The sequence below is a fragment of the Arachis hypogaea genome, chromosome 20, assembly GCF_003086295.3.
Source record: "Arachis hypogaea cultivar Tifrunner chromosome 20, arahy.Tifrunner.gnm2.J5K5, whole genome shotgun sequence".
NCBI classification, from domain to species: domain Eukaryota; kingdom Viridiplantae; phylum Streptophyta; class Magnoliopsida; order Fabales; family Fabaceae; genus Arachis; species Arachis hypogaea.
Window position 1 is genome coordinate 125859841 of NC_092055.1, and position 56036 is coordinate 125915876.

Genomic DNA, 56036 nt, shown 5'->3' on the forward strand with positions numbered 1-56036 from the left:
ATGTTCCTTATGACATTGCCTATTCATGGATTAGTGAGAACCTAGGATGAATAATTGGTGAAGAAGTTTAGGATGCTAGTGAGTTTTTGTTGCAGTACATTGAATTTATTTGGCACTTTTACCGTACTGGGAACCCATGGGCCCGGGTTCTCATTCCGTATATATCTCTTGTTTTCAGATACAGGTCCAGGTGCTCAGAAGTGAGCTGTGGTTCGTCTGAGAGACGGCGAAGATATTTATTTCTCTACTTTGTGTTTGCTTAGAATCTCTCCACCTTTGTTTGAAAAGATTATTATGTATTGAACTCTTTTGGAACTTGCCTATAGAGGCTCTTATGTTTCTTGGGAGAGATTAGGATATACTGTTGTCATCTACTTTCATGCTGTACCCTAGCCGGCCTAAACTTCGCGGGTCGCGATTAGTGGCTATTTACTTATGCTATAAATATCTATCTGTTATCTATCTCTTAATCTCCTTTATGCCTTGTCCATATATCGCGTTCGGCTTAGCAGTTTAACTTTTCGTTGTCGAAACGTGAGTGATACGTCTTCACGATTTTATTTCTATTCTTTTTAGGCTTCTCGATTAATACTCCTTTCGAAAATTACCTATATTTATTTATTAAAAATCCACCTGAGAGTCGTACCACCGTAATATCATTGATTTATGACTCGAGCATAAGGATTTGAATATTAGGGTGTTACATTATGGTATCAGAGCAGTTCGTCCTCGTGAGCCTGAGGGATGGAACTGCTTATGCTTCAATGCATACTCTGAGTCTGTGCCTGTGCTAGTTAGGGTATCTAACTGATACATCTAGCATGAAGTCCATGAGTGTACCTTTGGTACTTTGAAGCACTATACTTCCGATATTGAGACTGATCAACTTGATATCGATTGTTTGGTGTGTATAGGAACCAGATGGCACCTCGTGGACCCGGTCGGGGGCGTGAAAGAGATCGTACTAATGTGCAGGAACCGGAAATCAACCCGAATAACCCGGTAAACCTTATGGCGGTGTTGGAGAATATGGCTGCTGCTATGCAGGCCACTGCGGAGGCTCTTGGGCAACAGATGAACAATAATAGCAATGGCGGATGGGAAGCTCAGGGCCCGATGACACTGGCAACCTTCTTAAAGGTTAATCTACCTAATTTCAAGGGAACCACCAATCCGACTGAAGCTGATACTTGGTTTCAGGCCATGGAGCGAGCACTGCAAGCGCAGTTGGTGCCTGAAGAGCAGCGTGTTGAATTCGCTACCTATCTACTCACGGGGGAAGCATCGCATTGGTGGCAAGGGGCTCGACGTCTCCTGCAACAGGGGAATGATCATATCACTTGGGATGCCTTCCAGGTGGAATTCTATAAGGAGTACTTTCCGAATTCCGCCAGGACAGCCAAGGAATTGGAGTTACTACAGCTAAAGCAAGGTGCTATGTCCGTATCTGAGTATACAGACAAATTTGAGGAGCTATTCAGGTTTTCCGCATGTGTCAAGGAGCTCCGGAGGCTTCGAGGAATGGAAATGCATTAAGTATGAAGGAGGGCTCCGGAGCGACATCTTAAGTTCAGTGGGACCAATGGAGATTCGAACTTTTCAGAGTTAGTGAATAAGAGCAGAATTGCTGAAGAGTGTGTGAAGAGGAGGGTTGCAGAGAAGGGAAGTCATAGAGAGCACAACCAAGGATTCGCACCAAGGGGTCGAGAGTTTAAGGAGAGAGGATACGTACAACACTTTCCCCAAGGACAGAATAACTTTGCGACGAGTAAGGAGTCCAAAGGAATGGTAAGGGAAAACGGACAGCGGCTGCTTCTGATGTTTCAAGCTGTCAGAGATGTGGAAGTCATCACCCAAATAGGCCGTGCCGATTGGGGTTAGGTGTATGTTACAAGTGCAGGTTACCAGGACATGTATCAAGAAATTGCCAACAAGGAGAGAGTCAGGATGCGGGCCGATTGCGACAGTAAGATTGAGGTAATTGCCTTAATACAAATGGATAAATGCCTGTGATGTAAATGACTTTCTGTTGAGAATGATGTGTTGTGTTTGTTATGTGGTTGGTTGATTTCTGGATTTTTGGTGAAATGGATTGAACTCGTGACTTTTAGTTCATTTGATTTAAATAGATAAGGGATGGTCCTAAATGATGGATTTGGAAACATTAATTTGAATTGTCGGTCAAGTTAAGTGGTGGTTTAGTACTTGAGGAAATAAGTGATGGAACTAATACTTGACGAGAAATCAAGGTGGCATAGCGGAAGCTTGCTAAAGCGTTAGCATAGTATGGTAATAATAAGGAAAAGTAGAGCATGATTGGAAATGCTTTATGCTTTGAGTACTTAAAAGTTTAGTGAGCTTATGCAGATAATGATTCTAGGTAATTGGAATTAATTGCGGCTGTGAGCCTTGATGGTTCTGAAACGGATGAGGAAATTATCATTGATGCATAATTAGATTTAGATGATGAGAGAGTGCGAGTTGTCGTGTTTGAGAGATGAGTACCATGATGTTTGGTCATAGTGACCTTGGAATTAGATTGAGATTGATAATGATTGGTTTGAAAGACGAATGTGAAAGCCACTAAATTGAAATACAGATGCAGTACTGAGATTGGTTTGAGGGAGCCCGTGACGGGTAGTAAACTCCAATTTTTGGGGAGGTACTGTTGAAAATTTTTCTCCAAAAATTTGAAAGAGTGCTGGTTATGGTTTTGAGGATAATTTTTTATATGAGTACTTTAACGAAAGAGATGTGTCTCGAATGCTTTTATAGATTATTAAAGGAAGGCGGATTCTCATGATTTTTGTTAAATTGTTATTTCAAACTCATTTGCTTTCTAGAAATGAAAGGGGTTTTTGATTGATGAGTCAGAGACTTTATAACAGCAAGTCATGTAGAAATTCGAAGGTTTGAGAATAAGAAAGTAAGTTTGGAGGTTATGCTTGGAGTTGAGTTGTGATTAGTGGTAATTGGCTTGGCAGAGGGAGAGGATAGTGATGGATGGAATTTTCGAGGGCAAAAATTTCTGTTAGGGGGGTAGAATGTAATACCCGGTCTAACCGAAATTTAGTAAATAATAAGTTAAATAGGAGCGAATATGGTTGAAATATTTGGCAATTGGAATTTGATAATTTAAATACGATATTTGGATTCAGTGAATTTTTCCGAGTCGGAAAATATAGTTTTCTGCGTAAAAGTGCGCAGTGGAATTTTGACCGGCAGTACCGGCTGAGATCTGTCTGGTACTACAATTGAGGAAATTGATTATGGGTAAATAAGATTAAGAAATGAGGAATTATAATTAGGAAAGGTAGAAATATTTAAAGTGCGATTTAGAGCGCTAATCTTAAAGGTTTTGGCCCAAAATTGGGCCAATGGGCAAAAATAAGTGAACCGGGCCTAAGTGGGCCCAAGACCCAACGTATATAAACATTAGTTGTGAGCATTTCAGCTCATTTTACCCTAAAAAGAAGGGTTGGGGCGCTGATTTGAGAAGAGAGAAGAGAAGAGAGAAAACCTAACTCTCTTTGATCTTCAAACCACCATAACTTGAGTTACGGAGCTCCGATTGACGAGCCGTTTGTGGCCACGCGTCACTCTTCTCATCCTCTACAATTCTATCTAAGTTTGGTGGTGATTATTCCATTCATCTCTGCCCAGTTTTCGAAATTTCCCACTGTTACACGTTTTTGGGTAGTTAGTGTTGAAATCTTATGATTTTGGGTGTTTAGGGATACTCCAACATGGATTCTAAGTGGGTTCTATCCCTACTTCATATGGACTGAGGTAAGAAGTGCTCAAACCCTTGTAATTTGTCATTTTTATGAGCCCTAAGTTGATGTATGTATGTGATATTGGTTATGTTAGTGTATTTGGTGATGTTGGTGCACAATTGGGAGATTGGTATTGCTTGAGGAGCTTTGGTAAGGCTTGGAGCTAAGGTTGGTGAAGAATTCCAAAGAAGAGGCTCAATTGGTTTGGCTACAAGAGGTACGGTTTAAGTTTCATTTAAGTACCATGTGTTGTGATGAGAATTCCTAGGCTAGATGCCCCTAGGATTAAGTTTGGATTATGTAAATGGTTGGTGCTAATATGCATAGTTGATATGTAACGTGAATTAATGATTGGGTTGAGAATTGTGTGACCTTGTATGCTTGGTGTATTGAGAATTTGATGTACTGGGTAATGAGTATTGATTTTGTGGTTTATGCATTTAAATTGTGAAAATTGGGCCGGAGGCCGTGAATTTTGGGCCGGAGGCCGGAAAAAGGTAAGAAAGATAAGTCGATGTGTGCATTGTATGATGGCACAAGTGATTGGATGAATTTCAGATAATGAATATATGAATGATTAGGTTGGTTATTGAATAATAAGGTTTGAGAAGTTGAAGTGTGGAATTTGGTAATTTTGGGTGAATTTATGTAGATGAGGTATGTTTGGTTCGGTTGAGATATATTATGTGATCATATATGTGATTATGATTATTGATGCCTTGATGGTATGATGATGCATTAGAGATATGTATGTTGTGATATATGCTTGGGGAATGATTAAGGTTGATTTGTGGGTGAAATCACGTGATAGTGAGTATGATATTGATTATGTATAATGATGGTTGATTGGAAATGGTATTATTGGAAAGTGGGATGAGGAAGGATGTATGACATGATATTGTGTTTGTCCTTTAGCCATTTGATTGAGAAGTGTTAAAATGGTTGGATGTGGTTTTGGGAATTTTTGGTAAAGTGTCAATGTGTGAGTTGAGGATGGCTTGATGTGGATTTTGGTACATTTTGATTGATTTCAAAAAGGGTTGAAATTGGCATGTTTTGGTTGATTTTGAAAAGAGTTGAAAATGGCTTGTTTTGAAAATGGCACCTTGTGGTTTTGTATGAAAACATAGTTTTTGGGCACACTTTGACAGGACATAACTTGGACTACGGATCTCTGTTTTGTGCCAAATCTGTTTAGAAATGAAATTGGATCCGGGATGTCCATGCCGTTCAAAGAACGGGTGAAAAATGATTTAAAATGAGAAAGTTATGTCCGTCGGAAGATTGGGGGTTGAATCTGTAAATTCTACAGCTTTTAACTTAGAAAATTTTTAGCAGAATGACCCTCCACGCGTAGACGCACTTGGCGCGTACGCGTCGTTCTTCAAGAAGGCACCATCCACGCGTGCGCGTGCGCGTCGATGCGCTGCACCCAATGCCCAGCTATTTTCCAGAGAGTTGTGCCAGAGTTGTGCCAGTTTTGTGCCTGGGCGCAAGAGCACCCACGCGTACGCGTTGCTGACGCTTGCGCGCCGTTTGGATATTTTTCAACCCGCGCGTTCGCGCGTATGACGTTTGCGCGTCGATGAGTTTTTGGCCATCCGCGTGTGCGCGTGGAGTGCGCGTACGCGTGGCCCTGTTTTCATGCCAAAGTTGATTTTTGAGTTTTAAAAGCCAAATCTCATACTTCTAAGCCTCCGATCTCACCTCTTATGTATTAAATCATTCTGATATGCCTAGCAATGAGCTAGGGGATGTGGTAACTTGCGAGTGAAGCAAGGGGAAAAGTTATGACCAATGATGATCAAAGATGATTATATGAGATATGGAGGATGACGGTGGAAGTACCGTGTATGCCATGAGCCGGAGGGCTATATTTATTGATAAATGGCCCGTTCTTGATTGGACCATGAGCCGGATGGCTGAGTTATTGCCGGGTTACGGCAAAGCCATTATTGTTTATGGCTGAGTATAAATGCATATATGATTAATGAATAAATATGTTAAATGGATAATAATGAAAAAATATTGAAATGTGATGTGCGACCCCGGGTAGTAGGCAGTGGCGTTGTCCACTTGCTCCGGGTATGAGACGGAAAAGGAGGATTATGATAAACGAGTTTAATCGTGGGGTTTTGAATAAATGTGTATTTGTGATAACTGGGTAGTAGCAAGGGTCGTGGTTCGTCCCGCTTGCTCCGGGTCATTGTCTGAGGATTGATAATAATGAAGGGTGATTATGAATAAATGTTTATTTGTGATACTTGGGTAGTAGCAAGGGTTGTGGTTCGTCCCACTTGCTCCAAGTTAATGTTTGAGATTTGATAACAATGAATGTTGATAATATGAATTGAGATTGAATGAATATATGTTTGAGATGCCTGGGCAGTAGCAAGGGTTGTGGTTCGTCCCACTTGCTCCGGGCCAATGCTTGAGATACCTGGGTAGTAGCAAGGGTTGTGGTTCGTCCCACTTGCTCCAGGTCAGAGATTGCGACGCCTGGGTAGTAGCGGCAGTAGTGGTGAATCCACTCGCTCCAGGTTGAGCTTTTAGACACCCGCCTAGGTAGTAGCCGCAGTAGTGATTATTTCACTGGCTCTGGGTTGAGCGGGCAGTAGCAAGGGGGTTGTAGCTCAAACCTACTTGCTCCGCAAGGGGTGTTTCTGTCCAATGGTTAGCTACCAGGACATGTCGGGTTGGCTATATAACCGACAGATGATATCATCAGCCATAGGGCAGACATTCATCATTTTCATATGTTTGAATTGTTTGGGTTTGCCATTTGTCTTGGATTTCTACATCATATATGCCATGTTACCTGACTATATGCTACTTGTTCTACTTGTATCATGTTTGTGTATTACTTGCCTGTATTGCTTGTGTTTGTACAACTGAGAGGCCCCTCATGCTGGTGTCAGTGGGTGTGAGGGCTGTTCTTGATGGGATGAATTGATGATGCGATTGCATGATGATGTATTGATATAGAACTGCTAAGGCAGAACAACTGGTGATGGTTTTGCTTATGATTCTGAGTCTGATTCGTGGAAGAGTCAGCGAGTTGGGAAACATGTGAAACATGAATTGAATTTATCACTCCCTTATGACAGTTGCCTATTCATGGATTAGTGAGAACCTAGGATGAATAATTGGTGAAGAAGTTTAGGATGCTTAGTGAGTTTTTGTTGCAGTACATTGAATTTATTTGGCACTTTTACCGTACTGGGAACCCATGGGCCCGGGGTTCTCATTCCGTATATATCTCTTGTTTTTCAGATACAGGTCCAGGTGCTCAGAAGTGAGCTGTGGTTCGTCTGAGAGACGGCGAAGATATTTATTTTCTCTACTTTGTGTTTTGCTTAGAATCTCTCCACCTTTGTTTTGAAAAGATTATATTATGTATTGAACTCTTTTGGAACTTGCCTATAGAGGCTCTTATGTTTCCTTTGGGAGAGATTAGGATATACTGTTGTCATCTACTTTCATGCTGTACCCTAGCCGGCCTAAACTTCGCGGGTCGCGATTAGTGGCTATTTACTTATGCTATAAATATCTATCTGTTATCTATCTCTTAATCTCCTTTATGCCTTGTCCATATATCGCGTTCGGCTTAGCAGTTTAACTTTTCGTTGTCGAAACGTGAGTGATACGTCTTCGCGATTTTATTTCTATTCTTTTTAGGCTTCTCGATTAATACTCCTTTCGAAAATTACCTATATTTATTTATTAAAAATCCACCTGAGAGTCGTACCACCGTAATATCATTGACTTATGACTCGAGCATAAGGATTTGAATATTAGGGTGTTACAACACACACTTATGACAGACACAACAACCATTGTTGGCTTAATAAATTTGGTTGCACATACAGTTAAATTTTTATCAACATTTTTTAATATTCATAGAAACAAAGAACCAACGATGAATATCGAGCACATAATACATAGCAGAATCCTTTCATGGTACACATTTCCAAGCATAACAAGGCTAGACCTACAATTCAACACTGCATAACTGGCAGCTATGCAGACACAAACAAACCTTCATTTACAATTAAATAATAATGTCAAATAGGTAGCAAAACATACATATCTTTTCAGAAACATATTCATCATAATAAATATACAGTTAGGCTAATTGGACATTTTGATTACCAATTTCCTGATTTGGTGACGTCTCTTTGACTGGGCTGTGGGGGACCTCAGTGAATCAAGATAAACCAGTTGATTTTGTACGAGGTCGATGACAACAAGAAACCAATGGTTATCACACCACATGCAGCAGTAAATCTATCTCAAATTAGAGGAAACAAAATGTGCATTCAGTTATCAACCAAGGATGTGCAGAGGTAGCGTGTAAAATTATAAGCATGTGTAAATACCTTTAGAACTTCGTTAGTGTAACCCATAAAGTCCTTTCCTATGATAGAAATAGTTTCTTATGGTATAAGACCTCGCCCCGTTGCTATTGCTGTAGATAGAAAATGTTACAAAATGGTCAGAGTGCTCGTTAGTAAAAAACCTCATTTATTACAGGCATTTAACAGTTTCGGGTTTAACTTCATCGAACAACTCCAATGGAAGATAAATTAAAGGGTTAGATAACTAACTACAAAGGTCGTCAGAAGATACCATTGCAGCCTTGTGGAGTCCAATGCAAGCATCCTTGTGAGCATCAGTACCTGTGTAAAACAAAACATCGACCAAAAAATATATACTCACAGTAGAGAATAAGTTTGTCGATTTCCTTAGAATAACAGTGCTTCTTTTTTCAATTGAATTCACCTGCCATGAACACACCAAGAAAGTTATGAAAAGCTGAAGATAAAGTTTGCGTGAGTTACTGTGGGTTATATGATAAAAGGATGGATCACTTGAAGAATCCATGACCCAAACCCCACAGGATTTGATTGTGGACATGGTTTAATTCGGCTAAAAGAATGAATTCGTTCGCACCAATATGAGAGAATGTCATGCTTTGTGTGATTGGACAAGTCTCTAATGTGCGATAATACCTCCTGTCTAGTCCCTTCCATACATCTCACTTCAAACTAATTTTATTGATTGTGGTTGGACCTAGTTCTTTTGGTTTTGTTCATCTGGCTATTGTATTTAAATTTTATTGATTGCTTCGTATTTGATTTTTTTTCATGGATAAGCTGTAGAAGTAAATATTTAAATTTTTTATTTAATACCATTTTGAATAAGCTAATTTTTAATCACTTTTACGGACTTAAAGTTTTTCTCGGACATTTTTTGTTTTCAATTTTTTTTGTTTAACTTTGTCAAATTTTTAATGCGGTTTCTTAAGTTGGCGTATATGTTTTTTCTCCGTCATTAACTTTTCATAACAAGAATTATTGATTTGAAGAGGCTTACTACAAAAAAAAGATTCTAACAAATTTTGACCAAAAGAATTTAAACACATAAATTAAAGTTCTCTTTAAAGAAACTATAGACAAAGCTAGGGATAGAGCTATAGTGTGTGTTTAGTTTAGTGTGCTAACTATGAAAAGCATTGCCATATATTTTGAACGCTTAAATTTTTCGTGAAGCTAAAAATTTTAGCTTACACGTTCACTTTAAATTTAACAAGTAGTTGAGAATTTTTTTTTATTTTACTAATTTTACTCTTTATTCTCTTCTTCATAAAGAGATACAAAAAATAATTTATTTTAAGAATTATTAATCCCACTAGAGAAGATAAATTAAATAAAAAATTAAGTATAAAGTGATAATAAAATTATAACAATTGATAAATTTTAGTCTAAAAAAATATTAAAAAATAGTGCTGAGAGCATTATAAAAAAATATAGTATTCAATTTTTTTTGTTTGACTTTATGAAGTTTGTCATTATAATTCTTGTGTACTGTTTATAATAATAATTTTTTTTATTATGTGAATGATTAATCTTATTAAAAAGAACAAATTAAAAAATTAACTGTAATAATTATAGAATCACAGTTACTAAAAAATTATAATTTAAAACAGTACTAAAAATAAGAATTTTGATAGTACTAAAAAATACGTTGTAAAAAAAGTATTGAAAAAAAAAAGGCAAAACTAACATTCTTATATGTATACCTAAAACAAATTATAGAATAACACAAAAAAGTTATTATTTAACCATAATATGAATGATTGAGTCCATTAAGTAGTGCAAGTTAAATAAAAAATAACCATAAATAATAATAATAGTGAAAATTTATACTGCACTAGAAAATATTTAAAGAAATTAAACATGTTTGAAAGATAAAAAATTATAATTTAATATCATATCTATTTCAGTAATTATTTATCTAAATATATTTTTAACTACCATTATCCAAATAATATTCATTCAATAAAAACCAATTTTCTATACATATGTTAGACATAAATTTTGTTATCAAAGAATTACTTATAACCAAAATCAATTCTACAAAATCAAGTTTATTCAAACTCAAATGTCAATCCAAACACACATAGTAGTGGAGAGAAGTGACCCACTCAAATTTTGGTTTAGCATTTGCTCGTAGAAATAGCACGTTCAAGATTCTTAGCATGAACATTTTAATTTTTTATTTGGCTATTTTCAGTTTTTGCGAACGCAAATGTGATTTTGTACTAAAACCAAAGCAAAAAGTCTTAGATTGTGTGTTTACTAACTAGCGTTTCAGCTATACATTCTAAATGTATAAATAGAAATGAAGATGTATAACTTAATTACATATTAAAAATAGGACAAACTTAGATATTAAACACTAACAGTATATACACAAATTCTAGTATCAACATGCAACTTAGTAGAAAAATGAATTCAAATCAATTTAATGTAATTTTTTTCAATTATTTACAAAATTCTAATTTTCCTTCCAATCCAAATACATAAAATTCTCAATCTTCAAATCAACAAAATTTTAATTTTTTCATTGGCAGTTTCATAATACTTAATAAGTTAAGGTTAGAGTTTAATATTTTAAAATATAATGTATTTTTTTATTATTGTTATGCTTTATTAGATTATAGTATAAACTTTATCTGTGTAATATTTTTTAAATATGGTATATAATTTTTAATTTTATAATTCTTTATTTTAGTTAAATTTTTATAATTTAATTAAAATTATTTAAAATAATTAAAAATAATTCAAGTGTAAATTGAAATAAGATTAAACATTAGAGTAATAAATTACACGTTGAATTTTAAATTGAGTTTTATGATATATAGTCCTATAAATATTTATATGACATTTTGTAGGACCAAAAATAAAATAAAATTAAAATCATGTATTAAAAATGCTCTAAATCTTTAAAAAATTTCAACAAACACTCTTAAATTTTTATTTATGACTTAGAAAAAACAAAATTCAAGTACTAACAAACTTTCGAGAAAAAGTTTCAATTTATGACTTAAATTCCTGTTTAAACAAAAAATATTTCACACTTAATAATTAACATCAAAAGTAAATTCTTGTAAAAAAAAATTCATATAAGCTATCTTTTATATTTTTGAATTTCTTACTGTTACATTAATGTAGTTTGATTACATTTTATTTTATAATATTTTTATCGAACACGACATTTTTTAACGAATATTAATCATGCTTAGCAAAATTTTTCCACAATAATAGGTATTTTTTATAGGAGTTATGCTAGGAAGCAAAAAAAAAACCAACACATGATTGATGAAGTCACATTCTCATGATAAGCGCGTAGATAACATACACTTATCACTAATGATATCACTATCCTCTCTCTTCCTGAATCTTTGAGATACAGATCTACAATCAATTTTCTTTTTAAAAATCAGTTTTAGATTTATCATTAATTTCTTTCCCAATCACATTCCAAAAATCACTCAAATAACATCTTGCTCATTAAACATATAATTTCTAACCAAACAAATAGCATCCAAAAAATTCAAAACACTAAACCTATCAAACATTTTAAATTTTTTGAATCCCATTCTGGTCCTAAACAAGCAAGAAAGGAGAACCGAACAGCAGAGAAAAGAAATCTTAAAACTTTATAATTGGATCATCATAGAGCATCTTCTTGAGGTATGTTATCTATTTGCATGTTCTAATTAAAATGACACCTTGTTACTTTTTTATCAGTTGTTGCATGTGTTTGAGTTGGATGAAAAAGCTGAAATTTTTAAATTTTTTTTGGCGTTGAGTTTATGGAAAAGTGCAAATCATAGCACGCTAAATTTCTGGTCAGATAAAAGAGTGGGGTTCAGTTTTAGTAGGATTTTTTTATGGAAAATTAGAATGAGACAAAATGAAAGCAGAAATGGTGTGTGGTGATTGAAAATGATAAAATGTTTGCATGTTAATTAGCATCTATAGCATTTGTATCAACGCGAGAGGTTTTAAATTCTTCTCAAATTGTTCCCACCCACAACAATATATTGTTCCAGGTTCAAGCATCTGCTGATTTGAAATTCTTCATTTATGTCACCATACACATATTGAATAACAATTTGAATTTCTAATTTATTTTATCTTATTTTAACCAATTTTTGCAGGTTGAAACTAGTTACGATTAAATTCATATTTTAGAATTTAGTAATGTTAAGATATAAAATAAAAAAAAATTCAACTGGGTTCATGTTGATAAAAAATTATGAATTGGTTTATTTTTTACATATGTTGGATATTTTAACTTTCTGTGTATGATCATGATTCTTGGTGAAGTAAGGTCAGTTCTATTTGTGATTTGCTCTAGATGATCCTTGTATTGGTGAAGTACTTTTATTTTGTGCATTTTACATTAGAGATGTTATGCTAGTTATGTTAAGTGTAGATGTTAGGCTTGTTATGCTGGAAAAAAAGTTGGATATTATGTTTAAGTTACATGGTCCAATTTAGTTTATATCGATGTTCCTCATGAACAGGTGTTGCTAAGTTAGTTGAACACTATCTAGAAATTAGTAATGTTTAGTTAAAAAATTGAAAGATTGTCATTGGGTTAGGTTGAAAAAAAAGTATGCATTAGTTGAATAATTTATTTGTATTGAGTCTATTAACTTCTTATGTATGATCATGATTCTTGGTGAAATAAGGTCAAATGTATTTGTAAATTGCTCTAGATGATCCTTGCATTGGTGAAGTATTACCACTTTGTACATTTTACATTATTAGTAATGTTATGGTAGTTATATTAAGTAGAGATGTCATGTTAGTTATGCCGGTAAAAATTTTTGGATGTTATATTTAAGATATATGGTCCAATTAAGTATATGTTGGTATTCCTCATGAACAGGTGTTGCCAAGCAAGCATACATAATAGTCTGTACTAATTGCTGAAGATATAAATCTAAGTGTATCACTCCAAAAAGAAGTTAGCAGAAACAATCCAAAGGATACAAAAAGATACATTAAATGGGACAGGGTTTATGAGACAAAATCTCCAACAAACATATTAGCAATTTTCAAACAATGAATCATAGCTCAAAATTCCTAGGCTAGTCCTAAGCATGTAGAATCTGTCCTCAGCAAGTGGTTTTGTGAAAATATCTGCCAATTGCTCCTCCGATTTAACAAATTGAATGCTAATATCCCCCTTTTGGACATGTTCTCTTATTGAGTGAAATTTCACTTCAATATGTTTAGTTCTAGAGTTCAAAACTGGATTTTTAGAAATATTAATGGCACTCATATTATCACACAACAGGGGAATATTTTCAGCATTTAACTTGTAATCAGCAAGCTGTATTTTTAACCACATAAGCTGAAAACGGCAAGAGGAAGCAGCTATATACTCAGCCTATGTGGATAAAGCCACTGTTGGCTGCTTCTTACTTGACCAAACATTCAAGGACTTTCCAAGGAAGCAACATAAACTTGAAGTGCTTCTCCTGTCAACTCTATCACCGGTAAAATTCGCATCACAATAACTAACTGCAGAGAAATCATCAATCTTAGGATACCAAAGACCAAAATTGGATGTGCCATGAACATATCTAATGATCCTCTTAACTGCAGAAAGATGTGACTCTTTTGGTTTGGATTGGAATCTTGAACACAATGCAATACTTTGCACAATATCGGGTCTAGAGGAAGTTAAGTACATAAGAAAACCAATCATTCTTCTATACCTAGTCTCATCCACATCTTTCTCAGTTTCTCCCTTGTCTAATTTGGAATTGGGGTCCATGGGAGTTCCCATAGGTTTGGCATTTTTCATACCAAATTTTTTAACTAATTTCTTGGCATACTTTTCTTGATGAATGAAAATACCATTTTCTGTTTGTTTAATTTACAGCCCAAGAAAAAAATTAAGTTCACCCATCATACTCATGTCAAATTCACTTGTCATGAGTTTTGCAAATTCAGAACAAAGGGATTCATTTGCTGATCCAAAAATAATGTCATCAACATATATTTGGACTAGAATGAAAGAATCATTAGAATTCTTGATAAATAGAGTTGTGTCTGTGGTGCCTCTTTGAAAACCATTTTTCAAAAGAAAAGAGCTAAGTCTCTCATACCAAGCTCTATGAGCTTGTCTTAAACTATAGAGAGCTTTAGATAATTTGAAAACATGGTTAGAATGATCTTTATTTTCAAAACCAGGTGGCTGCTCCACATACACGTCTCTATCTATCACACCATTCAAGAATGCATATTTCACATCCATTTGATATAATTTAAAACCACAAAATGCAGCATAAGTTAAGAGAATTCTTATGGCTTCCATTTGGGAAACAGGGGCAAAGGATTCATCAAAGTCTATTCCTTCTTCTTGGTCATATCCTTGTGCCACTAGCCTTGCTTTGTTCCTTGCAATGCTACCATCCTCTCCTAACTTGTTCCGAAAAATCCACTTGGTTCCGGTCACTTTCTTTCCATTTGGTCTAGGAACCAAGGTCCAAACTTGGTTCTTCTCAAACTCTTGGAGCTCATCTTCCATTGCCTTTACCCAAGAAGGGTCACCAAGGGATTCCTTAACATTTTGAGGCTCCATTTGAGAAAGAAGGGCAATGTTTGTTCCTTCATTTTCTTTTCTTGTTGAAGACCGAGTTCTAACTCCATGAGAGACGTCCCCAATGACAAATTCCTCAGGATAATTCTTCAAGAATCTCCATTCACGAGGTCTGGTGGACTTGGAGGCAGATTCAGATACCAAGGAATTCTGGGTGTTGTTGGCTTCAGAATTCCCTTCAGATTCATGAGACGAAATGGAATTGTCTCTTGAATTTTCAGCAACTGCATTTTCTGGTTCAGCTTGAACAGAATTTCCATTTTCATGATTTTTCACAGTTTTATCATCCTTCTGAGCTTGATTCCCTGCATCACAGTCTTCTAAAATACTTTGCACCAAGTTAGTATCACAAAATGTAACATGTATGAACTCCTCAATAATCCTAGCATCTTGATGATAAACCCTATATGCTTTACTAGTTGTGGAATATCCTACAAACAAACACTCATACGCCTTTGGATCAAATTTACCCAAATTGTCCTTGTTATTTAAAACAAAACATTTGCATCTAAAGATGTGCAAGTAGTCTAAGTTTGGTGGGTACCCTTTCCAAAGTTCATAAGTGATTTTCTTCAAAAATTTTCTTATGATTGTTCTATTCAAAATGTGGCAAGCTGTGTTAACCGCTTCAGCCCAAAGGAATTTTGGAACATTACTCTCACAAAGCATAGCTCTTGTCATTTCTTGGATGCTTCTATTTCTTCTTTCCACAATACCATTTTGTTGGGGTGTTCTTGGACAAGAGAAGTTATGAGATATTCTAAATTCCTCACAAAAGGATTCAAATAAATTGTTTTCAAATTCAGTTCCATGGTCACTTCTTATAGAAGAAATCTTTAAATGATTTTCATTTTGAATTTTCTTGCAAAAAGGTTCAAATACCGAAAAGGCTTCATTTTTGTGTACAAGAAATAAAACCCAACCAAACCTAGTATAGTCATCCACAATCACTAAACCATAATGTTTACCACCTAGACTTTGAGTTCTTGTTGGACCAAATAAATCAATGAGTAGCAACTCAAGTGGTCTTTTAGTAGAGATATCTTCCTTTGGTTTAAAAGAACTTTTTGTTTATTTTCCCATTTGGCAAGCATCACAAGTGATATCTTTGTCAAACTTTATCAAAGGAAGACCTTTTACTAATTCTTTCTTTACAAGTTTGTTTATTTGAAACATACTTGCATGGCCCAATCTCTTGTGCCATAACCACTTTTCAGATTCTTTAGAATGAAAACAAGCTACATTTTGATCCTTTAGTTCATCAAGAGTAAGTCCATACACATTATTAAAATGCTTGGCAACAAAAGTACTTCATTTGTCTTTTCATTTATAACACAGCATTCAAGCCTTTTGAAAGTCACTAAATATCCTAAGTCACACAGCTGACTTATACTCAAAAGGTTGTGCTTTAAACTACATACCAAAAACACATCATCAATAAAAGTAGATTGTTCATTACCTACTTTTCCAACTACAATAATTTTACCTTTACCATCATCTCCAAAGGTCACAAAACCTCCATCATACTTGTTTAATTTGATGAAGTAAGTTGACCTTCCAGTCATGTGCCTTGAGCATCCACTATCCAAGTACCACATATCCTTTTTGTTCTTGGATGCTAGGCAAATCTGCATGAAAAGCTTCAAATAACCTTAGGTATCCAAATAAATTTGGATCCTTTGAAGTTAATCCATCTTGGTTGCCCAAGTGCATTAAAATCACAAACAACATTGTAAATTTAGTTTCCCACAACTCTCTTTTCAATGAAACATTGTGCATATGAGTGACCAAATTTTTTGCAATTAAGGCAATGATTTTCTGATGCATGTTGCTGAAATTTTGATGAACTACTATGCTGGAAATGATTGAAATTTTATGGTTTTTGGAAGAGGTGCATTTCTTTTGACAAACTGATTTTTATTATAATTATTCCTCTTTGCAAAAGCATTTTCACAAGAATTTTTGAAAACTTTGGGATTTTTCGAAACTGAGGTTTTGTTGTAAAAAGGTGGTTTCTTGAAAGCTACCTCATTTTTCGAGTTGAATCCCAAACCTGGCCTATTTGTAGTGGGTTCGTTTCTTGGTGAAGGTTCAGTTTCACTTGTGTGGACTTCATCAAAATTTTCTTCAAGTGTGGGAACATATCCAATACCAGATTGGTTGGATGGGCATTTGGTATTTGATGAAGAAGCCACCAATTTTATAGAGGAATCATTGAAAATTGCACTTTTCTTGGTTATGTAACCTAAACCAGATTTTTCAAATAATGGTCTTTGGCTTGCAAGTAATTTGTCCAAGTTACTGGAACTTTGAGTAAATTTTGCTAAGTCACCATTCAGCCTTTTAATCATATCATTTAGTCTTTCATTTTCAGCAATTAACTCATGAGAAGGATCCACAATGTGCTTTCCTTTTAATTTTTCAAGTTCATATTTTAGAAATCTGTTTTCTTCAATAATGTCCAAAGCACATTCAGTTTCCTTCACTTTTTCTTTTAAAAATTCTTTTTCAACTCTTAACACATCTCTTTCAGATCTGCACTCATTGTATTTGTCAAGCAGTTTTGAGGTGTTTAAAGTAAGATCATCAATGATAGCATGTAAATCATCCATAGACAAGTCAAAGTAATTTACCTCATCAAAATTATTGTTTCCAGCCATGAAACAGTCTTTGTTTTCACCTTCAGAGTCTTCTTCCTCATTGGAGTCGTTCTCAAGATCCTCCCAAACTGCCATGAGCACTCTCCTCTTTTTCTTCTTTTCTTTGTCCTCTTTCTTGAGCTTTGGAAAGTTTAGCTTGAAGTGTCCAGCCTCCTTGCAATGATGGCACGTCACCTTGCTCAAGTCCATCTTGTATTCCTTTGAGCTTGAACCCTTGTATTTGCCATTGTTCTTCATCATCCTTCTAAATCTCCTAGCAAAAAACAAAAGCTCATCATCTGAAATACCATCACTAGACTCACTCTCTTTTGGTTCTATTTTTGACTTGAGGGCTATTCCCTTTTTCTTTGAGTCCGGGTTTGTGTGTGTGGTTTCATAGGCAAGGAGTTTTCCTCTCAGCTCATCATAGGTTATAGGGCTTAGGTTGTTGCTCTCGGTTAGGACAGTGGCAGTGGTTTTCCATTCTTTTGTGAGGCTTCTAAGTAGTTTTCTCACTAGTGTTTGTTCTGAGTAGTTTGTACCCATAGCATCAAGGTTGTTGATTATGATTGAGAATCTCTCAAACGCTTCATCAATGCTTTCTCCATCCTTCATGTTGAACATCTCGTATTCTTTTCGCAGCATATCAATCCTCGTTTCTTTGACCTGTTTAGTGCCTTCGTGTGTAACCTAGAGTTTTTCCCAGATTTCTTTGGATGTCTTGCATCTAGACACCTTTCGGTACCCTTCAAAGCTAATAGCACAGTGAAGAAGGTTGATGGCTTTAGCATTCAGCTCCATCTTCTTCTTGTCGTCCTCATTCCATTCAGCTTCTTCTTTTGGAGTCACCACTCCATCAGCACTTGTTTTTGTTGGAATCTTGGGATTGCTCATAACAATCTTTCATATGCTCTAGTCAATAGATTGGATAAAGATCCTCATCCTCTCTTTCCAGTAGGCATAGTTTTTCCCGTTGAAGAAAGGAGGCCTATTGTTTGACTGGCCTTCAGTGACAGTATATGCAACTGTGGTTGTGCCCAAGTTGTTCGCCATTAGATCTTTGCTCCAAGCGGTTAAGCTTGATTCTTGAGACCTTAGCTCCTGATACCAATTGAAGGTTGTAGTAGGCTTAGAGAAGGGGGGATGGTTGAATCTATGCCTTTCTTTTTAAGTTACAGAAATGACCCTTTAAAGCAAACTTTGAATTTTGATTCTGTTTGAACTCAGCAGTGAAAATTTATGAGACAATTTATTTTTGTCTCCTGAATATCAGAAAACAGAACATTGTAGAGAAGAGAGAAGCTAACACTAGCATGTATCCTGGTTCGGTTGTCTTGTGCTATGCAACCTACATCTAGTCTCCTCCACAACTATGGAGGAATTTCCACTATAGTTAAAAGTATTACATACACCAATTCCACAGGATTGACACAATCCTTTCACACTCAAGTTCTAACCTAACTTGACATTGGCTATGCTAATACCTAACTCTTCACTCTTAGTGCTAACCCAACTAAGAAAGGAATACCTTACAGGTACAAGATACAAGACACAGACACACCTGAAGAAATCTGAAAATAACTCTGGACTTTTCTCTCAAGTGTATCACTCAGCCTTTTTCCACTCATGGCTTTTACTTGAGCTCTCTCAATATGCCTTTTTACTCAAGAAATTACAGAAGGATAAACATTGAAAAGTAGATTACAATCTGTAAAACATGAAGGAGATTGAGTCTTTCAACAGCCTCTTTGCTATGTGATAAACCAGATTTGCATGTCTTTGATTCAGTTCTTCATTTTGGCGGAATGCTTCTTTGAAAGAAAGCACTGTCCAAGTAGAGGAACTTCTTCAGAGAACTTCTTCACAGAACAAAACCTCAAAACACTGGGTTATCTCTCCTTGTGTTCTGAATAAACAGCAAACCTCTTTTATCTCCTTGCATGTTGCTGGGTTCTTATTCATAGGTCAACTTCTTGAGCACAGTGCTTCACCAACCCACAAAATCACTTTTTCTCATTAAACCTCAGAGTAGAAACTTTACTTCTGACTTTCCTTGGTTGACCGAAAGCCTCAAGACAGCAAACACAAAAGGATCTTACAATGGTAAACCAGATCTCAGCCATTGAGAAGCTACTTGGTCCCCAAGTATCACTTGTGACCGTAGATACACAGTAGAAATAAACTTTTTCTTGTATGCCATTTTCGGACTTGCAGAGAGTTGGAAAGAAGAGAGAAGGCAGCTTTCATGTAATAAGAATGGGTTTACCTTTAACTTGTGCTTAAGCTTGATATGGTTTGATTTTGCTAATTTGACCTCAACCCTTCTTGTCTAATCTTCTCTTTCTTTCTTCTTCTGTGAGTAGCTTAGGGAAGAAGCTCTCTCTTCTCACTTTTTTTTATTTCTGACCCACACACAGAAGTGAACGTTGCTTTTGGTTGAAGCACATGGAGAGAGTTTGAACTAAGTGAAGTACCAGGGCTTGGATCGGATCATTTCTTTTTGCCCGTTTTGATTTTTCCAGCCTTGTTTCCTTATGGGCTTTGTTTGTGACATCAGCCCACCAGCCTTGTTATTTTATTTTCATTTCATTTTGGGCTGCTAAATTGAATTTTGGCCTGCAGCAATTGATAAATAATTAGCAACATACAATTATTAATAATCAACACTAATTATTTATTTTGCCCAAAAATAATGTTTGTCATCATTAATTAATTTAGTTAATTTCTTAACTCAACACTCTTCTCTTTTTATCTCTTTACTCTGTTCTGGTTACTCTTTTTTTTGTATCTCTTTATTCTGCTCTGGTTACTCTGTTCTTTGTATCTCTTTACTCTGTTCTGGTTACTCTTTTCTCTGTATCTATATTACTGTTTTTCTCTTTATCTCTTTACTCTGTTCTGGTTACTCTATTCTCTATGTTTCTCTACTCTGCTCTGATTTCTCTGCTTAATGTATGTATTTAAAGCTTATGTAAATTTCGGTATGAATAGTTAGCCTATCCCAAGTATAGGTTCATTAAGTCTATACTGAAACATTTTAACTTTTCATATAATACCTGACTCTAGTCGCAACTCAAGAACTAACTATGTTGCCCTAGTTCGTTCACTAATCTGTCTGTTTTTCTGTCATTAAAACTTTACAGACTTTTTTCTTTGATTTTTATTTCTTCTTTAACTTTTTATCTTTTCTTTGTCTTTGCCTCACTAATATGTTATTACCACTCCCTAAGTATTTTATGAAGGTAATTATGAGATTTTGAGCTTAAAGTTGTCTTTCTAAAGCTTTTACGAAAAACTGCATTTTTCACATTATTTTATTATTTTTTATTATTTTATTAATATATTTTTGAAATTACCCTTTCTTACCCTAAAAGTTATATAAATTCACTTTTTACCACCCGTAACTTTTAATATTTTTATTTTAACCATTCTCACTTCTAGAAATTACCAAATAACCCCCAAACACCAAAATTTTTACTTTCTTGCCCTTTTTAAGATCTACAGCCTGTTCTTCAATGTTCTTCATCACACTCAAGGTGTTCTTCGTAAATTCTACAGATTCTTTCTCTGTTTTCACTCGTTTTTCAATCTTTTCAGTAACCGATTTTTACCATAATTCATAATAAGTTTTCAGCCACTAAAACCCCATCTTTTCCACTTGATTTTAACACAAATTGAACTCCAATTTAAGGCCTAGGGTTTCGGTTTCCAGTTTCACTCAAGAACACAAATTCATAGCTTGAATTTCATCAAATTTAATCAAATTTTCATCAAATTTTCAACAAGATCACTCATATAAATCATCAATTTCAAGCACATCCAAATCATATCATAATCACACAACTCAAACACAATCAATCAAGATTAATTTCATCAAACCCTACCTTGTTTTTCTGCTCCAAACTCGGTTATGTTTCTAGGTGGTATTTAAGCACTTTTTCCTCCTAAATCACATCAAGAACAACTTTAAATTCACAAACTCTCAACTGACCGAATCTCACTAAGCATGTTAGGAAGGGATTTCTCATCTTAAACTTACTAGAAATTAACGTTTCTTGGCCCACAAGTCAAGCTAAGCATGATTTCTAAGGAAGAACATCAAGAAAATACATGTTTTAAGCATGCTTCCTCGAAACCAAAGCAAAAAGGAGATGATGCAGCCAACTCACATTGATTCTAGCCTTGATAAGTCATATGGTTATATAGAGAAAGAAGAGAGGATCATTTTGGTCGGATTGGAATTATGATTTGAGTTTTAGTTCAGAAGAAATCAAGCTTTGAAGATTTGGAACTAAGAACTTTTCTCTCTTGAAAATTTTGGCCACAAGGAGTAAATGAACTAGCCTCGGGGGTATTGGGGGTGTAGGGTGAGTTGTGATTAGTTGGCATGGAGCTGGATTAAAATACTATTAAAATATCTCAGGTGTATAACTACTAAAACTAGATGTATCAGAACACTCGTAAAAACATCTCTAAAAATTCTTTTTTGAGCTACTAGCATAAATAAAACTAGTAACATATTTATTATGATAATAGAACATATATGATGAGGCCTTAGCATTGCTAAATTCATCAGAGAATGCTAGTGTTAAGCTGCACCAGTAAACTGTGAACCCAGTAAAACCAATTTTCTGTTTTTAACTAAAACAGACCAAGTAACTTTATAATATCATTCAAACAACTTCTAATACTAATATAATGATAATATTATACTATTATCTCTCTTCTCTCAGGAATTGAGTCCAGTTCGTCAAACTGAGACTATTTACGAAAACCAAAATCAAAACTCCTAACCGATACAGTTCAAAAACTAAGTTCTTCGTGATTGCGTTATCGAGCCTGTCTCAGAAGAGGTTCTAGCTTAAAGATGACATAATGACAACGAGGATTGAGATGCTTGATGATACAATAGAGGTGTTTCCTTTACTGATCTTCCGGAGAAATCCGTGCCTTCAAAAAAGATCTCACGTACTCGAAAAATGGGGTTGTTACATCAAGCTTCTAACTGCTTCATTCGTGCCTTGTTATGTTACCCGTGATAAAACTCAAAGTTGAGTTTTTTCTTTTGTGAACGAGGTGGAGTGAGGAGAATTAGTGAAATGGTGAGTGGTTACAAAGAAAAATAAATTAAAATTAATGTCAATTAAAGAGTATTATTATGTTTAGCCTTTATTGTAATAATATATCTGAAAATTAAATTGTATTAGGTATCATTAATATGCAATACATTACAACCTAATAATTAGAGATATACTATGATTAACATGTGAGAAGAATGAAATATGTGATAAGTTGTGTGATAATTTGTGTGACAAAAATGGGAGAAAGAAGAAGAGAACTCATTATTTCCTTGAAGAAAAGATTTCATCTCAATAGATAGCAACAATGGAATCAATCGTGACGCATTGAGAGCTACAGCAAAAAGAAAACTATTGCACCCAGCCTGTCCTGTGGAGGTCACAAGTTGCCGTGTTTATATACGTAAAGCTTCCTACCTACTAATATAATATCAGAAGTGGATGAAATCTTAGAAACTCAATTTTTTACCATGTTTAGTCTAAAATACTACACATCAAATAACAGTTAAATCTTTAAATATTCTTTAAATTTAGCTACTCCTAGTTTTTAATAAATATTGGTTATTTCTTATTTTTTATGATCCATGAAAATGTGGATTTCATATTTTTTCACTCCTTTAAACAAACGTTTTTTAAATAAATACATTGAAATATAATAAACAGAATCGTTAATTCAACATTTATCAATGGATAATTACTAGAAGAGAGAAATATTACATAAATAATAAAAATAATTTGATAATATATAGACTAATTTAGACCATTTAAAAAGGTAAAATAAGTAACAAAAAATAAATATATAATTCTATTTTTTATTATATGGTACAATGTTAATTTATAATATAATAAGTCATAATGTTCTTATAGATAAGAATATAAAATTTAATATTATTCTTTTTTGGAACGTATCTTTGTACAAAGAATAATAGTAATAAAAAAGAATAATATGTATACTATACAATCCTTCACGCTTGAACTCCTCTCCTAAGAAAAGGAGGCATGCATGAATAGCCACCAAGCTATCACACTTGTTAATATATGTGCAAATTAGAATACATATAGATATTTTTTATCAAATAATTTACTTCTATTTAATTTATTTAAGTTTAGTTATAAACTCACTCATTCTAAAATTAATTATATTTCTATTTAACAGTAATTATAAACTTACTTTTTTTTTATAATTATATGATATTTATTAATATTATTTTTTCAATAAATACTTGTAGTATATAATAGTATACTAGGTATAAACTAATTAATAGGTTATTAAAATTTAAAAATAATAGCTATTTTAATATAAAATAAAATAAAAATACTTATGATAGAGTAAAAGTAATAAAATATTTATTATTCTTGTTCTATATTATCTTAAAATTGCTTGATTATTCTTAAAAAGTTAGTGAATATATGTATTTTAAATTTTAATTTTAAATTTTGACTATTTTATTATTTTTTATTTACGTAGAACCGGATCAATCGGTTCAACTAATGACCCAGTAACCTAACTGGTTCGATCATCGGTTCAGTTTTGACAATTGTGGCACAGAGACAGCAATGAGACGTGATCGGAAGAAATTTCTACAGCAGCGTACAGTAAGTCCACGTAGAACATCATATTCTTCAATGTTCATGAAGCTCTCATATGTTGCTAATGGAGGAAGAGGTCTGCGTTGGGTGAGAGAAAACCAGGTCGAGAGTATGCTTTTGGACCTAACCCAAATCCAAAATATATATTCATTAAACTAATAAATTCTATTGTTTTATCTGTTTCAACTATTTTATCTTCTCGAAAAAGATATAAAGGTTTAAGTTTTTTATTAAATTTTGTTTATAATTTTAATTGCTCTTTTGGTTTTTTTAATTTTCAAAATATACAATAAATAATTATACTTTATAATTTTAATTCTTGCATTGAAAAATTTAGACATCATTTTGGTTATCTACCGTCTGAATGATTTTATTTTCTCCAACTTTTTAAGAGGCTATAAACTAATATAAATTATTCAAATTAAATTCATGTCATTTGATAAAAAAAAGAAGCAAAATTTTTTTTTAACAAAAAAAGTTATTTTAAACAAATAAATTTATACGAAATCGTTAGATAAATGAAAAGACGGAGCAAAAGAGTTTATTAAGTTCAAAAAAAAAATATGCCATCTAATTTTTAACGAGAGAGAAATTACGTGACATATTTTAGTTGTTAAATAATAATAATAATAATAATAATAATAATAATAATAATAATAATAATAATAATAATAATAATAATAGAACCTTTTTTAGATATATTCTAATTGGGTTGATTTTTTTGGTTATGGAAGAGGTGAAGGGGTTGTGCTGGATTATGGATGATGAAGGTGCTACACCAATTTGTGGGATAGCTTTTTGCTCAGATTTGGTGTTAAGAAATCGGATCCTCCGAGTTCTTTGTTTTTAAGTTTTTGGAAGCAAATTGGAAGATCCGTTTTGTATGAAGAGAGGATCTGAAATTCACATAAAATAAATCGGACCCTGCGATTTTTCCATAATCAAACTTTTTTTTGACGATTTACATGAAATCGGATGGTCCGTTTTATCTGTTAATTTGCTTTTTGAATTAAGTTCAAGAAATTGTTGGGTCTGAGTTGTGCCTGGCACCACACCAATATTAAGCACCACTCCTCCCCATATCCAAGTCCAACACCAGTTTTGCCTCCATAATCAAATTAAAAAGCGTTCTAATTGAACCTAATTTTATTCTCTCTACACTTTTTTCTATTCACTTATTCTTTTTTTTTTTTCGGTGATCATCGGGGCCAACGGCCCATCTATCTTTGGTTTTTAATTTGTATATAAAAATTACATATATTTTTTGCCCAACCATTATTTGGAGATTCAATTCTTTTTTTGTGTACGAGCACTTCAATCCATTTCAAACCATGATTTTTGATCTCGAAATTCCCTAAATGTCCTAGTGGTCAACCAAGACAATTTATTGCGCTTAACCCTAAACCCGCTTTGACTAAATATTCAACAACTCATTTTAAAGACTTGTGTTTCAAGGCTATTAGACGGTCAAAAGTCATTTTTGGTCACCTAATATATATAAAGATCAATATTAAAATTAATAATATTATTAAATGTATATTGAATTAATTATTAATATAAAATATATATTTAAATATAAAAATATATGAAAAAAATTTAAATAAAAAATATTTATATATAAATATATAATAATTAATTTTAATATATAAATAATATTTTTAAATATCATATATAGTTGATATAAGGGCTAAACTGAACATTTCTTTTAAAATTTTTATTTTAATTGCAAAAAAGTCTAACTATCATTTCTAATAAACTTTTAGTAATTTTTTTTAAATGTTTAATTTTTAAGAACAAATTAAACTGTTATAATTATATATTCTGGTCGCCCCTCTCTAACATGCCTTGTTATCATTTTACTATATTTTAGTAGTATTGTTTGTAAATATTATTATTTTAGATAAATACTTGATGAATAATAATTTATATTTATATTTAGTAAAATTTATACATATAAATTTATAAAATTATTTATTAAAAATAATTTGGTATTTGACTAAATATTAGACAAAATTACAAAAAGTTGTTTACCTTAAACAAATTTTGATATTCTAATATTTTTTTCTCTATTTTCTAACATATTTTGTAATTAACTATGTTATATATATATTAAAATTAAACATTAAGTATAAAATAAATATTAAAATATAAAATATACATTAAAAATTAATTAAATAATATATATTTATATATAATATATAATAATTAATTTTAGTATATACATAATAATTTTTTTGTATTATATAAAAATAAAATTATCTTTTTATAATATTATATATTATTTTTTTTTCTCATCTTTTTCATTCAAACATATTTAAAGAAAATAAAAATTTATTCAACTTTTTCCTTCTTTCATCTTTTATCTTCTTCCATCTTTCACTTGACTTTTTTCTTTTCAACCAAAGTCTTAATAAAGTCTTGCTGAAGAATTGGAAAACAAAGGGAGAAAACGCCAATGGTCGGCGGTGTTCATGGTGGAGGAGGGAGTAGCTACCGGTTTTGATTAATGAGACGAGGGAAGAGGACTAATTTAAGATATAAGAACCAATTTGCATACTTGCAAGATATGAAGACTAAAATGCAAATATCACAAAAGTAACTCCTAAGAGAATAATATTCTTTGTTTCATTTCACTTTCATCTAACTCAACTATGTGACCTCTAAGAATCAAAAAGAGGCATACATTGTTTATTGTTGTTACCTTGTTGCGTACGCACTTCACCTTCCTTAGTGTCTATATATATAATAGTTGTTTCGTGTCTCTGCCTCTGAAGAGTGGTGACAAAAACAAATATAAAGTGATGCAGAGTCTGCAAGAGAAGGCTGCTGAATGGAGCGGAGTTGAGACCACCCTTGCTTTCGCCATTGACGACGATGGCGGCGGCGCCAATCTCTTTCAGAAATTGGGCCTCCAAACCTTTATTAACCTCTCCACCAATTTCTACAACAGGTACTCTATCTCTATCTAACTCAATTTGATTCTAAACTCCTTAACTAACACTTCAAAGTTAGTTATGACTTTCACTTGAGGTAAGTGTTACTCAGTTAGTTAGTTAGGATTGAACAACTTCTACAAGAGTTTCTTTTTCGAAATATCTGTTACAATCTTTATATTTTTTAAACTTAATTTACACTTATATGAAACAAATTAATATAAATTTTAAGGGAAAATTCTGAAATTGAAGGAGAATTGAGATGGTGAGTGTCAAACAAATTTGGGGATTGTTATATAGGGTTTAGGGTGAGTTTGATTTTGGTGGTGGTGAAGGCGGAAATTGAAAGTGTTTATTTTTGGGGGAAGGGGAGAAGTGACATGAGAAGTTTGTGGCCATTGATGGGGAGACAAATCGACGGCTCTAATGGTCATAAAGCGTGTGATCTGTAGCAGGGGTGGCAATGGATAGGATAAAGTAGGATAGAGTTTGGATCTTACCCTAATTTTATTCGCAGGTTAAAAAATTTATTAAAATTCTGTTCTACTCTATCTGTTGAGAATCTTTTAACCATAACCTTACCCGCACTCTAAAGTTTTAAATCCTACCCTACCCGCAAAAATACCAATTTTTTTCAAAACAAATATAAAATTTAATCATTCTAAATTTCATACATATTAATAAAATAAAAAATAAAAAATTAATATATTTTAGATTACTAAATTAACTAAATAGTTTAGTGGTTGCTTATTTATTGCAAGTCATTACATAAGGAAGGTCGTAGGTTCAACTCTCATTTCCTTCACTATATACCTAATTTTTATAAAAATATGTGTTATATATGGAGTGCGGGTAGGGTAGGATAGGGTACACCCTAAACCCGTACCCTACCCTACCCACAGGCATACCCGGACTAATCTCTACTCTACCCGCAGCGGGTCGGGTAGCCTACCCTACCCAAACGGGTTGGTTCGGGTTGGGTACTTGTAGATAGGATATGTATTATCAGTCCTAATCTGTAGCATGAGAATGTAGCCAATTGATTTAGTTTAGCTTGGGTAAACAGTTTAATTAAACTCTTTTTAAAAAAATAGTTTAAACAATAAATACTTATATTAAAAGTAGTTTATAAATAAGTTAGTTTGTATTTGATTTTTTAGTTCTAAAAATATTTATTTTAAAAAAAATGTGATAAAAAGCTTTTTATTATGAGAGAAGTAATTTTTTTTTTTAACTTTTCCCCAAACATTTAAATAGCTTTTTAAAAAGCTACAAGTTAAGTTTAAAAATTGCACCAGATATTAATATTACCACTTTTCATAAATTAAAAGTTCAAAAAAGTAACTTTTGATTCTTCTCAAATGGATAAACTTACTAAAATTGCTATATTCAGCAAAGAAAAAGTACCGAGATTAACTAAGGATGGAACCAACTAATGAAAAAAGCTTAATTAAAAAACAAAGAAACTCAAAAGAGTTAACTTAATTTCATTCACATTTTATTTATGGTACAAAAAATAATCACACAAATCATTATCCATTTTCTAGAGCTGCCGCACGTCGCGCCGCCTTCTTTTTATTATAAAACAAGCTGTTTTATCTAGGGATGAACATGAATCGAATAATATCTGTAAATTCGTAGTATTTATTATATGCAAATTTTGAATATTATTTGATCTGCATAGTTATCAGATCAGATAAGATTTGATCTGCATTCTAATAAGATCGGATCGCAGATATCCAATTTGTATTCGCGGATCTAATCCGTAGATCCGCAAAATAAATAAATTATAAATAAATAAAAATAATATATCTATTTTAACATTCAAAAACCCTAATCCTCTTACTCTTACTCTTCCTCCTTGTTGTCATCACTCACTCCTCACTCACTCACCCCTTGCTCGACTCATTTTACCTCACTTCACTCCTCTTCACTGCACCATCGTTCTGCTTCTTTCTTTCTCAATCTATCACTGTTTGTTGTTCATCATGCTCGTTACTACTTCTCGCTTGCTACTTGTTACTGCTTTCCGCGCGCTCACCGCTGTTCCACACTGCTCACCTTTGCTCCTCGCCACTTGCCGCTCGGATTCTTGTTATTTGCAATTTCTTCTTTTTGTTTATGCTTTTCCGTTACAGATTTACTTTTGCTCATTTCACTTCTACTTCATTTCACTTCTAAATTAAGGTTTCAATTCTTTTTTTTTATTATTTTGTTGATTCTTTGAAATTTGAAATGCAGATTTGTTTCTGGTTGTTTTTGCTTGATCTGCTGCTTCTGCTCATTTCACTTCTATTTTATTGTTTCTATTTCTATTATTAAAAAAAATTTGTTTTTTATTTTCTGAATGTATACCTTTGTTATTGGTGTGGTGGTTGTAATTGGTATATTTTAGTATAAACATTGATGTTAAATTAGGATTTTATTTTTTTTATTTTGTTGATTCTTTTAAAAGTTAAAATATTTTTATTTTTGCGAATATATTCGATCTCTGATTCAAGGACAAAAAGTGCAGATATTAGATCCGATCTATAGCAGCCATAGTTTTATCACCGAATGTATGTGAAAATTTCTTTTATGAATAAAAATAAAATTTATTAATTATTTTTATGTGAAATTAATAGTTAATAACTATTAAATAATAATTTAGTCAAATCTCCAAAAAAAATAATTTAGTTAAACATATTAAATTATCTAATATTTTTCAACTAATAACTTCGTATAAAAACAACCACCTTTAAAGTTTTACCTTCATTAAATAATAAGAAACTTATATTTGTCATTTTTTTACATCTTCATTTTATACTTTTATGGTGACAATTTTTTTTAAAATTCTTTATCAATCACATTTAATACGAATCTAAAAGATATACAAAAAAAACATACATAAAAATTAGGTTTAATTATTTTGTTGGTTTCTATAATTTCATCAAATTTTTAATTAGGTTCTTGTAATTTTTTTTTCAATTAAGTTCCTATACTATTTTTAATTTTGTAATTAGATCTTTTTTATGTAAAAAATATTAAAATTAACAGAATATTTCTCTTAAAAAATATATGATCAAAGATCTAATTAGGTTTTTAACTATGGATACTTTCAATTTGCAAATAAATATTAACTCTAACAATTATACATATAAGATTCTTTAAAATAAATAGTATTTTAATTTGGCTACTTTTTATTATTTATATATATTTGCATACAATAAAAAAAACACCCACACACAGATTTTTTTATCTTCTTTCTTTTTTCCTATTTTCTATTATATAAAAAGGATATAGGAATAGTTTGGTGTTTAAATTATTTTTCTTCAGGGTTTATAATGATGAGGAAGAATGGTTTCGTTCAATATTTGGTAAGTCTAAGAAAGAAGAAGCAATTCAAAATCAATACGAGTTTCTTGTTCAAAGAATGGGTGGTCCTATTCTCTACTCTCAGAGAAGAGGTAACTTTCGAATTCTTAAAGTTTGCCATAGGGTTCATTCAGGGCTTTATGCCTATCTATGCTTTTATTATCATCAACTTATTATTATTTGATTTCATCATATCAATTGAGTATTGTTTATTTGATTATTTCATATCATCCTTTATCATTGAATGAGGTATGGAATCTAAATAATAATATAGAGGATTATTGTCCCATTCAAATGTCATAAAGATTTTAACACTACTGTTGTATATATTATAAGTTAATGTGCATTTATGTATGTTGCGATCAACTTATATAATCTAATATCGCCTTGTAATTGTGAATTAAGAACCTTTCATGCTAGAGGCAAATTAGTCCATTCAGTGTGCATGTGAAAAAGACTACTAAAATAATGGTTTTATAACTAAACTTGAACTATTAGACAACGATGGCAGGGAAGACTGAAATTGAGAAATTAAGATTAAAAGATAAAAACTGAGAAACAATAACTAAATTAAGTTTTGTATTGTGTTTAATATAAAATATATATAATTGAATTATGTTTTAGTATTTTATTTGGTGGGAATAGATGCAATAATAAGATAAAGAATTAAAAGTAGAATAGAGATGAGGTTAAAGTGGTGAGTATGGTAGAAGGGATAGAATAAAAATTTGAAAAGTTAGATGATGGTATTTTTGAAAATAAACATTATTAAAATTTCAGTTCTTATTTTCAATCAATATCTTTTATCTTCATTTTCTAAAGATATTGAAGAGATTAAAATTTTGTCTTAGAATTAAAATTTTAATTTTAATTTTTGACCATAAAAAATAATACTGAATTTCAATCCTCTAATTTTAATTTCAGTATTTAAAAATAAATACTATCTTAAAGTGTGTTTTAATAGTTTTTTATATATTAAAATGATTTTGATTTGTAAATCAATTATTCTTTCACTTACAATAAATATAAAATAAGAATTGATTTGTAGATTTGATTAGATTTTAAGGGAGTTCACTAGCTCTCATAGACGGTGATGATTTGACAAAACTAGAGGCACACCAACAATAGTGGAAGATTGTGTAATATAAAATTTATAAATAGAGAGTAAATAATAAAAATATAAAATCTTTTATTAATGATAAATTTATCATGTAAAGATACATATTAGTTAAACTCTTAAATTAGTTCAATCTAAATGTAAAAATTAATTATCAAATTAAATAAATTTTTATTTCATATATATATTTTATAAATATAATATTTATATTATAATTCAATTCAATCCAAATCAAGCTCATTTTTTTCCTTTCAAACACACTCTTACTAATTTCTTTTAATAATCAAATCATATGAAAGATTGAAAGTTAGTTTTGTTTTGTTTTTGTTTTTTTTTTTAAATGGAATGCAGGGCATCCTGCTCTAATAGCTAGGCATGGAGCATTTGATGTGACACATGAAGCTGCAGAGAGGTGGCTACATCACATGCAACAAGCATTAGATACCACTTCCGACATAGATGATGACTCTAAGATCAAACTCATCAACTTCTTCAGGTTTCTCTTTCTCTTTTTCTTTCTTTTCTTGTTTTGATTTGAATAACACTACAACAAAAATACCATTTAGCAGCGGTTTCTGGAGCCGTTTAACAGCGATTTTGAACCGCCGCAAAACATTTCGCGACGGTTTCATAAAACGCTAGAAGATAGGGCGCGGCAAAACAGATAGCGGCGATTTTAGTCAACCGCTGGAATAATTACCGCAAAATGTGAATGAATTTTGCAGCGGTTATAATAACAATAAACGAAAGTAGCACTTGTTTTGCGGCGGTTCTAAACCGCCGCCAAATTTCAGTATTTTCATTTATTTTCATTCATAGTTATTGAAATCGGACCGGACTGTCCGGTGGTCCAATTAAACCTGCGCTTCCACCAATAAACCCACAACGTGTGGATCAACTATGTAATGCCTTCCACAAATGAAGAAGGCAAGGCTCGAACCTTGAACTTGGAAGAAGGAAAAGCTTTAACAATGTCATGCTGCCACCAAGCCAAGTGACTCTTCGATATATAGCGCTAATAATTATATATATCATACGAACACATTTGATTGCAACACAATTTTTTTGTTGTATACTTTATATCTGATCATAGTTATAAAAGGTACCTTATATATTGGGCAAAATGCACAATTAAACCAAATGGACGACCAAATTACACAATTCTACCAAATTGAAAAACATTACCAGGATATCCCAAAAGCACATTCTTATGTAATTCGAATCAGTCCTATTCGAATGAGACAAACCAACACTAATTCGAATTATTCCTATTCGAATTAGTAATGATGCTTGTAATTCAAATTTGTCCAATTCGAATTATGCTTGCATGTAATCTTAGGGGAGTTTAAATTAGGGTGATTTAAATTATGCATGCTAGGACGTTCCTAGTAATTTAAATCGGTCTATTTCGAATTAATTTTAGACCATAGTAGATCGAATTAATTTACATCTATTTATATATGATCCAAGCGTATATAAAGAGTACATTTAATTATATCCATAATAAATTCAATAAAGAGTCCATTCAATAACAAATAACAAAAAAATAATTATAAATATTTTTTATAAATTATTAAAAATATAACATTTTCTAAAAATATTTATTAATATTTAGAATTTAGTCTTTAATATTTAAAATTAGTGAAATATTTGCCAAAAATATTATATTTGTTAGTTAGTTAGTATTATTAAATTTATTAACCATGATAATATGCAGATCATTAATTGGTTTTATATAAAAATATTTTTATTCTATTTAGTATTTAATTTTGGTAAAATATTAATTAATTTTGAATTTTGTTATTATAAATTCTTATATCTAAGAATACAGGTTAAGATTGTTATTAATAAAAATTTTAAATTTTTTATTTTAATAAATGCTCAACAAATTATTAAAATAAAAAATTTAAAATTTAAAATGATAATTTTGGTAAAATTATAAATTTTTGAATTTTTAATGATTTGTAGAAAATATTTTTAATTATTATTTTTAATAATTTATAGAAAATATTTATAATTATTATTTTTAGAAAATGTTTGATTTTTAATAATTTATAAAAAATATTTATAATTATTATTATTTTTATTTATTATATTTATTATGGATATTATTAAATGTACTTTTCATTGTACTCTTTATATACTTTTGGACCATATATAAATTGATGTAACAATGATTTAAACATATGTAGCTTAAGATAGTAGTGTTTACTTAACTAGATTATACCCAGATGGTTATTACTAAAGAAAATATTGCAATATGTGGTAATACGCATTTTGCGGCGGTTTAAACAAAATCGCCGCAAAATGTAAAACAATAACTCACCAGGGTACATATAGCGGCGGTTTTCGAAAAGACGCCGCGAAATGCATACCTGATTGAAAAACCGCCGCTAAATGTCGGCCTGATTGCGGCCCCAACCCCTAACCGCCGCTATATGCGTCGCAGGTTGTCGTTTCGCGGCGGTTTCACACAACCGCCGCAAAATAATCGTCGCTATCTTAAGGAATTGTTGTAATGTGGAAGATAATAAAATAAAAAAAATATAGATTTCATCATTCTTAAACTAAAATAGCAAAATTTATACTTGATAAAAATTATAATTAATAATTTTTTATTTTATTAATTTCATCACTTTAACAAATTTCTTTTCCTTTTTGATTTGATAATATGAATCACAAATGTGCATGGGACACTCGTATAATAACTGTCTGATGTTAGGAAATAAATAGAATTCTACGGGTATCAAATTAACCAAAAAAAAAAAAAAAACCAAATTTTTAAAAATTTAAAAAATGGATATTTTAGTCTTAAAAAATTAATATACAAATATTTTTAAGGCTAAACAAAAAAATTATTTCTAACTAAATCATAATACTAATTAACAACTAAAATCTAAATTAATCCTAAATTTAACAAAAACAAAAACAGAAATTTATTTACTAGAGAAAGCAGGCACATAAGTGGCCAGCACTGTTGGTGGTGGCCAGCACTGTTGGTGGCGGCTAGCAGAAGTCGATGGCGGCGTGAGGGAGAGGGGTTGCCGGAGAGAATGCAGCGGCGGAGCTAACGCGCGGCAAGGATAACATAGTGGTGGGGAGGAATAAGGTTATAGAGAGTATGGAAGAAGAAAGGGAAGAGAGAGACGGATTGAGTAGAAGGTGGTGGGCTAACGGCGGGGCTGATAGAGCGGCGGGGAGGGATAGGGTGAGAGAGTGTGAAAGAAGAAAGGGGAGAGAGAGATGGATTGAGGAGGCGGCGGCGGGGCTAACGGCGGCCGATGGTGGGACTGACAGAACGATGGGGAGGGAGAGGGTTAGAGAGAGAGTGGGAGAAGAAAGAGTAGAGAGAGAGAGAGAGAGTCAAAATGAAGGGAGAGAGAGTATTCGTGCTTCGAATTTAGGACAAAATTATGGGTCACCAAAACGCAGTCTTTCACTAAATAAGTTTACCGGCAGATTTTTACGACAGTAAATCTAATCCTACATTATGCGCCTATTTTTTTTGTTTTTCCTTCAATTTTTACTTGTAAATTTACTGTCGAAAACGCAAACCCGTCGATAATAATTTAACCTGATAAATTTGATGTTTTTATCATCGATAAATTCGCTATTACTTTGTGACGCTAAATTCGGTAATACTTAATATTTTTTGTAGGGCACGTATACGTGCATGCGCAAATTAATAATGTTGATACAAAAGGAATTAATGTGAATTGTCTTAAAACCTAAGTCTTTAAGTTTCAGGCAACAAGCAAATCTTTCATTCTGAAAAATGGAAGGAGGTAAAAAATATGCAATAACTTCACCTAAAGATATATTAAAGTAGTGATATTCTACTACTCAATTCTAGATTCCACATACACCCAATAATAGCTCATAGTATTAAAATCAAATGATATATATTCTCAACTCTCAAGATAAATAAACAAGAATAAAATACTTCTCACTAATACAATAAAGAGAAGATACAAATGTCTAACACAGGTTTTTTTCTAGTTTAAGAAGAGACCAAATAATTTGACATACAAAAAAAAAAAAACACAAAAATATAGTTATAAAACTTGATAAATAAAATTGTAGAGTGGCGCATATTAAAACTTAAAACTAAACTCATTTTATAGATTCAAAGAGATGGTGATGATTGATGAGAGAAATTTTGCGTGGTCTAGAAATTTGCAGATAAATCCTCGTTGCAAGTATAGTTTCTAAACCAACAAAGGTCATTTCATACAAACGTTTTGGTTGTCACAAGTAACAAACCCCTTTAAAATTGATAACGAGTATTTAAACCTCGGGTCGTCTTCTCAAGGAACTGCAGGGAAGTATGTTCTTATTATTGGTTATGAAGATTGTAAATTGGGATTTTGGAGATGAGGAACAAGTGATTTAAATTGCAATTAAAGTAAGTAAAAGACTGTAAATTAAATAAATAACTGTAAAACATACTTTTGACAAGGTATGAGAAATTAGAAGTCCTATCCTAGTTATCCTTATCAATGATAATGAAAATTGAATCTTAATTCCACTTAGTTAACCTTTGCTAGAGCAAAGGAAAGTCAAGTGACTAATTAGTTAGATCCTCAAATCCAAATTAATCCCTGAGGAAAGATTGGGATTATTGAAATTCAATTCAATTAGCAAAGATAACGATTATCAATCATGTTTGAGTTTGATAACTCCTGAGTTACTGATTTCTTAACCAAGACCGAAAGGGGAAAAGTAAATCTACTGGAATAAAATTGTCTTCAGATTGGGGATAAAAGTAACATAAATAAAAGAAAGCAATTGTAAACTGAAATACCTCAAATAACATTAATTCAAAGAGTAATCTGTAACATAGAAGAATTCATAAATAAAATTGAGAACAAAATAAAAAGGAATATTGAACCTGATAAAAAGATAATCCTGAAAGCGAATAAAATCCTAAATCTAAATCCTAATCCTAAAGAGAGAGGAGAGAACCTCCCTCAAAACTACATCTAAATCATGAAAAGTGAATTATGAGAGCCTTTTTTATGAATGAATGGATTCCCCCACTTTATAGCCTCTAATCTGTGTTTTTTGGGCCGCAAACTGGGTCAGAAACAGCCCAGAATTCGCTGGTTGCGAATTCAAACACGCTGATTTTTTGTCACTGCGATGCGGCCGCGTGGAACACACGTTCGCGTCGCCTAGCGTCAGAGCAACTATGGCATATTATATATCAAATCGAAGTCCCGGACGTTAGCTTTCCAACGCAACTGGAACTGTGTCGTTTGGACCTCTGTAGCTAAAGTTATAGCCGTTTGAGTGCGAAGAGGTCAGGCTGGACAGCTTAGCAATTTCTCCAACTTCTTGTATTCCTTCCACTTTTGCATGCTTCCTTTCCATCCTTTGAGCCATTCCTGCCCTGTAATCTCTGAAATCACTTAACACACATATCAAGGCATCTAATGGTAATAAGAGAGGATTAATAATAAGTAATTTAAAACCATAGAAAACATGTTTTCAATCAAAGCACATAATTAGGAAGGCAAATGTAAAACCATGCAAATAGTATGAATAAGTGGGTAAAGAGTTGATAAAATCCACTCAATTAAGCACAAGATAAACCATGAAATAGTGGTTTATCAACCTCCCCACACTTAAACATTAGCATGTCCTCATGCTAAGCTCAAGAGAAGCTATAAAGATGAAGAGGAATAGTAGAATGTATGAAATGCAACCTATCTTGTATGAGTGCAACTACATGCAAAATGTTTCTACCTACTTAGTTAAAAGTAAACAAATCTTTCAAGAAGAAATATGAACTGGATTTCACTAATTCAAATCATGAAAATGAAGTACAAATAGACTTGCAAGAAGAAAATAGCTCATGAAAGTAGGGAACAAGGGATTGAGCATCGAACCCTCACTGGTAGTATATACACTCTAATCACTCAAGTGTTTAAGGTTCGATTCTCTCAATTCTCTACTAACCTTGCTTTCTAAGGCTTGCTCTTCATCTAACAATCAACATAAATTTAATGCACAGATACACATATCAAGAGGTCTTTTAAGGGTTGTAATGGGGTTAGGGTCAAGGTAGGATTGTATTTGGCCAAGTGGACTAAAATCTGAATCCTTAATTAACTTAAACTTTTTCCACCTAACTTAAGACAATCCATGTAATCATAATACCACATCTAACTATCCATTAACCATGTTTTTCCACATATTCATGCATTCTAATTTCAAGTACAGTACATATGCATTGCTTTCACCACTTACTTTGGGGCATTTTGTTCCCTTTTTGCTTAATTGCTCTTTTTCTTTTTCTTTTTCTCTTTTTTTTTGTTTTTTTTTGTTTATTATTATTTATTTATTTTTTTCTCAATGCATATGATTAAATTATTGGATGCATGAATCATGTCCTAAATATTTTTTTCACAATATTTCAGAAAATTCTAACATACTCAATTCTCAAACCAAATGTTTTCAAATTCAATTTTCCCCATACTTAATTCATGAGCACTCTCACTAGTCTAAGCTAACCAAGGATTCAAATTAAGGACATTATTGTTTTCCGCTTAGGGTTAATGATGTGCTAAAGTAAAGAACAAAGGGGTATAATATGCTCAACATTGGTTTGCAAGGGATAATGAAGGGTTAAGGCCATATGGGTATGTAAGCTCAGTGAAACAAAGGCATCAATCATGTAAGTGTATGCATACATTAAACCATGGAAATATAGAATTAAGCAAGACAAAGATCACAATTTTAGAGAGAAAAACACACACCAAAAATAAAATATTGGTTGGTAAAATACAACCAATTCAAATAGGCACAAAAATCTCACAGGTTTTGTGTGTTCAAGCTCTAAACCATGTTCCAGTATAATATTTCTTCAAACAAGTGTAACATTAAATTTTATTCAAATTAGTGAAGTGCTCTAAAAGGTTTCTTGAAAAAGAAAATATTACTTCAACCAAGTGGTAAAATATGCACAAAATCAAATAAATATGCAATCAAATATGCAAATGCAACAACTAACAAGGAAAATAAACCATTGGTGTTGAGATAGAAGAGTGACTAACCCATGGAGATCGGTATCGACCTCCCTACATTTAAAGATTGCACCGTCCTCGGTGCATGCTGAGATTTGCAAGTGGACGGGTTGTTCCAACTGATGTTTTTCTTCAAGGATTTGGCAGATGGACTTGCTTGTCTCTCCCATGTAACGTCTTCTGGTTCTCTTCCTGGTGGCCATCCTGAAAGAAAAAGGGAAGAAAAGTAACCCAGAAATAAAGATAAGAAAATAAATGAAGTATGGGTGGGTTAATGCCAAATGATACGGGTCTCATTTATATGGAAGCTTCAACATGTACGTGAGAAAATAATAGAAGCACATGGCATACTAGTGGTGCAAAATTTGCAACAAAGGGGAGGAGTGTGGGTAATGAAAATATCAATATAAGTTCATGTCAATGCAAATGAAAGGCAAATATCATAAAAGATTGGCATTGGCAGATAATTAATATCATCCCACAGTGTAAAACAAGTCACTAAAAATAATTCAAGAAAAGATGCAACAGTTGACTAAGAACATTTAACACCAATAGTAAAATAATAAATTTAGAAAAAAAATAAAAATATGCACAAAATTAAAATGCAATGAATGAAAGTATGCAAATAAATTAAATAAAATAAAATGAAAGTGAAAAAGGATGAGAAGAAAAAAGAAAGTCACAAAGGAGAGAGAAAGAAGAAATTAGGATTAGAAAAGAAAAGATAAGATAATTGGCGTTGATTTGGATAAGTTGTGCGGCGCAGGCGACGCGGACGCGTGCGTGACGCGGTCACGTGGTGCGCGATAAGGTCAGGTGACGCGGACGCGTGGGTCACGCGATTGCGTGACCTGATTTGTGCGATTGGCGCGAGTGCAGCCTCGCGTTCGCACAACTCTCTGTTTGAAAACTTGTTTTGCCAAATTTTAGGGTGACGCGGTCGCGTAGTTGACGTGAACGCGTCAATGGCCATTTTCTTAAAATGACGCGGCCGCGTGGGGCACGCGGTCGCGTGGGGCACGCGGTCGCGTGGGGCACACGGTCGCGTGGTAGGGCTTGGGCTTCCAGTACGATTCCAGCCCAATTCCAGCTCAACTTTCGGCCATACACCCTTGTTACGTCGATTTACAGGGCCACGCGGTCGCGTGGGTGACGCGGACGTGTGGGGAAGCTATTTTGCAAATGACGCGGCCGCGTCGGCGACGCGGTCGCATGGATATATTTGTGCCTAAGGCACGCCTCCAGCCACGCTCTCGCATGACTCTCTGTTCAATTCTTTTCTTCCCAACGCACTAGTGATGCGGACGCGTCAGCAACGCTGCCGCGTCGCATGCGTTTTTTTTTTATGCAATTATGCAGTATGCAATGCTAATGTAGATGCTATGAATAATTCCAGGTTCAATAAAATTAAAATAAAATAAAAACAAACAACATGAAATAAAATTGAAAAAGAAACGATCATACCATGGTGGGTTGTCTCCCACCTAGTACTTTTAGTTAAAGTCCTTAAGTTGGACAATTGATGAGCTTCCTGTTATGGTGGCTTATGCTTGAATTCATCCAAGAATCTCCACCAATGTTTGTAATTCCAATGGCCTCCGGGATCCCAAACTAGGCACGTAAAGCCTTTGATCAGCTTCAAACAGATTCTTAGGCTCCCGGGGTGTTGGATGTCAGAACAGATTCTAGGATCCCAAACTTTGCTTTTAAATCCACCTTCGTCTTGATCTATATTTTTCCATCCGGGTAGTTTAGAAATTAGATTCTCACCAGAATAACCAAACGTTTTCCGAGATCTATTTGATAGATCATGATGCCAATCCACACACTTCGAGTTGAAGCGTGGAACCTTACTGAACTTTGTGCACCAGCTCTAAGCACGAGCCATTTCCCTCTTACTCTTAAAGCCGCAGAGAGCTCTAAGCTGGCCATCTGTTTCAAGCAAACCATATTCAAGTGGAAAAATAAAGCTAAAGGTTAAGGATTGTACCCACTTGAAGCTTGTATTGGGTGGTAATGGCCTTGGGATAGGTGGTTCCAGTGGTTCTGTGAGTTCTACTCCCTTGTGCTCTTCTGTGAAATTCTTCACTTCTTTGCAAGATTCTTCAAATGTATCCATGTCCTGATCAAAGCCTTCTATGTCTTCCTTGTCACTTAAGTCATAAATTGGAGGTTGAGAGAAATCTACCTCCGTATCATCTTCGTACTCGCTTGGGGAAGATTCTTCGATCTCAGAGAATTCACTCGCGGATGCAAGTTCATTACTAGAAGAACTTGACTTGAGATTATCATCATCAAGGAAAATTGCTTCTTGGATTATTCTGTCTATTTTTTCATGAAATACCTGCCTTGGGGATTGTGCACTATCCTCCTTAGCATCAGTTGTAACGTCCTTGATAGAATTCTCCACAACTCTAGGTTCCCATGGAACTTCAGCGTCTCCTAAGTCTTCAACCAACTCTTCTTCTTGTATAATGACAGCTTCCTTTACTTGTTCTAGTACGAAGTCATGCTCTGTCTTGTCCACTGGAGTTTCTAATATCTCCTTCATGCTACGCTCTTCATTAGATTGTCCACATGGGGCTTTGGGAGGTTCTTGAATGTCCGAACGTCTAGAAGGTAATTGACTTATTGCTTGCTCCAGTTGATGAAGGGTTGTTTGAAGTTGATCTACTGTTCCCTTGAGGCGAACTTCTGATTCTCGGGGTGATGGATTTGGACGTGGTACATTGGGAAGTGGTTGTGTTTGGGAGTAATTAGATTGGAATCGGGGTGAATGAGGATCATGTGGTGGCGAATGGTGAAAAGGAGCTTGTGAGTGTGGTGGTTCAAAGTTGTGTTGAGAGGATGGCCTATAAGCATAGGGTGGGGCTTGTTGGTAACTACGAGGTTGTCCACCATGTCTATTGCCTTGGTATGCATTGTAGAATGGTCTTTATCCATGATATCTTGGAGGGTGTTGCTGCCTAAAGGGTTGATCAGATCCTCTTGGCTCCATCCATCTTTGATTGCTCTGACCTTGATGCATGTTCCTGTTATAACTTTCATTCCTTTCAACAATATTAGAACCAAACTCAAAGCGAGAGGGGTAAAAATTCATAGTGACTAATAAAAATAAAAGGGAAAAATAAAAACAAATAGACAAGTAAAAGAAAAATATTTACAATAACCAATAATAAGGCACACAGTTGCAGCTCCCCGGCAACGGCGCCATTTTGATGAGAGAACTTTTGTGTGGTCTAGAAATTTGCAGATAAATCCTCGTTGCAAGTATAGTTTCTAAACCAACAAAAGTCCTTTCATACAAATATTTTGGTTGTCACAAGTAACAAACCCCTTTAAAATTGATAACCGAGTATTTAAACCTCAGGTCGTCTTCTCAAGGAACTGCAGGGAAGTATGTTCTTATTATTGGTTATGAAGATTGTAAATTGGGGTTTTGGAGATGAGGAACAAGTGATTTAAATTGCAATTAAAGTAAGTAAAAGACTGTAAATTAAATAAATAACTGTAAAACACACTTTTGGCAAGGTATGAGAAATTAGAAGTCCTATCCTAGTTATTCTTATCAATGATGATAAAAATTGGATCTTAATTCCACTTAGTTAACCTTTGCTAGAGCAAAGGAAAGTCAAGTGACTAATTAGTTAGATCCTCAAATCCTAGTTAATCCCTAAGGAAAGATTGGGATTATTGAAGTCCAATTCAATTAGCAAAGATAACGATTATCAATCATGTTTGAGTTTGATAACTCCTGAGTTACTGATTTCTTAACCAAGACCGAAAGGGGAAAAGTAAATCTACTGGAATAAAATTGTCTTCAGATTGGGGATAAAAGTAACATAAATAAAAGAAAGCAATTGTAAACTGAAATACCTCAAATAACATTAATTCAAAGAGTAATTTGTAACATAGAAGAATTCATAAATAAAATTGAGAAAAAAATAAAAAGGAATATTGAACCTGATAAAAAGATAATCCTGAAAGCGAATAAAATCCTAAATCTAAATCTTAATCATAAAGAGAGAGGAGAGAACCTCCCTCAAAACTACATCTAAATCATGAAAAGTGAATTATGAGAGCCTGTTTTTTGAATGAATGGATTCTCCCACTTTATAGCCTCTAATCTGTGTTTTCTGGACCGCAAACTGGGTCAGAAACAGCCCAGAATTCGCTGGTTGCGAATTCAAACACGCTGACTTTTCGTCACTGCGACGCGGCCGCGTGGAGCACGCGTTCGCGTCACCTAGCGTCAGGGAAACTATGACATATTATATATCAAATTGAAGCCCCGGACGTTAGCTTTTCAACGCAACTGGAACTGCATCGTTTGGACCCTTATAGCTAAAGTTATAGCCGTTTGAGTGTGAAGAGGTCAGGCTGGACAGCTTAGGAATTTCTCCAACTTCTTGTATTCCTTCCACTTTTGCATGCTTCCTTTCCATCCTCTGAGTCATTCCTGCCCTGTAATCTCTGAAATCACTTAACACACATATCAAGGCATCTAATGGTAATAAGAGAGGATTAATAATAAGTAATTTAAAACCATAGAAAACATGTTTTCAATCAAAACACATAATTAGGAAGGCAAATGTAAAACTATGCAAATAGTATGAATAAGTGGTAAAGAGTTGATAAAATCCACTCAATTAAATACAAGATAAACCATAAAATAATAGTTTATCAATGATGAAACCATTTAACACATACGAAGCCATCAATTTTAAAACATAACTAAATCACTCCATTATTTAAAACTTATCAACTTTGAATACAAAAAATCAAATAAAAAACATCCAACATCAGACACACTTCCTATTAAAAAAAGTGAATGTTATGGTACCTAAAGAGTGGTGCTTATTTATTAAAAAGGATTAAAAATTAATATTTAATTTAAAAAATATAAAAATAAATTATTTTTAAAAATTTAAAACTTATCACAAAAAATAAGTTAGACAAAAGTTAGGCAACAATTAATAACCACTATAGAATTCCCCTTAAAAAAATTACTTGAAAACCCGCTGAATAAGGCTCAAACATATACGTAGAATAGAAGTTTCCTTTTTTAGTTTTTTGCTATTCTATTTTTTCTTTTGGAGAAATTTTCAGACCACATATTTTTGTAATGAAATTTCTAAAATTTTGTATACATATTCCATGTGAGTGTTAGTTACTATTTTGATTTTGGTGTGTCACCATTTTAGTGCCCGTGTCCAAGTTTAAATATTATAATTTAATATAGGGTAAAGTATTTCTGGTCGTTGAGGTTTGATAAAAATTTTAAAAATATTTTTAAATTTTATTTTATTTTAATTTTATTCCAAAAGTTTTCGATTTGCATCAATATACCACTAACAGCTAATTTTTAAAAAAAAATTTAAAATCAATTCAACAACAATTTCATAAAAACAATCCTCAACACAAGCAAATCAAACATAATTTTCATGCATTATTGTTAGATTTTGTCTTAAATTTTTTGAAAATTTAGCCGTCGATGATATATTTGATACAAATAAAAAATTTTTGGGACAAAATTAAAACAAAATAAAACTTAAAAATATTTTTAAATTTTTTGTCAAATTTTAGAAAAAAAAAATATACTTTATCTTTTAATATATTTATGAATCAATGCATGTATTTTGAAATATATCTAAAAAAATCAAAATAAGTAGAGTAAAAGGTAGATGTTAATTCAGTGCAAAATGATTGCTGAGTTGTAACTAAAAATTTCAATTTATATTTTTCCTTTTTTTTAATCGTCAGGCACACTGCTTATTTTCTTGTAGTGGGAGTTGAGTCAAGGAATCAGAACCAAATGCCATGCAAGAATGCTTCTGGAAGTCACCCATGTAAAAACTTTTAGCATAAATCAACTTTTTTAGAATAAAATCTCATATTTATAAATAATTCTAGACAAATATGTATACGTGTGTTGTATTGTATGTGTATTATTTATTAGGAAGGCTAAAAACTAAACTTATTTTAATAGTCTTTTATTTATATAATTATTTTTTCGAATAAATAATTTTGGAACAACAGTCAATTTATGTTCAAACTACTCAATTAAAAACCAGTTATATATATATAGTGGCTTTAAATGTTTGGTGGCTAAGCTGATTACATATGACCCACCTATCATATATTGACATGTAGAAGAAAATTATCCTATGGACTCAGTTAACCATTTTTCAAGAATTTTAACATGGTGCGATAATTTTCTTAATAAAATGCAGTAATTTTTTTCCTTTGTTTAATTACTTTCGTAAAAGAAAGAATAAAATAATAATAAAAAAAATAAAAACCACATATTTCTTTTTCTTGAAAGATTGAATGTGTAATATTTAAAAAACAAATTAGGTTTTATCTCGTTTTAGGGTGGTGGAGAACTTGCGATGGAGGCGTAGAAGATCCTCTTCGTTAGTATTAAGATGTGTTCCGGTCGAATTTTAGTTGAGCTATTGAGGTTAGACTTGACAACTGAGTCAATGAGCAGATTCCCAGATTTGCCGTCATTTTTACTACCCATCACCTACTACCTCAACGTTAGAAGGATAGTGGTCTCTAACTATTTGACTCCATAAAAACAGAAAATAAGAAGAAGATATCACTCCTGCTAATTTTTTTTTTATTCTCTAGTTCTCTTATTTTTTGCTTTAGTTAGAGAAGGAGATTTTTTTTTGAGCTTCATTCCAGCTAAGAATAAAAAAAGAAAGAGAACTTAATTTTATTTAAAGAAATAAATATTAAAAATTACACTTACACTTTTTATTTTCTTAAATTCCACTTTTATCTATACAGTAAAATTTTAAATTATCAACACAAAATTAATGATAAATAGTATTTTATGTATACGATAAAAATTATTTATAATTTGACATAAAATAAATATCACTTTTTCATTTAATGATCAACTTTTAATCACTTATAGTCACCGTTTTTAAAGTCATCAGAGATATAGCTATATATAATTACAAAAAAGAGATAAAATAATTGCTTATAGTATACTTTTAACATTGAATACTTGAAGTTAAATTGGTAAAATCATTATATAATCATTAGTTATAATCATAAGATTTAAAATATTATTTTTGCTCATAAACTAATTTTTAACTTAAAATTCTTATTTCAATTATAATCTATTTTAAAGTTTATAATCCAAATTTTTTTCTAGGTTATTTTTTTATTTAAAAAATAAAAAATTTCTTTTTTTTATTATTTTTAATTAGTGCTGTTATCAAAATCTCGTAAACTGTAAAACAGTATTTTAAATATAATTTTTAGAGTATATATTATGATATTATTCATTTTAAAAATTTAAATGAAGAGAAGAAGATAATATAAATAAATATATTTTTAATAATATAAAAATTATTTGAGGTGACTAATTACAATGCTTTAATTTGAATAAGAGGTATATAATAATGACCTTATCACGTGTAGGCAGTCCCACATATATAAAAAGGTTGGAAAACCTTTCGGCTGATATGTTTAGCATTATATGACTTATGTCACAACACAAAGAAATTAAAGAAAACCATAAACTGGAAATTATTCTCTCTCTCACAACTTTGAACCGTTTTCTCGTCGCATTATGATCATGTTCATCATGATCTCATATAGTAAAAATAATGGAATCAATTGCCTATACTTTTGCTCCTTAATAATTGTCGTTTTCACCTTTTTTATATAATATATTATCTTTGTTTTAATTTAAGGGTTATGCTATATAAATTGTTAGGATACACCTTTATGGTAAATAGCTAAAAATATCCTTAATTTTTTTTTCTTATATTAACTATTCATAGTTGCAAAATGATATGGGTATTTTTGTCCATATGTAGTAAAAGGTGTGTCTTTAGCAATCTAGGATGTGCGTTTAATTTAAGCCTTAATTTTATAATTAACACTTTATTTGTAATTTAAATTTCATACTTATGTTTTTTGTTTAAATACACTTTATTATTTTAACTTCATACATATGGTTTTTAAAATAAGTTTCAATTATATTTTTAGACTCTGTACGAATTGTTAATGGAGACAATTAACATATGATTCATATTTTATGGACAACAAAAATTAACTATCAATCAATTGCCATACGAATATAAGTAAATATTCGGTGTTTATGAAAAAGTTTGATTATACTATTGTTATAAAAAGATTTGATTATTTTTTATGTCAAATTTGATTATTTTGTTGTAAAAGAATAATATATTATTTTATTATAAAAATGAGTTTAATTTTGATGCTCGTGCAATTATATCTATTTTTTTAGATGACTATTCAAGTAGTCAACGTAAAAAAAATATTTTTTTTGCTGATATGATATTATATAATTGAATGTATGTGTAAAAATACTTTACATTGATAGCATATTAAAATTAAATTCTTATAAAAATAAGTAAAATAATATATAAATATGCAGGATTAGATAATAACTAATTTTTTGTTTTATGAAACATTTTATGTGACACATTAAGGACTAAGTGATAAAGTTTTTACTTTTTAAAAATGATAGTATTTATATTTGATAAATTAAATTAAAAATAATTTTTAATAAATAAAAATAATAATATAAAAAATTATAATAAATATAAATTTAAATTTAAATATTTATTAATATATAATTATAATTCGAAAAACATCTTTAATTTTTAAAATTAGAAATACAAATACATAATTTTTATTATTTATTAAATATAAAGCGAGATGTTTATAGTTTTAAAAAGTACAAACACATTTTTATAATGTTTTATCAAATTAAGTATAATATTAGACTAGGAAAGAAATTAAAAAAGAACCGTTTGATGATTAGGTAGGCAAAAAGATTTTAATTCTTAATCTCAATATTGCTGTCCACTTTTTTATACAAGGAATACTTTCCACATGTAGTGTAAATGTGTAATAATAGGAATAACTCATCATATGATGCAGATAGGATCACCATTTATTTAAGTTAATTTGATGACATAAGAGTGTTGTTTTTTTTCTCAAATTGCTGCTAAAGAAACCAATGAAAAATAATAAATTTAATTCATGTGACGATTCTTTTGAAGAATAAAAATTATTACAGGTATACTAAAATGTACTTTTGATTTATTTAATCATAATCCATGCGTTTCTCTAGAAAACAAACAGCGTGCAACTCTAGCAATCTGAATTAGTCTTAGTTACTATTAATTTATTACCTAATTTAATAATTTTATAATATGGATTTTGATTAATAAAATTACATAACTCAATGAAAGAAGCATATTGGTTTCTAAAATCAGGTATACATCATGTGCACATATTGGTTTATACATGTGAAAGAAGCATATTCTAATTTATAATTTTGTTTCTATTTTTTATGGACTCATCTGCAAACTAATAAAAAAGAGGACTTCTCCCCAAACATAAATAATTAGGTCCTCTTCGGAAATAATAATAATAATAATAATAATAATAATAATAATAACAATAATAATAATAATAATAATAATAATAATAATAATAATAAAAAGTTATCCTACATTAAGCAAGTGTGAATGATTTGAAGAATTTAAGCTTACTATTTTTTCATTTTTCATAGGAATTAAATTTACTATTTTCATGGAAAAACGGTTTTCTTTTTAATTTTGCTACATATTTTTATTGATATCGTACTTTCGTAGATCGTTCAACTAGTGCTCTTACACATTTTCCTTTAAATTTGGGGTTTTGTTTTTTAATTCTCATTTTCCTCTTCCAAAAATCCTGTATAATTCCTAATTTTAGTGTATCTTTGTTTTCTTTTTTTTTTTTTTAAAAAAAAAATCAATGTTTTTCATGTATGTTGATTTCTTTTCCGTTATGTGGTGGTGGAAACATATTAAGGTGTGTTTGGTTCTGGTTTTTGAACTGAGTATTCTTTTCCTCTTTTTAAAAGAGTATTTTTTATTAGAAAAAATAATTTTGTATTTTGATGAAGAAAAGATATAAAAGTATTTTTTAATAAAAAAATATTTCATGGGATATATTCAATTTTCATAGTTATTCGTATAGCCAAAACATTGTTTTCATAGTTATTCATGAATCATTCATTCATTTCAACACCATTTTCAGTCTTACTAAAGTAGTTCAATTTTCCATATGTAGGTAGTTGGAGATTTATGATACTTGTTCATAGAATAAATACACACTCCAAACAGAACCAAAACATTCATTCTCATTCTTCTCATCTTCTAGAAGCAAATTTAATAACCTACTGTTTGGTTATAGAGATAGTATATATATATATATATATATATATATATATATATATATATATATATATATATATAGATGAAATCATGAAAATATAGTGAAAACAAAAATACAAAATAATCATGTTGATATGTATATATATATATATATATATATATATATATATATATATATATATATATATATATATATATATATATATATATTTCTCGTTTGAAATATTTGTTTTTATTTTTAGTATTTTATAAAGAAAAAAGAAAACAGTGAAAATAATAAAATTTTACTTTCTGTTTGCGTCACTTTTTTTTCACAAAATTGTGAAAAAAAAAATACTGAAAATACAAAAAATACTCATAAAAAAGAATTTCTAGTGTAGTGTATGTGAGTGGACGTGTGTATTATATATGTCAAAAAAAAAAAAAAAGAGAAAATAGAAAAATGACTTGGACAATTTATATATATAAATAAGATATCTTTATATTTATTTTATAGTGGACAAAATTTTGCAAACTTCTGTATTCAACATCTATATCCTTTTTTCAACACCTTTCTGTATTTATATTTTTGTAAACTAAATCTAAATTATGTTATGCGTATATATAGTACAGTTAACTATAAATAGTATAAAATATTGTGTTCATCATTCATACTTTATCCAATGTTAATTAAGTGGGGAGTTAATTTAAGTAGAATCCTACATACCATCCAATAATAAAAAATAAATAAAGAATTAAAATGTTTATTTTATTTTTCATTTATCAAAGTATAAAACATGAGCTAAAGAAAAAAAATGTAAAGTAATAAGATTGGTAAAATAATAATTTGATGTGTTAATCAGAACTTGATCCAAGCTAGAGTATGTTCCATCATCATCTTCATCTACGCAAGTTTGACAAATTCAATCAGTATTTATTTATTTTAATTTTGTAATATGGTTTGGGTTTGTTGCTATTTTCCTTTCATTATTATGAATCATCAAGTCAACCTCAATACAGCATCATAATAATTGAATTCCCTCAAGCAACAAACACAGATAATGAAAGTTAAGATCATCACTCAAACCAACAAATTTTAATTAGGAACAAGAAGCAGAGATAATCCATCATTCATTCATATCTTTTCTAATAAATATCATCATAACTTGAATAATTGACCCAAATTCTTATCCACAAAGCCACAAAAACCAAAAAGAGATATTTCATTTAATTCTAAATTACTATTCTTTAAACAAATTAGTCGTCCTATACAATATATGTTCAGATATAAAATACACATTAAAAATTAATTAAACAAGAATATATTCATATATAAATATACCATAATTGATTTAAAGACTAGTTTTTTATGTGCATATTGTAATTTTTATTAAAAAATAAATAGTTATTTAGAATCATAGAGAGTATATATACCATATAATTATAGAATAAAAAAGTGTACAAGAAGGAAGACATTGCCTTTTTACATAGATAGGTTTTTAAATTCAACTCAACAAATCTTTTGGCGGCAAGATCAACCTAGAAGGATCGGCATACCTCGCCGAGAACGACCGGGGGAGGTTGTCGGGTTCCATCCACCCCATTCCATGATCGAAATTCATCGAGTAAGTTTCCGGATCATAAACACCATCCCTTGCCATCGCGGCCGCCGGAGAAACATAAACTTTCTTCTTGTCCCTCTTTAGCTTCCTCCAAATAATCTTCCAAACTCTCTTTGAGTTGCTTCCTTCACAATTATTGCCACTTGGTGATGAATAATAGCTTCTATAGTGTGGTTTTGTATAGCTTCTACCCAACCTTATGCTCTCTCTTGAATTAGTAACGCTTGAACTCAACCAATTCTTCTTCATATCCATTTTATTTTATGTTCTCAAATCCTATAAAGACCATCTTATATGGGCATCAAATATGACTAATTTGTGTGATAATGTTTAATACACCAACTAATTAATACCCAATTCTTGAAGCTAAGTAGTCTCATTGTTTAAGACGTTGTTATCTTCATTATTAGTGACAGGTGTATTGATTTATTAGGTACTTTTGAATATTATAGAGTATAATGAATAGAGTAATAGAGAAAATACACTATTTTATTTTTCATTAAATAAGTGTCAAAAAGTAAGACCGCCGAATTAGTCATCAATTGCCAGCCGCCTAATTCTCTGTTCTTCCTTCCCATTGAAATGTATGCATAATAAATTCTTGATTAATCTTTGTATATTTTGAAGAGTTTAACCAACCTGTATTCTAACTAATTTTAGATTAATATTGTGCTTAGTTTGTTAGTTTATTTAAATAAGTATTTAGAATTTAAATTTTGTTTTGTGTATATAGTAATTTATTATTGGCTAATTTTAAATTTTTAAATAAAATTTAAATTCATAACAAATTAATTTTTAACCTATTGAGTTAAGAGATATTATAGGATTTTAATAAACATAAAATAAACATTTTAAAATTAAACTTTAGATTTTTTATAATTTTTTTTAAATAATAAATTTAACATATATTTTTAAGACACATGTTAATTTAACCCTATTTTTAATGAATTGTGCTATACATTACTATGAATTTTAATACCATGTTAATCTGACATGAGAATTTTTTTTGAAAATAATTGTCACTATCCATGAGATGGAATACAAGTTTTGGCAAAAACTAAACTAATTTTTTATACAAGGATGAACAATATGGGAATATAAAAATACAATGATAATTATATTAAATAATGGAGAATGAATTTGTCGTTCTTAAAATTAAGAGTAAATTGACAAATAAATTTTTAAAAATTTATATTTTTGATAGATAAATTCATAAAGAAAAAAAGTATCAATAAAGTCCTTCACGAAAGTAGATGTGAATATATTATCTCTAATTAATCTAACTTATCCATGTCTATGTTTTTGGGAAGGACTTTAGTAGTACTTTGGTAGAAATTAATTTATCTAAAGTATAAATTTTAAGAATTTATTTATCACTTTACCCTATAATTAATAGCAAACATTTTTCTTATTGAGCGTAATTAATAACGATACTTTTCTTAAAATGCAATGATAATTATTGAGCATAATTTAGAAATAACATACCATAAATGATTGATAATTTTAATTTCGAAAACATTTGATAACAAAAAAAATTAATCAAAAAAGCCAAAATTTGAATAATTAATGAATGCTAAATAAAGTAAGTTTGAGTTATTTTTTTTGTCTCCCACCTAGCATTACCATTTTAATTTTTAGAATAGCAAAATTACTATCCCCAAAAAAAAAATTCAGTGCCAAAATTATATATGAAAAAATAAAAACATTTCAAACTATTGAAACTTGGAAGAATAATTTACAAAAATTTCATCTATAAAACGATCCACTTTTAAGTTGAATTTATCAAATAAAAATAAACTCAGTCTCTGAATATACCTTGTGAATGTTTGATCTTCCATAGATAATTTACAAGAACGTGGTTTTTGTGACTAATGTTTGTACTTCATTACGTATTTCAAAACCAAATATGGTAGTTGTAAGCAGAGACTTCTTTCACCACTTGATTAGGATACACATCATATTGATCATGAGTCAACATATAATTTGGTGAAAGTCAACAATCTTAAACCCATTTTAGGCTAATTAATTGAATAACAATAAATAAATAAATCATATCATACACACTTGAGCAATAAGCTTCCATCAAAGGCCTATGATCTATGACAAAATTTTAACACAAGATTCATAAATATGCATTTTCACACACACTTGTGTCATGATAATGAACAAAGGCCTCAAGTTTGAACAGAAAAAACCTACATAGGCTTCTCAAAACAAAAGCATTTACATTGTCATGCTGTGCCACCTTCTTGTGATTGTGTGACTGCCTTGAGTTTCTGGTATGCGTCGGCGCTCGCATGAGCATAGTCTGATAGCGCGCGGAAGAGCTCAGGCAGGCGAGTTTTGAGACTTTGTAGCGACTTCTCTCGAACCTGAAGACACAGTTTTTGGTGAGCTTCGACTTCCTCTTCCAGTCTCTTCTTCAAGCTCTCAACGACGAATTGCTTCTCCGAGACAGGGTTGTTTGTGTTTACTTCCTCTCCTCTTTCGTGATCTGCTTCCTCGGACCCTCGCCGGAGTAAATACTTCTGGTACCATTCCTCGAACGCTTGGTTTTTCCGCAGGTATTCCTTTCTGGTTTCCTCGCATTTCTCCTTTAGCTTCATCTCTTCCTCTTGCTGATTTATGATCGTCTTGATCACGGCAGCGAAGGAGGAAATGGCGGATTTTGCTAGCTCATCCGGGAGCTTGTCAACGTAGTCATGCCAAGCAAGGAGGAGGGTTTGGATTGGCGGATTCTGGGCTTTCGGTGGGGACGAGATTTTCTCTTTTAGGTTGCTTTCGATAGGGATGAGGTTCAACTTCAGCCAGCTATGAAGAGCTTGTATGTATTGTTTCTGGTGAGTCACAAGCTTCTCGAATTGAGAATGCCATTCTTGAACAACATTCAGAAGTTGCACGCTGCGGTCGTAATGAGGCTTGGTTGTTTCCTTAGGAGCTTGCGAAATATCAACCGATTTGAGGTCCATAACGATTTTCAGCTGGCTGTCGTGATGCATGCACATAGTCTCCCACATGTTTGCCATCCTGAAGAGAAGTCGATTAGGTTCATGATTAAGACTCTAGCAAATAGTTCGAAACATTAATTACTCGGATCCTGGATTAGATTTGTTCAAAGAGTGCGCAACTCAAACTTACTCATTAACAAGAGCGACCAATTTCGGATACAACTGTGCGTCACGGATATGATTCACTTCGGAAACTGTTGAATCCATGGACTGCATGTCAACTATATATCTCGTGTGCAAATGACTTACGGCAGCTTTGGTTTTCTCCAAGGATTCGGCACTGGCACCACGTTTCTTCTGCTTGTTTAGGATGGCGACTTTTCGCTGGTATTCGAACTTCATAAGCTCGCCTTGCTGTTCGACAAGCAGAGCAGCAAACCTCAATAACGTATAAGCTTTTGTAAACCATTACAAGATACTAACACGAAAAATAACAAATAAGGTGATTCATGAAGATAAGAAATGTCGAAAATGGAAGATGATACCTACCTTCACCTCCTCATAAAGCTTCTTTTCCCATGCTAACAACTTATCCAAAACAGTGGCATGAGTTTCATATTCTTCTGAATCGAAATCATCCTTGGCGCCGTCACCACCATTCGACACGCCTCTAAACGACCTATTCCAAGTGATCACGCGCATAACTCTCGCAGAATGATCAATGTGACCTGCAGCAAATCAGCACCATAAAACCATTCAATTCCCAAACGCTTCAATTACACATGCTCGCGCGCACGCACACGCACAACTCCAAAAGGGGAAACAAACAAATTCACTAAATCTCCTTTGGTTTCCCACAGAGACAAAGACTAATCCATCGTGGGCGTCTCCTACAGCTACGCTGGCCAATGGATTGCTACATACAATTCAATATTCCAGCCCAAGTTTTTTAAACAAATTCCATAAATAAACGAGACACAAAATAACAACAAATAGCTGATCCATAAAATGATCTGCATATATGAAGTCGGGACTAAAATGACTAACAAAATCAATTGAAATAAAAAGAATGGAAGTTACCCCTATTGTCAGCAAAATTGGAATGATAATGCAACCTAGTGGCTTCAAGCATCTTGTTAACTTCCTGAGAACTCTCAGAAGCTTTGAGGAAGTGATCATCAAGAAGGGTCAAAATCTGCAAAAGAGTAACACTTGGAACAACAACCTTCATTGCTCTTCTGAAATCAGCAGGTGCAGTTTTTGAATGCTCAATGTGCGTAGCTTCTGAGATCTCCAAATCATGATGATCCTCCATAACCACAACACCACCTTTTTCTTTAACATTCTCAGGGGTCTTAGGTTCAACCTCTTCCTCCATCATAACACCATTCTTCTTTCTAACATTAACATGTTCAGTTTCTTCAACTTCTTCTTCTTCTTCTTCATTGATGACGTCATCATCTTCAGCATCACCCAAAGAAGGGCCAGGCATGTTATCTACCATGAAAAAATAGTCCCAGGCCATGCCTTTTGCCTCCGGCATCGGCGGAACCGCCTTCAGCTCCGGCGTCCTCGGCGGAGACGACGGCGGCGCGTCACCGGATCCACCATTTTTCTTTGAGACATTATTTTGTTGTTGTTCTCCTTCGTCCTCTTCGGCAATGGCGCCGGTGTCGCCCATTCCGGCGGCAATGTTACGGCGGTGCTGGGTGGCGATGGCGGGGGGCATGGTAACGGCGCGTTTAAGAGGGACAGGAGAAGGTGAGAAGCTCGGCAACGGAGGAGGAGGCGGAGGAAGGGTGTCGTCTATGGGAGGAGGAGGCGGCGGTTGGGGATTGTCCGAGGCGGAGAGAGGCGGAGGAGGGGGCGGCGGATGGTGGTGGTTGTTGGTGGTGTTATCAAGGTGTTCGGCGAGGTTGGTCTCGCCGTGGGCGTAGTCGCTGAGGGCGGCGCCGGTGTTCTTGAGTGCGACGGCGTAACCAGAGTGACCGGCGGCGAAGGCGTTTCGGGCGGCGACCGCTTCTTTCATAAGGGCTTTTCGGTCTTTACACCTTGCCACTGATTCCTCATTATCGATCTTAGATTGCGCGCAGCCCATTGCATAAAAACGCAAATGGGGTTCCGATTCTGAATGAAAGATCGGAGCTTGGTGAAGAAGAGAGAAAGAGAGCGGTAGCTAGCTCATGAAGATTGTAAGGGTTTTTGGGGTTCCAAAACGGCGTCGTAATGGGATAGAGTTCTTCGTTTTGAGTGCAAAGATGAGAGAGAAGCGAAGTGGTGGCAGTGGCAGAGATTCTCTTTTTTGGTCGCAGGCTTTGGTTACGAGGTGTCTTTATCGCTTCAATTTTTAAATTAACGGTCATATTATTATTATTATTGCTGCTTCTTTTGTTTTTGTTTGAGCCTCACCGCCTTCTCGTACAAATCTTAATCAATCTGGTTAAGCAATAGGAATTTTGAGGAGGAAAAAGGGTTCTTTATACTTCCCCATTCAAAAGTTTGAGCTAACAACCAATTCTTCTACTATTTTGTGTTCAAATTAATAAATAAATAACAATAGTATGTCCAAATTAAAAACTAATTGTTATGTATGTATATTTTAATTCATTATGTACTTTTAATATATTCAATTTTGTAATCAATTTTAGTGTACACTTAACACTTGTATGGTAGGTTGATAAATAAATTAAATTATGTTTATGTTTAAAAGTTAGTTAACAAGTGTTCTAAAATATATTTTAGGGTTTATTAGTATTATAAAATTTTTTACAAATTTCCTTTTAA

General features: G+C 32.2%; 2 protein-coding genes and 1 long non-coding RNA gene across 5 annotated transcripts; 1 reads left to right on the top strand and 2 right to left on the bottom strand.

Moving 5' to 3' along the window:
• The first annotated feature begins 26448 nt into the window (after positions 1-26448).
• LOC112784940 (group 2 truncated hemoglobin 3-1) lies at positions 26449-44526 on the top strand. Of its 3 annotated transcripts, none has more exons than XM_025828311.2 (4): positions 26449-27001; positions 30300-30430; positions 31807-31951; positions 44270-44526. In XM_025828311.2, exons 1-4 carry the CDS (start codon positions 26853-26855, stop codon positions 44277-44279), a joined length of 435 nt encoding a protein of 144 aa, XP_025684096.1. In that variant the 5' UTR covers positions 26449-26852; the 3' UTR covers positions 44280-44526. The 3 variants fall into 3 exon arrangements, with proteins under 3 accessions (XP_025684096.1, XP_025684094.1, XP_072085600.1); XM_025828309.2 differs by having other exon boundaries at positions 26618-27001; positions 44247-44526; XM_072229499.1 differs by lacking the exon at positions 44270-44526 and adding an exon at positions 32275-32611 and having other exon boundaries at positions 26618-27001.
• A 4908-nt stretch (positions 44527-49434) lies between these two features.
• On the bottom strand, positions 49435-50644 carry LOC112782232 (uncharacterized). The gene is made up of 2 exons (XR_011878965.1): positions 50240-50644; positions 49435-49586 (listed from the first exon to the last, which is right to left on the bottom strand). It is a non-coding gene; the product is annotated as an uncharacterized lncRNA (long non-coding RNA).
• Positions 50645-52315: 1671 nt separating this feature from the next.
• On the bottom strand, positions 52316-55615 carry LOC112782500 (protein ROLLING AND ERECT LEAF 2). The gene is made up of 4 exons (XM_025824907.3): positions 54333-55615; positions 53802-53980; positions 53443-53666; positions 52316-53331 (listed from the first exon to the last, which is right to left on the bottom strand). Exons 1-4 carry the CDS (start codon positions 55348-55350, stop codon positions 52536-52538), a joined length of 2217 nt encoding a protein of 738 aa, XP_025680692.1. The 5' UTR covers positions 55351-55615; the 3' UTR covers positions 52316-52535.
• Positions 55616-56036: the final 421 nt, after the last annotated feature.

Bases quoted from the DNA above. Each gene is read 5' to 3' on its own strand.
- LOC112784940 (XM_025828309.2), top strand. From the start codon at position 26,853: ATGCAGAGTCTGCAAGAGAAGGCTGCTGAATGGAGCGGAGTTGAGACC. The intron at 30,431-31,806 runs GTAACTTTCGAA...AATGGAATGCAG, and splicing joins TCTCTACTCTCAGAGAAGAG to GGCATCCTGCTCTAATAGCT. The intron at 31,952-44,246 runs GTTTCTCTTTCT...TTTAATCGTCAG, and splicing joins AAACTCATCAACTTCTTCAG to GCACACTGCTTATTTTCTTG.
- LOC112782500 (XM_025824907.3), bottom strand. From the start codon at position 55,350: ATGGGCTGCGCGCAATCTAAGATCGATAATGAGGAATCAGTGGCAAGG. The intron at 53,981-54,332 runs GTAACTTCCATT...GATTTGCTGCAG, and splicing joins CAATTTTGCTGACAATAGGG to GTCACATTGATCATTCTGCG. The intron at 53,667-53,801 runs GTAGGTATCATC...CTTGTCGAACAG, and splicing joins AGCTTTATGAGGAGGTGAAG to CAAGGCGAGCTTATGAAGTT.